The 72,089-nt window shown below is 40.6% G+C and overlaps 2 protein-coding genes across 2 annotated transcripts; one reads left to right on the top strand and one right to left on the bottom strand.

Annotated features, from left to right (window-relative positions):
• Positions 1 to 8,439: 8,439 nt before the first annotated feature.
• LOC122659440 (AP2-like ethylene-responsive transcription factor BBM) lies at positions 8,440 to 13,018 on the top strand. Its single transcript, XM_043854551.1, has 9 exons — positions 8,440 to 8,702; positions 8,798 to 9,458; positions 9,584 to 9,666; positions 9,795 to 9,803; positions 9,941 to 10,029; positions 10,123 to 10,196; positions 10,440 to 10,490; positions 11,768 to 11,844; positions 12,147 to 13,018. Exons 1-9 carry the CDS (start codon positions 8,477 to 8,479, stop codon positions 13,016 to 13,018), a joined length of 2,142 nt encoding a protein of 713 aa, XP_043710486.1. The 5' UTR covers positions 8,440 to 8,476.
• Positions 13,019 to 35,153: 22,135 nt separating this feature from the next.
• Positions 35,154 to 70,793, bottom strand: LOC122660225 (adenylylsulfatase HINT3). Its single transcript, XM_043855441.1, has 7 exons — positions 70,434 to 70,793; positions 68,297 to 68,352; positions 68,022 to 68,079; positions 48,542 to 48,608; positions 47,201 to 47,256; positions 46,847 to 46,900; positions 35,154 to 35,450 (listed from the first exon to the last, which is right to left on the bottom strand). Exons 1-7 carry the CDS (start codon positions 70,668 to 70,670, stop codon positions 35,337 to 35,339), a joined length of 642 nt encoding a protein of 213 aa, XP_043711376.1. The 5' UTR covers positions 70,671 to 70,793; the 3' UTR covers positions 35,154 to 35,336.
• Positions 70,794 to 72,089: the final 1,296 nt, after the last annotated feature.

Here is a 72,089-nt window from a genome sequence, read left to right as displayed (position 1 = left end):
GAGCGTACTGAGAAATATTTTCGTTGATAGGGCATGGTGCAATTGAAGATCACCAATAGTACGAACGCTTTTGGATAATTTGCCATTGATAGGGTGTGTTGCAGGGGTAAGTTTATAATTACCACAGGTGGCTGTACAGTTCTTACCGTGGTTTGGGGCAAACTGGGAATTTCACCGTTGCATGGGTGTGTGGGATTCACTGATTGGGATCCCAAGTTGGTAATCGCCGATTGTGTAGGCGTGATTGGAGATTGGGAATCTTACTTGATTGCGGTCATGGGCCACTTGTAAGGTGTGCATTGGCGTGCCAAGGCACCATAGGGGGTCGACCCACTGGTTCAAATTTTGAATTCTGCAGCAAAGTGTGCAATTTGATAGTGAAAATGTCTTCATCGACATTGAGAGCCCTTGAGAGACTCAAGAACAATATGTTGAGCGGGTCCTTGAGAGACTTAACATGAAAAGTGCTAAACCAGTTAGCACACCTCTTGCATGTCACTTCAAGCTAAGTAAGAAGACTCGTCCCTCCACTGAAGAAGAAAAAGAAGAGATGGTCACTATTCCTTACTCATCTGCAATTAGGAGCTTAATGTATGCTATGGTTTGCACGCGTTCGGATATTCCCTATGCAGTTGGTGTGGTGAGAAGATTTTTGGCTAATCCTGACAGAGAACATTGGGAAGCAGTGAAGTGGATCTTCAGATATTTGAGGGGTAGTTCCAAGTTGTGTTTAAATTTTGGGGATTCCAAACCAGTCTTGGAAGGCTTTACAGATGTAGATATGGCAGGTGACCTTGATGGTAGAATATCCACTTCAGGGATCTTGTTTACTTTTGCAGGGGAGTTGTGTCATGGCAGTCCAAATTGTAAAAATGTGTTGCTTTATTTACAACTGAAGCTAAGTATATTGCTGCTACAGAAACAGGAAAAGAGATGTTGTAGATGAAGTGTTTTCTTGGTGAATTGGGTTTGAAGCAAGAAGAGTACGCAATATTTTGTGATAGTCAGAGTGCTATGGACTTTGATTCCATAGCAAACAACCTTTCAAACTCTTGATTCCGGCAAATCCTTTATCTTCATTAGTTCTTCTCTTTTCAAGCTTCCATCTCTTCTAAAAATCCAGCAAGGTTGAAATAAACCTTGCAATGTTCTATTCTCTTCTAATAGTTAATGGCAAAAATGTAATATCTTTAATTTTCATGTGAAATTTCATAAATATCCATCCATGATTCCATCGCAACTAATAAAATGGACTAATAGGCATTCATGCATGATCACCAAACCTTTCCAATTTCCATATTTGCTCTTGGACTAATCCTCTTTTTACAATCTTGTATCCAACTCATAGGTTGAACCATGTACAAACCAAATGATTCAAACTATTGGTTCAACCCTCAACTAAAAAAAATAAACCCAAACATTACATCAATCATAAACATAGCACAAAAATCCACATTTACATGTAAATCTATAAAGTTATAACACAAAGCAAATAAATCAAACCATAGGCAAATAAATTAATAATCACGTAACAAGAATACGAGTGAGGTTTTTTTTTGGTAGAAAAGAAGGCTATTCATTCATGCACGCCCAACACCAAACAAAGGGAAACAAAATACATAAGACAGATAGAGAGCATGTTAACACAAGGTATGGATATACAATATCCAAAACCAAGGAGTGGAAATTGACCTAGGCTCACATGCCATTGACTGGGTCATCCAGGTTAGGGGCGTACAACCACTACCCTAGAGAAAAAGCTTTAGATACAGCTAAAAGTAAGCGCATGCACAAAAGTGCCAAAAGAAGGGGCCCCATATGTGCCGAGCAGACCAACGCCACACTGTCTATGCATGCTGGTACACTATCACAACCTACTTTCAAACAGACTTGCCGGAGAATACAAATGAGTTAAATCATAATATATACATATACAGACACAAGGAGGGTGATAGGAAGCAGACCCAATGCCCCGGGGCGGATAGGCTTTATAAGACCAAGCATTACACTCTCAAAAGGTGTAGGACCAGTCCATGGTCACAATATCAACACACTCAATGATATAGAGCATACATTTGGTATGTTAGGTATAAAATAAGGTCAGGCAGTCAAGAAGTCACTTTGCTCTCAAACTACCTTATTGTACTTGTGCGGATTGATCAGATCTGCTAGCCCTTGTTGTCGTCAATCGATATGAACCTATGTCGCCCGGAACCGAAGCTAGGATCTCATGCTATCATTGAATGGATACCGAACCGCCATACTCAAGTAACCGAACCCTATTCCAAGTACATCAACACACGGATCCAGATCCTCTACTGTCGAGCTGCCCAGCAGGACCGTGCTGCCTAGACACAATGTTGCACGTAATGACTGCCTTACCCCCACTTGGGCAAGGGATTTGGGCAGGGGTAAGGCAGACATTGCACGCAACACCGTGTCTGGGCAGCATGGTCCTGCCGAGCAGCTCGGAAGTAGAGGATCCAAATTGTCAACACACCATATATATAAATAATAATAATAATAAATAAATAAAATACAAAAAAAAAAAAAAACAGTAAAATAGTTGATTACTTGAAAATACACTCTTCCTACATCGGCTTCTCTCGACCATGAATATCAATCTATCGGTACATAAATAAAATAAAAATAAATAAATAATAGCATCAAGAATCGGGGTATTACATCCTCTCCCCATCCTTCCACAACCAACTCTTTGTACGGCTGTACCCCTCTGCGATTTGGCTCCTGTACTACAGTGGCGGGAGCTAGAGCGTCCAAACCATATAAACGACACCAAAAACAGGTTGGGGTGGTCATTTCACAGGTGGTTGGGGTGGTCATTTCACAGGTGGGTCCCACTTGGGCCCCACATGTGAAATGACCATCCCACCCCCTGTTATTAGGTGGTTTTACTGGGCTGGACGTTCCAGCTCTCACCACTGCAGGACTGGAGCCGGATCCTCTCTCAAGGTCCAAGCATTGAAGAACTTAAACGGCTTGGGGCCAAAGTCTTTCTCTCCCATAATAAAGAGGCAAATAGGGCTATGATCCGATGCGCCTAGACGAAGGAATTCAGCTTAAAAAAACCTGAGATGATCAACCCAAAGAGTATTTAATTACTAGAGCCCTATCCAACTTACAACTAATTCTTCTAGGGCCTAACTGCCCATTTCACGAATTTGGATCGTCTACAGCACAACTGCCCGTCCTGTGTGCTGCATAGACACAAGGCTGCGATCAAAGACCGCCTTACCCTTGTCCGAGCGCCTTATCCGAGTGGGGGTAAGGCAGTCTTTGCACGTGACCCTATATTTGAGCAGCACAGGCAGATCAGGCAGCTGCGCTGTAGACGATCCAAATTCCCATTTCACCAAGTACAAGCCTCTCTCTTCCACTTGAGATCAAGGAGGCCAAAATTAAATATAAAATAGTTAAACTCCTCCAAACCAAGATGATCGATTCCATCCCCTCCAATCTTCCCCAACTGGTTTCTGACAACATTGAAAAAACTAATAACAGTCCACGGGGCCTGAGAGATTAGAAGCAAGGGACTCAAGGGCCTGTCATAACCTACTCCTACCCTCACTTCTTTTCTATTTATTTTTTCCTCCCACTTTTTATCCACTTTAAAAACTTTGAAATAAAAGACTAAAGAAGAGTATGAAATGGAGAATAAGGCCCGTGCAGTAATGTAGGTTATCAAGGTTATATACGCTTATAAGGGATCAGATATAATTTATTTTTGCTAAAGGTCAACAAAGTATGTTTCAATAATGAATTAATAATTACAAGTTCACAAAACCCCAATAGGGGAGCAAACTAAAGAAAGAATACAACACTTCAGAAGAGAGCCAAAGAGGAGCAAACAAGATTAGAAAATTACTCTAACACCTCACCTTCGGCATAGCCATTAGTAGGAGATCTAAAGCAACAGACTAATCTAGAAGATAAAATAGAGAGCTCAACTCAATATAAAACGGAAACAATTTCTTTCCTGCAAGTCCCATTCGATTTCTTAATGAGCAAAAATAGGAGACTCAGTCAATTTGGGTGTTTTTTTTTTCTTTTTGTTTAGATTGCTTTTCTGCCGATGACCATGTCGAAGGTGGAATTATTACTCAAAGGTGTATTCTCTCATTCTTTTTTGTCTTTTATTTGTTGAGGATTAATTATAGTCTACAAACTAAAAAGGGGGCTATCACACGTGAGAGGGGAGGGGGAGGGAGGGATGCCTCCACTTGTTTAACATGCATGCATGCATGCATGGAAGGGTGGTTGGTAGGATTATGCATCTCTTACGTGAAGCAATTGCTCTTCACCTAATTACCATGAAGTCGAAGATTTTAAACCCTAGTTTTTTACCATTTGAGTGAGAGACTACAGTTGTGCATCAGTTCACAATTTCATTCTCTTGCCCACTAAGTAATTAGTAATAGTAAAATCGTGTAATGGAGTACAGCACCAAGGTTGTTGGCATTAAGGACCACAACTCCTTGTTGGATTGGAATCTGTGATTTTGGGATTCGGAACCTTTTATAGTTAAACCTCCCCAAATTTCAAGGACCTTAAAAAACAAAAAGCTCAAACTAAGGTGACTATGTTTTGGTGGGACTAGAGCCCTGGTCCAGGTCCACTTCTGCTGGGCCATTGGGCCATGGGCCCATCCATTCACCATTGGATCCTGAAACTCAAATAGTGTGAACATCAAGAACTCGAGATCCAATGGTGCACGCTTGGGGTTCACAAGAGGGACACAGAGTAGCTTACTAGGTCCTTAATTAGTATCTCTCTTATCATAAAAAAATCTTGCTTAATGGCTTACACGTCAGGTACCATGTATCAGGATCGAGGTTAAAAATCCAGGTATCGGACTCGGATCGGTCATTGCCGATACCGATCCGGATTGGTCAAACTCGGTTTGAATCGGTAAAAAATGATCAAAATCCAGGTTCTTCTGGATCGGGCTTGGATCGGTCAAAAATATTAATAAAATATTAAAAAACGGTATGGATCAATAAATAATTAAAAAAGTCAGAAAAACCAAAAAAATTTGGCAAGGATCAGACCGGATAGGATCGATAGATCCAACCGAGTTGATCAATTCAGGAACGATCCACGAATACATTGACGGATCGGTCATGGCCGATATCTATGATCCGATCCGAGAGTACGAACCATGACAGGACCTAGAGTTAAGGATAGGGTATGCGTTATGGTTTGTAATCTCGGTTCATATCTACCAATATCAACTGGATAGGATCGGTATCTGTCAAGGCCGATCCTGAGATTTTATTGATGTAGAAAGGTTTGATTGGATCATTCCTTGGATCGGCCGATCCGATCCGATCCTTTACTGATCCGACTGAATAGTTTTTTATTTTTTCAAAGTTTTTAATTTTTTATATTATTTAAGACCGATATTAACCGATACCAACCGCTATTGACCAATCTAATCCCAAAATCAAAACATCCACTAACTTTGGCCGATACATGATCCGATCCATAAACAAACGATTTTGGGGGTTTTTCAATCAATCCTGATCGATTTTTACCGATCTGAAATCCCAATCTAAAAAGGTTTTGGCAATGATCGATACGGAGTCCGATACCTGGATTTTAAACCTTGGTATGCGTACTTAAACCAAGGCTTATTATAAGGAGTAGCAGTAAATTTTCAAATTACCAGGGCATATTTGGAAGGCCAAGAGGTTTATTGATTGTAATCTACAAACCCTAATAAGACCTCTCAGGGTCACAAGTCTCTCTTCTCTCTCTCTCTCAAAGGGTGAAGGGTCTAATAAGGATAATCTTGGAGTATGATTATGATTAGATTACCGAGAGCACTTATTTTTACAGTGGGTGCAGGCTTTAAGTATATAAAATAGTTGAAAGCCATGTGTTTTACCATCATCTTTGATTCCTTTCTTGACGGTCAAACTAACAACAAAAGTTGCACTCTCCTAGATAAAACTCTCTCTCTCTCTCTCTCTCTCTTCCTTTCTCAAACACTTGTCCTTAAACAATCTATATTTTCTTCACTTCTACCGTACCAAAAATCAGAGAGAGAAGTAAAGATTTACATTTATATAAAAGGGTTAATTTGCTTCCTCTCTTTCAATTTTAATTTTTAGTAATTTTTATTTATTTTTTATTTTGATTTTTTTTTTTAAGTTTAGAGAAGAATTGAAGATTTTCTTCCAATTTGTCCCTAGAGCTTGAGAATGAAAGAAGCCCTAGACCCCGAAGACACGGGTTCGTGTCCTCCTATAGGGGTGCAGGGAGCAAACTCAACACTTTTTCCTTTTCTTCTCTCCTCTCACACTATATTTTTTATTTTTTATTTTTGCATTCTTCGTTACCCTTTTTCCTTCTTTAGAGGGTTTTTCTTGTTTTGGGGGAGATGAATCAGATTGATGAATCCCCTTTTGGGGCTAAAATTACAAAGCCATGCCTCTCATGCATGCAATATTGTTATGGGCACAGTATGCCCACACGCATACAACAAAAGAAAAGAGGAGAGAGAGAGAGAGAGCTCCCGTGTGAAGCGGGGGAGCAACTAGATGATTAGACTAGGAGATAATACTACAATAGTATAATAATGGAGGGAGGAAGGATGGATGGAATGGGAGAAAGTTATGGGTAGTTAGTGAGGATGATAAGAGAGGGTCAATCAGAAACTAAGAGAAGCCAACCAAAAGAGTTTGGTTAGTGAGAAAGAGAAAGAGAAAGGAAAAGAGAGGGAGAGAGAGAGTGAGAGTGGTAGGGGCAGATTACTGACATGAAAATGAAATGACTTATGCCCAACTGGGGCTTGAATAAATGGGTGTGGAGAGGGTGCTGTGGGCGGGTTTTTTGTCACACTTTGTCAGATACATCTTCTACAGGTGTGTACCTGGAGAGCAAGACTTGAACAAAAAAAATAAAATAAAAAAACAAAAATATATTTATATATCTTCACTTTCACTCTCATTATATTTTATATAGTTATTGTTGGTTTTAGCCTTAAAATTATTCTGTCTCTGGATGTGGTAATATTTTCAATCCAAAGAAAGAGAAAAATTGTTTCTACTTGACGAAACCAACAGGTTCCATGTTGAAAGGGGATATGCTTGTTATGGAACTAAGAAGTATCATATTGGAAAGATATTGTTCATATTATTGAGGTTATTAATTAATCAGGTGTGTGTTGGGGTTAATTACTAGTATTTTATTGGACCCCAACACTTATAAGAGAGGTATGATTACGTATTAACTGTCATTGTGTATTGCAAAGGAGAGAGGTTCACATAGAACTCATATGATCACTTGCCTCTTCTTTGCTTGGATATGTATGTGGAATTTTTATCATCTCTAAGTGTTGTGTATTATCCAGTGCATCTTTAAAGTGCATTATACGGTTGCTAAGAATATGTTTTTGAATTTTTATCTTCTCAAGTGTAGTAGTGACCATCGTCGGATGCACTTTAAATGTGCACTGGGCAAAACACGGATCTTTATCCACCCAAGTTCACTACCCGGCCCAGTTCTCCGGTGTCTCTAACAAGGGGGTGGAAATGACCATCCTACCCCTGCTCAAACACTCTATCAGGGTGGGTTCCACTGTATTTTTATCTGCTCTATTTCCTACCTGCTCCATTCCCTCAAGTTCCTCTAATAGAGGGACGTGGACCCCACCCAGACAGTGTATTCAGATAGGGGTAGGGTGGTCATTTCCACCCCCTTTATTAGAGGAACTTGGGAAAATGAATCTCCTCAGGAAATGGAGCAGATAAAGGTCCGGGGTCCACCCCCCTTTTAGAGGCACTGGGGAAGTGGGTCGGGCAGGGATCTGGACGAGATAATTTTTCATAAAACATCGCATTTGAGAGGATGAAAATCTGAAAATGTGAGAATGTTAGAGAGAGAGAGAGAGAGAGAGAGTCAAATACATAAAATGGTCAGATTAGAAAAAGACTCTAAAATGCTTTGTGAATTAAAATTCGTGTGAGTCAGATTAGGGCAGATTAGAAAGAGATACTCTAAAATGCTTTGTTAATTAAAATACCTGAGAGTTAGATTTTAGAGAGAGAGAAAAAGGGATCTTTATACAATGCAGATATTTGATTAGGAGAGAGAGAGAGAGAGAGATTTGTATATAAATTCTGGTGTTTTCTTTTGGCAGAAATGTTTTCTTCACTTATTTTTGGCCTTCCCTCTTCCCTTTCAAACCCCGATGGGCTCTCTGCAACTTCCATATCGGTGCACACGACCCACCTCATTCATCTTCATTACCACTACCACTACCACTAATGGATTCTCATTTTCTCCTTCTCCTTCATGCAGGAATTGATTTCTTCTCTTCTCTCTTCCTTCACTAGCACGCACTCCCATAAACAAACACCTCTCTCTCTCTCTCTCTCTCTCTCTCTCTCTCTCTCTCTTCTTGGAAGTCCTTCAAAGAAAACAAACCCAGCTAAGAAGAAAAAGAAAAGACATGGCTTCTATGAACAACTGGTTAGCTTTCTCTCTTTCCCCTCAAGAACTTCCCTCACAATCCCAAAACACCATCACTCGTCTCGGTTTCAACTCAGAGGAGGACAACGTCTCCGGCGACTGCTTCGATCTTGGTGGCTCAGACTCAACAACTCCTTCACTTAACGGCCCTTTTGGTATCTTAGAAGCTTTCAACAGAACCAACCCTAACCAACCAGACTCTCATGGTCAGTTATTTCTCCTTCATCCCCACCATCAAATTGATCAATCTCTTTATTATCTTAAAATACTTATCTTTCAACTCTCTCTCTCTTTCTTGCAGATTGGAACTTCAAGACAAGCTCAGAGCTTTCCATGTTCATGAGAGGCTCTACAAGTAACCACAAACTTGATCAAGAAGAACCCAAGTTGGAAGACTTCCTTGGTGGTCACTCCTTCACCGACCATGAACAGAAACTCTCTGGGTGCAATTCCATAACCACCAATGGAGACTACATGTTCTCCAACTGCTCTTTACAACTTCCATCGTCGGTAACACCGACACCAAACAGTGGTGGTTGTGGTGGTGGTGGTGGTGGTGGTGGTGGTGGCATTACTATAAATGAATCCAACAACCATAACTCTATTGGGTTATCGATGATAAAGACATGGCTGAGGAACAAACCGGCACCACCAGAGAACCAAAACGATGGAGGAAGTAGCTGTGGTGGGACAGCTACTACCGCCGCCAATAATGGAACCCTAACAAGTTCTCAGTCCCTTTCCTTATCTATGAGTACTGGGTCACAGTCAAGCTCAGCTTTGCCTCTACTAGCAGCGGCATCCGGCGGTGGCGGCGGTGGGAGCAGTGTTGACTGTTCTTCTGAGAATAAGGAGAAGACAACAGCAGGTCTTGATAGCCAAACTGGAGCAATAGAGCCAGTGGCAAGGAAGTCTATTGATACTTTTGGTCAAAGAACCTCTATCTACCGTGGAGTAACAAGGTTTGTCTACATTCTTCATGAAGAACTCTCACATTAGACCATTAGGGTTTCATCTTTACATGCAAGGGAGGATCAAATCTTGTATTCCATTAAATTTTCTTATTAATTTGTATTTCATTCTATAGACACAGATGGACAGGTAGATATGAAGCTCATCTATGGGACAATAGTTGCAGAAGAGAGGGACAAACCCGTAAGGGAAGACAAGGTAATTTAATATAGTTACTGTCTCTCTTTAAAATTTCTTCAAACTACTGGGCTTTTGTATTGATTCTTTTCCTTATTTTCTGGAATCTCTGCTCTCCTGGTGTTGGCCTTATTCAAACTCACTTCCAGTCTATTTGGGTAAGCAAAAGTTATATCCATTTTCATACAATTTTGTATCCTTTCACTTGGTTTTGAAAAACTCACTCAAGATTGTTGTTCTCTCTCTTTCTTTTTCTTTTTCTTTCACCCCCCCCCCTATTATTGTATTTGTATAGGTGGTTATGACAAAGAAGAAAAAGCAGCTAGAGCTTATGATTTAGCTGCATTGAAGTACTGGGGTACAACTACCACAACAAATTTTCCTGTAAGTTTCTATATATGTAGTTATTTTGTTAGTTATTAGTGGATTTATTTGATTTATACATAAATTTACTGAGGGAGAATATTCCTTTCTCAGATTAGCAATTATGAGAAGGAGATTGAAGAGATGAAGCACATGACCAGGCAGGAGTATGTTGCATCACTTAGAAGGTATTTTCTTGAATGTTAATTTGTATATGGTATCTAAAACCATTAAGTTTCTTGTTCACTAGTCGGCTTCCTTGTCGATGGCTTTGCTGTAGGTGGGGGTCGTTCTAGTTGATTTTGTTGTTTGTTTCTGGTTTTTTTCCAGTCTGTTTGTACTTATTATTTTTTTTCTTCTTTTTAATATACACGACCTTTTAGCGGAAAAAAAAAAAAAGTATAAAACCATGCTACTTTTGTATTGTGCAGGAAAAGTAGTGGGTTTTCTCGGGGTGCATCAATCTATCGGGGAGTGACAAGGTATGTTTGATTTGATATCAATTATAACTTTTATTTATCTTCTTCAATCTCTTGATAACCTTATATTTAAGTTCACATTTATCGCAGGAAACTAATTATATATAGGATAGAGGATGTTATTTGCAGAAATGTGGTATTTAAGCAGGTGTGAGTAGAAAAAAAGAAAAACATAGCACAACACAAGTGTTTATGAGGTTTAACAAGGTGCCTAGATTCATGGAAAAGTAATAAACAAAACTACCTTACTTCAGTGCAAGGACATATGAAGCTTTTATCAATGTATATCTAGATTCATGGAAAATTTAAGGAGATTTCCTGCTGCCCGCAATCGAAATCCGAAATGGAGTCCCGCTCGATTAAAAGGTTATTTTGGAAAATAATAAACCTATGTAGGTATTTGCGAACCCATAAAGAAGGGGATTATTCCATTTGGACGCCTGCGATTGTGGGCATGAACTAAGTTCCATTCCTAGTACCAAAAAAAAAAAAAAGGGAAAATAAAACCCCTTGTTCTTAATACCACCCCACCTTCCAAAAAAGATATGGTAGTAATATTGTATACAAAATAAATACGTATTTTGGATTCAAATTATTTTACTACAGAATGAAAACTTCATTATTTGATTCTACAAGATTTTTTTATGAAAGTGTTTCATTTGCTTGTCTTCCATGGAAGTTTCATTTTCCCATAATGTATCCTAACTATTGGTCTAATTCTTCTTCTGATGATCGATTCAACCTCTAATAAAAAAGATATACCTTGGGTATAATGGAGTTGAATGGGGGTTTGTCATCCAATCTCAATAGGCCGATTCTTCTAATCTAATTCCGACTCATACCCTAGATAATAGGGCCAAAATTCCAGATCATAAAACTGGTATCGATTACATTATTTCTCCTTATTCATGAAACAAGTTGTGGCAAAGAAGGGTGAATCCTCTTCTCAGGTTTCTGATTTTCCTACCAAATGTCTTAATGGATGATATTCTAGTTCGGCCCAGTTATCGATTTTCATAGTGATTTTATGTATTTTTTTGTAAGGTGAGCTGATCCTTCTAATGGCCTTGCCGAAGGTGGGGCTACTCTCCTTCTCTTTGTTTCTCTGTATTCGTCTGGGTATCTCTGGACGTTAAACACTTGGATTTTTCACTTTTCTTTTTAATATATCTTTGTTGATCCTTTAGGTAAAAAAAAAAAAAAAAAAGCTCTAGAAGCTATTCATGCCAAAAAAAAAATTGTGGAGCACAGTGTTTATATGATTGTACTCATATTTGCAGACACCATCAACATGGAAGATGGCAAGCTAGGATCGGAAGGGTAGCAGGGAACAAAGATCTATACTTGGGCACATTCAGTAAGTTACCCCATATTTCCACTATCTCAATAATTTGGGTTTTGGTTTGTTCTGAGAAGAAAGGAAATAGAAAGATAAAATTATTAACTTTGGACCGAGTTTCCCTCCACGCTGGATGGGATTGCGGGAATGGGTATTGGGAGAGTATTTTGTTACATATTAAAACCCTAGGAGAGGTTTGTGAATCCTTGGATGATGGGTAAACCGTCCTTTATGGGTGGAGCAAAACTTTATCCACTAACTTTTTATTACAAAGAGTTGTTATCATTTAATCTGTATTTTTATTTGAAAAAATTCTGTAGGCACCCAAGAAGAAGCAGCTGAGGCCTATGATATTGCAGCCATAAAATTCCGTGGTCTTAATGCAGTAACCAACTTTGATATGAGCAGATATGATGTAAATAGCATACTTGAGAGCAGTACTTTACCTATTGGAGGAGCTGCAAAGCGTTTAAAAGAAGCTGAACAAACTGAAACAAGTGTAGATGGTCGGATGAGTACTGATGATGATAACATAAGTTCTCAACTAACTGATGGGATTAACAATTATGGATCACACCATCATGGATGGCCTACAATTGCATTCCCACAAGCTCAACCTTTGAACATGTACACTTATGGACAGCAAAGAGGTTGGTGTAAACAAGAACAAGATCCAATCACTGCACACAGCTTTCATGATCTTCATCATCTTCAATTGGGCAATACCCATAACTTCTTTCAACCTTCTGTGATGCACAATCTCATGAGCTTGGATTCGGCGTCTCTGGAACATAGTTCAGGTTCTAATTCTGTTTTTTACAATGGAGGAAATGGAAGTGGTGGGAATAATGGAAGTTTTCAAGGAGTTGTGAATGGAAACAATACTGGTTATGTAATGCCTATAGGTACAGTGATAGCTGATCAAAACAACCATAATCAGGGGAGTAGTAGTAGTAGTTATGTGGATCATGATGGTAAGCAATTGGGATACGAAAATGTGTTAGTATCTGCAGATCCATTTCAAGGTCGAAATCTGTATTATCTTTCACAGCAACAATCAGCAGCAATGGTGAAACCTAATGGGTATGATCAAGGCTCAAGTTGCAATAACTGGGTGCCTACTACAGTACAAACTCTCACACCAAGGTCTAATAATCTTGCTGTTTGTCCTAGTTTTCTTAGTATGGAATGAAGCAGTAATGGAAGGAATAGAAGGCAGGAATGGATAAGGGAAAGAGAAGAATGTATAGAGTTTTAACTCTTGATTTTGATTTGTTTAACCTCTTCCTTTTTATCTTATTCTTTTTTCCTATCAGGGAACTAAGGAAGAGTTTGATAGGTTCTCTTTTATTTTGGAAGATATTAACTGAAGTATACTATTACTTAAGGATTTAACTGAAGTTAGTAGTAATAGCATGTGACAGACAGGTCTCATTCTCACTTGCTATGAGTTTTGATAACTTCAGATGAATGGATCATCGGAAAAATTTATCACTCCAGTCTTTGTAAATTCAATAACAGAATTTTGAAACAGAGAATGGGAATTTTGTCTCCACTTGATTCTGTCATTGTTAGGATAATTAAATTAAAATTTTCATCATCTTAAACTGCTTACTTGTCTGTGAATGTATGATTATTTCTTAGTGTTACTATTTTGACTTATGTGCTGATGGCTTTGCTAATTAGAGCTTTGGCTGTGGGTGCATCGAGAGTTGGTGAAGGAGAGAGTGAGAGAGAGAGTTGATGGTTTTACTATTTAAATTCAATCTTTTTTTCTTTTTTTATTTTTATTGAATTATCAATTTATTAAAATAAATAGGATCTACGAACATACAAAGAAAAGAAAGGCACATGACCTCAACAGTGACTAATACCCCTAGGGCTGTTAGATCAAGAGATTGTATTGGAATTGATTGTCATGCCTCCAATATGGATCCTTTATAGATATGGGAAGCAATACAATGGAAACCTGAATATCTAATTTCCATATAGAATGGGAATCCAAATATTTGGTTGATACACTCTATTGGATTGTGATCTTAATATTATTGCCTTCACATAGATTACAATATTGAGATTATAAATAAATGAGAGGAATCCACATGTTGGAAACTCAATCACCTATAGTGCACCTACTATAATGAGAAAGATCACAATATATTGTATCTACTATATTGAGATAGATTGAGAGGTTGTCAGGAATTGTATGCTTGATACTCAAGCAATAGCAAATATAGAAAATGGATATGGTATGATATGGAAAGGTACATATGGTCTGATACACCCCCTCAAGGTGAAGATTTAAGGGATCGAATCTTCAGCTTGTCCCGAAGGAAAGAAAATTGCACTGTACCGAGCCCTTTGGTCATGATGTCCGCAATTTGATCTTTTGTGGAAATAAATTGGACTTGAAGATCGCGTTTGGCAACTTTGTCTCGCACAAAGTGGAAATCAATTTCCACATGCTTGGTATGGACGTGAAAGACAGGATTGGCAGAGAGATACGTTGCACCGATATTGTCACACCATAACACGGGTGCCTGAGATGTAGAGAGACCAAGTTCACCAAACAGAGACTAAAGCCAGGTCAGTTAAGCACAGACATCGGCTAGGGGTTTATATTCTGATTCAGTGGATCCACCGGTCGATTTTCGATTAAATTCTGTCCCATGTAAATGGCATATCCACCGGTCGATTTTCGATCATCACCATCACCAGCCCAATCGGCGTCAGAAAAAACTTGTAAGTCCTGAGAGGGCTTCACCATTGACCAGTGGTCTTCAGTAGGGCAATGCATGTACTGGCAAGCACGATTCATAGAAAAGGCTACATCTGGATGGGTGAGAGTAATATATTGTAAAGCACCCACTATAGACCGGTATTTTGTGGGGTCAGAAAATGGCGTACCCCCTGTAGAAGATGCTTTGAACGTGCTGGCCATAGGGGCAAGAACCGGTTTGCAATCAGACATGCCAGCCCGTTGCAGGAGATCAGTAATATAGCGTGACTGGGATAGAGTGAGACCATCAGGCTTGTATGTTGCTTCGATTCCCAAAAAGAAACTCAATCGTCCAAGATCTTTTATGGAAAACTTAGAGGCGAGCTGTTAAAGGAGAGTAACAATATGGGTGGGCTGATTCCCTGTAATGAGGATGTTATCCACATAGACAAGGACATAGGAGGCCGTGGGGCCTTGTGTGTAGATGAATAATGGAGGATCGGTTTGGGGCGACCGAAAACCAGACTAAACCAAGAATTGTGACAAGGGGCTAAACCAGGCACAAGGGGCTTGTTTGAGACCATATGAGGACTTGTGCAACTGACAAACATGATTTGGCTGATTGGAATCTTCGAACCCCTGAGGTTGAGCCATACATACCTCCTCATTAAGTACGCCATGTAAGAAGGTGTTTTAGACATCGAGTTGCCAAACGTCACATCCATTAGAAACAGCCATGGTTAACACTGTATGGATGGTAGTAGGCTTGACAACAGGGCTGAAAGTCTCATCATAATCAAGGCTCTGTTGCTGATGAAACCCTTTTGCAACAAGCCTAGCTTTGTAACGCTCGATTGTTCCATCGGCCTTGCGCTTGATCCTGTACACCCACTTACAACCAACCAAATTTGCATTAGTAGGAGGAGGCACTAAAGACCAGATGCCATTGCGTAGTAAGGCTGCAAATTCATCAGACATGGCCAGCCGCCATTGGGGATCCTTCACGGCTTGGGAATAACATGTAGGTTCTGAGGGGGTAGATGGGTCAAGTGTGGGGTAGGCTATAGTGGTATGGAGAGCTATGGTAGGGTCATCATAGAGGTCACTGAGGAGGCGCGTGCGAAGTGGGGGTGGTTTGAGGGGTTAAAGAAGGAGGGGGGATGGACTAGGAGAGGGGGAAAGGGGATCTACACTAGAAATTGGGGATTGGGTGGGTAGTGTTTGGGGTGAGTGTGGGAATGGTGGAGGGGCGTTGGGTAGTGGGGGATCAGGGAAAATGGTCAAGGGTAGCAAAACCCAAGGAGGGGAGGTAAGGTCTGAGGGAGGTGTAGAGGAGGGGGAGTCTTGAAATGAAAAGCGAAGTTCATCAAACCAGATATGGCGAGCAACATAAATGTGACGTGACTCAAGATGCATGCAACGATAACCATGGTGATGGGGACTATACCCGAGGAAGACACAGGGAGCGGACCGCAGATCCATTTTATGACTATTATATGGTCGAAGAAAAGGAAAACAAAGGCACCCGAAAACTTTAAGAAAGTTATAATCAGGTGTTTGGGATGTGAGAAGTTGGTAGGGGGAGATGTTGTCAATAATGGGCGTGGGCATCCGATTGATTAGGTAAATTGCCATTTCAAAGGCATAATCCCAGTAAGCATGAGGCACAGAGCTTTGAGCCAATAGAGTGAGCCCGATCTCAGCAATATGACGATTACGCTTTTCAACGGTGCCTTGTTGCTCATGAGTATGAGGGCATGAAATATGGTGGTGAATGCCAAGAGATGCAAAATAAGAGTGGAGGGAGCGGTATTTCCCTCCCCAATCAGTTTGCACATTTTTTATTTTTGTAAAAAATTGAGGCTCAACAAGGGCTTGAAATTGTTTAAAGATAGAAAAAGCTAGAATCAGATTTAACCTTTAGAGGATAAAACCAAACATACTTAGTAAAATCATCTACAAAAATAATGAAATAACGATGTCCAAGAGAAGAAATAGTGGGAGAGGGTCCCCAAATGTCACTAAAAATTAAAAACAAAGGAGAACTACTACGACTACTTGATTCACGAAGGGTCAAACGACATGATATGCCTATTTGACAAGCAGAACATAAGTGAGGAGACGGAGGAAGCTTGACATCATGAAGCATGAGGCGAATTGAACAGTTATGAGGGTGACCAAGTCTTTGGTGCCATCGATCATAGGAGGAGACCTGCGTAAGATTGGTGGAGGGAGCGGCCAACGGCAATGAGGGTAGATAGTAGAGACCATCCTTGCTAGGTCCCGTAAGCAAAACTCGATTGGATGTCGGATCCTTCACATTGAAATGGGAAGCATGAAATCCAAAAAATACATTGTTGTTAGAAGCAAACTTATGAACGAAAAGTAAAGAACTAGTTAGGGAAGGGACATGTAAAACATCAGAAAGAGATAAACAACAAGTAGGAGAAGAAATAGAAGAGGTACCAATATGTGAAATCGAGATAGAGTTACCATCACCAACTATCAAACCATGCTTACCATTGTACGGCACATATGAAGAGAGTGACTATAGATCAGGTGTCGCATGATGGGTTGCCCCAGAGTCAGGAAGCCAATGGGAAAGGCCATGAGGATTGGTGGTTGGAGGGTAATGGGGTTGAGGGTAGTACAGTTGGGGTTGGGGAAGATGCGGGTGGAGTAGGGGATGATGCGGGTGGGGTTGGGGTGTGGGTCGGTTGTGGTAAGGTATACGGAAGGTGAGGGAGAATGGGTGGTGGGGAATGTAGGGGTGGTGGTTGCCGTTTGGGATTGTTGACCAATTGGTTTATTGAGATAGTAGCAAGAGGGTGCCTGATGATTAGTTTTGCCACAGATGGTACAAGGACTATGTGCGAATGCATTGGAGCTTCCAAAACCACTAGGACCAGTGAGAGGACCACCACCACCACCACCTCTTCCATGACTGCGGCCACCGGGGGAGCCATAGGACTGGGTGGGAGGACCACGATTATGTTGAGCAACATTAGTAGTGGCATTGACAGTAGGATCAATCACGGCTTGACGAGAGGTAAGCAAGTACTCATGGCTAACAAGAAGCCCATGGAGATTAGTGTAGCTGATCGGTTCAAGGCGATCCATCATGGTGGGAACAAGAGGTTGAAACTCATCTGGTAAAGCACAAAAAATGTGTATATTGAGATCCTCTAGTGGGAGGGGTTTGCCAGTAGCACTAAGTTCATCAGAGAGGGTTTTGGCCCGATGGAGAAATTGAGTGACTGATTCTTCGGGCTTGTGAACAAGATGTTGGAGAGCAACATTGAGGGATAGAATCCACATTGTAGAGGCGGAACTGAATGCCGCATGGAGGGCGTCCCAAAGTTCTTTGCTTGTGTAGCGATCAACAGCTAGGGGCATGGCCTCTTCAGAGAGAGAAGATATCAAGATGCTCATGATGAAGGTGTCTTTTTCTTGCCAAGTTTCAACCTGCTTGTCATCCTTGGGGTAGGGATTGTAGCCAACGACATAGCCATAAAGACATTGGCCTTTGATCGAGGTATGGAACAATCTGGGTTTTCCAATAAACATAGTTTTTAGAAGATAATTTTATGGAGAGGATTTGATTAAGACTTGGGGTAGTGGATGGAGTAGAGGGAGGAGAGGCCATGACTAGAATGTGAGAGGTAAGCAAAAACGTTGGAGATGGGAGATGGGAGATGGGAGGGAGGGAGGATCGTTTCTTGCTCTTTGGAGCTAGAAGCAAATGATACCATATTGGATTATGATCTTAATATTATTGCCTTAACATAGATTACAATATTGAGACTATAAATAGATGAGAGGATTGCACATGTTGGAAACTCAATCACCTATAGTGCACCTACTATAATGAGAAAGATTACAATATATTGTATCTACTATATTGAGAGAGATTGAGAGAGATTGAGAGGTTGTCAGGGATTGCATGCTTGATACTCAAGCAATAGCAAATATAGAAAGCGGATATAGTCTGATATGGAAAGGCAGATATATATGGTTTGATACACCCCCTTAAGCAGAAGAGTTGAGACTTCGAATCTTTAGCTTGTCTCGTAACCATTAAAACCATGCAATAGAATAGCCCTTGGTAAAGATATAGCTAGATGATCTTTAGTGGAGATGAGAAAAGCCTTTGGTAAAGATATAGCTAGCTGATCTTTAGTGGAGATGAATTGTACAAGAAGTTCACGCTTAGCGACCTTGGCACAAACGAAGTAGATGTCAATCCCCCCATGTTTGGTGCGTGCTTAAAAGACCGGGTTGGTGGACTGGTACATGGCACCAATGTTGTCACACCGAAGGGTCGGTGGTTGAAAGAGAAACACCTAGCTCCTGAACAGTGACTGGAGCCAAACTGCATAGACATCAACTAAGGCATTATACTCAGATTCGGTTGAAGAGCAGGCGACTTTCTTCTATTTCTTAGAGGCGTAGAAAATAAGATTAAGACCTAAAAAAATCGCATAGCTACCTGTGAACTTGCGATCATCATTATTGCTCACCCAATTGGCATTACTAAGATTATTACTCTTATGAAGGAGACAACCATGATTGCTAGTGTGCTTTAGGTAGCGCATAATGCACTTAACAAGAGACCAATGATCTTCAGTTGGATTTTTTATGAATTGACATGCTTTGTTAATAGAGTAGGCCACATTGGGACAGGTAAGAGTCACTTGCTAAAGAGCACCCCCTAGAGATCTGAACTATGTGGCATTGGTAGGAAGGTCACCCCCTTGCGAAGAGACTTTTGGTAGTGGTTGATAGGGGTGAGGACGAGCTTGCAATCAGTCATACCTAACTATTGGAGGAGATCCTTGATATAACGAGATTGGGAGAGAAGTAAGTCGTGGGGGTCAGAAATAGCCTCCACGCCCAGGAAAAAGTTGAGTGGGCCGAGATAATTTATAAAGAATTCTAAAGCCATTTGTTTGAGAAGAGATGCCACCTGACTGTCCTAATTAATGGTAATAAGAATATCATCAATGTAAAGAAGAACAAATGTTGTAGTGCTACCTTGCTTGAGAATAAATAAAGAAGGGTCAGTTTGGGATGCCCAAAAACCAAAGGCAATGAGGAATTGGGAGAGCTGATGGAACCAGGTATTGGATGTCTGTTTGAGGCTATACAGGGACTTGTGAAGGCGGCAAACATGGTTTGGCCTAGTGAGGTCCTCAAAATCGGAGAGAGCTAGGACATGTAAACTTCTTCGATGAAAATGCCATGAAGAATGGCATTGTGCACATCTAACTTCTGAATGGACCAGCCTTGATAAACAGTCAGAGAAAGGATGGTGTGGATTGTTGTCAGCTTGACGATGGGACTGAATGTGTCAGTGTTGTCCAACCCTTGTTGTTGGTGAATCCCCTAGGCCATAAGGTGGGCCTTATATTGTTTTAGGGAACCATCAGCTTTTCGCTTGATACGGTATATCCACTTGCAGCCCAATAGATTCATGTGTAGGGTGGAGGGAACGAGAGATCGTCTTATTACGTAGTAATGCATTGAATTCTTCGGTCATTGAGGCACACCACTCAAGGACCATGTCAACCTGTGAAAAAAAAAAGTAGGTTCAAGGGTGGGGGTGGGGTAGGGGGTTAGTGGGATGGGAGAGATGTGCTTGAGAAGGTGGGTTCCTCTGACACAAAACCATGGGATGAGTCCAGGGAGGATAGGAGGTGGAGGGTTCGGGTAAGATGGTGGGGGGGATGTGGTAGAGGTTCATGACTAGATGGGTTTTGGGAGGAGGCTAGGGAAGGGGTTGATAGAGAAGATGGTGGGATGGGGAAGGGTAAAGGGTATGGAGAAAGAGGGGTGGGGAAGCTATAGGAGCGTGCAAAGGGGGAGAGGTGATGGGAGGGGAAGTGAAAAACTGGGGGGAGGAAGGAGGAAGGCTGGATGGAGTTGGGAGCCATGGCCCAAAGGAGAGATGGAAGGGGCTTGTGAGGGTGAGGAATGAATTGAGGCGGAATGAAAGGCGAAGACCCCCATCAAAACGAATATGGCAAGCGATGTAGATACATTTGCTTGTCATGTCCATGCAATGATATCTAGTTTGGAAGGGACTATAGCCAAGGAAGACACAGTGTAGATCAAAATTCCATTTTGTGCTGGGTATATAAATGAAGGAATGGAAAATAGAGGCATCCAAAAATGCGAATAAAGGAATAGAAGGACGGTGATTAACGAGTTGGTAAGGGGAGACCATGTTGGTCACTGTAGCCGAGGGTATTCCGGTACTGTGATCGCTGGCCTCAAGTATATATGTATTTATGTGATATATTGTCATGACATGTAGACATGTGGATAGGACAATTGACCTTGTGCTACGACCCTTGCCAACAGGGGATTATGCATTGGATAACCCACCATGGTAGGTCCGATGGTGTTCTGGGACCATGGCGTCGGGTTAACTGTCGGGGTTTGTTGGATAACTGAGGCAGATTCTGAGACTAGGGATACCACCTATTGTGTTGTGGTAGTACTATTATCCCTCACTTAATTTTTTGTTGGGTGGATATAATAAAATTGAATTTATGCACCGCATCGTGGACTATATGTGTGTGCTTGCATGCCCCCATCCCCTCATTGAGCTTAGTAAAGTTTACTCCGTGTGAATACCCCCTTTTAGATTGTGATGCAGGTTTAGTAGTGTCGTGTGCCACAGACAATTCCTCCTTTATGACAGAGTATGATGGAGACTGGTGGACACCAGAACCCGAGGGACATGATGCCAGTTGCAGATGTGATAACTGTGCTTATGATGTATTGTGATTGAGGATGCAGTGCCCTCTATTATTGATTTCTGATGAGTTTATACTGTTTGATGTAATTATTATTATTTATGTTATGGTTAACTATTGGATCAAGAATAAACTTGAGATATGTAATATTCTATCACATTTAGTTTCCTAGTTATGAGAATTAGTATTACTATATTTTAGTCTTCCACTGTCTCTGATTATTATGATTCTCTTGATTGTGACTATGATGTTAAGGTATTGTGTCTGAGATCCTGGCAGGCTGAGTAGGATGATGGTAAACATCCTAGTCACATCTCCTAGGTTACAAGGAGTGGGGTGTGACAAATAATATCCAAGTAGTCTTGTATAATTGACTATTAAAGCCATCTAGACTGGGAGATTTGTTGTCTTTAGATGCAAAGACCACTAGCTCCTTGATCTCATCATCTTTGACCTTTGCCACCAGCGCCCTCTTCTGAATATCTAATAAAGAATGGTTCACTGATATGTTAAACTGTTATCTTCCTTTCTCCTCCAAACTAGGCCTAAAAAAGGCTTGAGAAGGACTTCATTGCCTTTGTTTTAATCTAGTGTAGCTCATCAGTAGAAGTCCATCATCTCTTACCACCATAACAATTTAACTAAGGTTTTGCCTACAATTCACTGACTTGTTGAAGAACCTATAATTCAATCTTAGTTATCATGCAAAAGTAATATTTCATTTTTCTTTCTCGTAATATTTTTGTTCGAAGTAGAAAGTAAATAGCCTTCTTTTGCACGATTTCCTCCAATTTATTTAGCATGTGATGGTGTGACTTGGTCTCCTACAAGGTGTTGGGGAGCACGACCATGAGGAAGAAACCAAGCAAGCAACCACACAACACGAGGAATTTAACATGATTCGGCATGAATGCCTCCATCCATCCGAGAGAACTAGAGATATTTCAATAAATCAAAAAAAAAAAAAAACTCTCTACACCACTCTCCACCTCACAAAGTAATCTCCTTTGCTTGTGTCTAAGGTTTTCCACACATAAACAATATATAAGAAACCCCTCATCCCCACATAATTACAATTACCCCTTACATTTAATGGACCCAAAACCCAACCGAATTACAAATACAGACCAATACTAATTATGTGAACCCATAGAATACAAGACACACCCAACTCAATAATCTCCACCTTGGCTTGGATTCCACAAGCCATCCTAAAAAATATCAGTATTGTCATTGATTCTGTAAACTTCGCCATTGTCTCTACCTGTCTGTCATGCCCAACTGACATGGCCTAGACCCCCTCCCGAGTGTCGCATGCAGTTCACCATTGTTGTACAATGTGACATGGCTCTACCTCTCCTAATTTTATAACTTTCTCTGAGAGATCACTACTACTCACCAAATTTGAAGCAAAAGACACTCGCTTCTTTCTAAACTCACCATCAGCACATTTGTAGTCTCTTATCGTCCACTTGTAGCTCTTGCCAAAGTTCCAATAGTAGCTCCACCTATTTTAACATTCCCTCCAAGTCTGTATAGATTCTCAGTCATCCGTCCCTGCATCACAACGATGGCCCCTCTAGAAATCCACCTTCTAATGATCATCTAAAACCTCTCAAATCTAGTATTCCCATTGAAATCAGTTCTTTCTTAGATACGACACATGCTTCACCCTAGTCAAAGTTCGCACAATCCCATCAAACATTCGAATCGGTACAACCTCAATCTCAACAAACTTGCTTTCCACATTATTTACCATTTTGACAGTACCATTATCGCATGCATGATATGTAGTAGATTGATCTCTAACTGAATACATATGAAATGAACAACCCGAATGTAAAATCCAATATGAAGTTTTTGTACTTGACAAAATATGAGATAGACATATGCATCATCACTCCAAGACCCCTCCATGATACCAACAGTGGATGATTTACTTTCTTTCTCCTTATCTTCTTTCTCATTTTTTCCTCCTTACACTTTGGACTTCTTATTTATATGACCTTCCTCCTCACAATAATAACAATTTATTTTGTGACCTTTAGACATTGAGTGACCTTTATTCTTGCTAAAATCCTTCAATCTATCATTTGATCTACCTCTACCTTGACCACCATCTTTAACCAAAGCACTATCCTCCTCTGATTTCTGTTGTATCTCATTCATCAGCAAAGCGGTAATAACATCATCAAGTTTGAGAGTATTCTTACTAACCAATAATGTAATCATAATATGATTAAGTGAAGTAGGTAGTGAAGCCAATAGGAGAAGTACCTTGCCCTCTTCTTTGATCTTAACATCTAGAGTCCACAATTCCTTAAATATCCTGTAGAACTCATCCAAGTGTACCTCAAATTTCACCCTCTGACAATCGCAGGCCATATAAATATTTCTTCAAAAACCACAGATTCATCAAAGACCTAGACTTGTACCTACTCTCTAGCTTTGACCAGCTTCTCTGGTTCCGACAACTCGATGACCTCACGAAGAGTGTTATCCACAAGATACAATCGGATTGTGTTGTTTTTTAAAGCTTTCAACTCTTTCCACACATCTTCTCCGAATTTTATGATTTATTCTTAAGACCCTTGATTGTCCCCTCTGGTGCAAGGATATTTCTCACCTGTTATTGCCACAGAGTGGTCATTATGATCATTGAAAGGTTCTATGGAGAATCTTGAACCCTTCACTGCCATCCAATTTACTCGATATGTACCCTCTGTGCCTGCCATCAACCTCAATGTATTTGATGACTATTGATCTTGCATGAATCTACATGAGTTACACCAACGGAGCGGAATATGCCTGATTTGTCCCTTCCACTGATTCTGGAACGTAACCTTAGGAACACCTAACCTATGGACTGCACCTTCGGTACGAAATCAGGTTTTTTGTACAGATCCCAAACCTATATGAAACTGGCATAGAAACCCCCCCCCCTTTTTTTTTTTTTCTTTCTTTCTGTGGGTTTTACCAAGTAATGTACTCCACTCACCTTTTTATTTATGAAAGAAACCATAAAACATAAAACCTCACCTTGTGCTCTGTCACTTTCTCCCCCTCCCTTGAGTACACAGATCTTTATCCCCTCAATTTACATGCCCGTCAATTTCCTCAATTCCATCTAATAGGGGGCAGAAATGACCATCCTACCCCGTGCCTGAACATACTACCTGGGTGAGGTCCACCTCCCTCTATTAAAGGGAATTGAGGAAATTGACTGGCAGACAAATTGAGGTGATAATTTTCCTTACTACGCACACATGCACTTCACTTTTTTCTCTCACCATACAGTACATTTTTTTTTTTCCCCGAGAATGACACATGCACAAACACTCATTTTCTAGTCCTCTTTATCACAATCCAAAATAAAACTTTGGAATAGTACTCAGAATTGTACAACACTCTCTAGATAATTTGTCCTTGTACGTAAACAGAAACTATCAATGTGTATTCACAAAAAAAAAAATTGACCTACAATTGTTCCTCTTTGAGCTCTCCTTGTGAGCGTCTGTTCTCTAAATCTCCATGCACCACCAGCAATAATCTGTTAGCCCTGTTTAAATACACTTGTTGGGGATGAATGTGCAACCATGAGGAAGAAACCACACACACACACAATGAATGCCTATGTCCACACGAGAGAACCAAAGATTTTTCACTAAGCCAGAAAAACTCTCTACGCCACTCTCCACCTCATAAAGGATCTCTTTTGCTTGTGTTTAAGGTTTTCCACATAGAAACAATATATAAAAGAAACCCTAAAAACCACTAATCCCTACACAGTTATAAATATCTCCATACATGTAATGTACTCAAAATCCAATCCGATTATAAATACAAATCCAGTAATAATTATGTGAACTTCCAGAATACAATACACACCACCTCAACACAAGGGTGACCTTCAACCCTTGCAAAAAAGATGGTTTGGCCGATGTTTTCTTCCTCCTTCCAACCCCCCTTAAGAAAGGGACAAAAGAGAGAGTTAATGAGCACTAATATCTCAAGTCAAACATGTGGATGCTGTAATGGTTGAGGGAGGGTTTGTGAAAAATAAATTGAGCATGCATTGAGATTGCGGTTGTCTTAGACCTCAATCCAAGCCCAACTCAGCTTAGAGAACTCATGTGCAATTGTTGTTCTCTTAACCCATATGAGTAGTCAAACGCACTTTTTCCCATAAGAAAATTAATGGCTATCTTAGACAGGTACTGCCTCCTCTAATAGAGCCTGCTCCTTATTGTATGAAGTTAATGTTTTCCAAACCACACTAAAGCAGATCCAATCTACAATGAATGTTCTAGTAAGCATATAATTATAATTATCCTCTAATCTATAGTCAATAATGTGACTTTAATTACTTCAAAATGACCTAAGATGTGCATAACACATAAGGTCGTGAGTTTCTACCCATTGGTCCGTAATAGAGGGAATTAGGGATGTAAATGGATAATCGAAAATCCGAATTCGATCCGCATCTATATCCGTTTAGGGACATCCATATTCGTTTAGAGATATCCGGAAGAAAAAAAATCCAAATACTCCAATAAAAAACCGTCTAGAAAAAAATCCGAATACTTAATAATAAAAATTAAATAAATAACTATCTTGAGGATTTTTGAAGATTCTAACAGGTTCTAGAATATGAGGAAAAGAGAATCATGATCTAAGAGATATGGATTGAGGGTGAATTGTATCCGCTAAGGGGAGGAAGGTCCAAGATACACAAGGCAAAGATGTAAATAGATGATCGAAAATCCGAATTCGATCCACATCCGAATCCATCTAAAATATAAATGGGTGTTTTATGATTCCATCCTGATTCTGATATGATGCGCGATAACTAGTGGTGATCCATGTGAGGGTCTCATCATGGTTTAATTGGAATCCTTGGCAATATCAAGACATGAAGGAATCAACTAAATAAAGACCCCTGGTATGAAAGATTTTTAAAGACTGAAAATTGATTTATTTATGATTGAGATTCTTCAAGTACCCCTCGTGTGCCCACATTTCAACCTTTCACATGACCTTACAAGAAATGAAGTCCTTCATACTATTTCCTAGTATTTATATGTTTACTTTTAAATAAATTAAGAATATTTTACCAAATAAATAAATAAATTAAGAATATAACTTCTATGATAATTTACCATTCCTAGTAATTCTCATTGCAGATGGGTTACACTAGTGTCCCTTTATAATATATAGGTGTTGTTATGTTGACTTTGACCTTTCTCTTATATTCTTCTGAACCTACTCACCCAACTGTATGTTTAAATTTTTTTTTTTTTTTTTGCTGTCAGGAGGCTCAGGACACAAGGCTGCCTTGGCACTTGGCAGGGTTATGTTTTGTTTTCCAAACATGGCAAAGAAAATATGCCAAAAGCTTACAAGAATTTGAAAAATAAATTATCAAAAAAAAAAAAAAAGAAAAAGATATGTTATTTCAAAACTTAAATAGCTACATAGGCTCTCAATTAGCTTCACCTCGACTACTTAAGATTAGAAGATATTTCCAGCCCGTACTTTCTAGCCATCAACGCCCATAATTCCTCAATCTAGCCTTCTTCGTTTTGTCTTGATTCATTATTTCATTTGACTTGAAAGAAATTCTAGAAGGTTTGATGGATCATTAAGATCCACGAGGCAGGCCTTCGCCTTAGTTTTGAGGGATCTTCGATCTTTTGCCCTTAGCTTCAAAGGCCGTGTCTCTTCTGTGGCAGATTTATTGTGCTCCAAAAAAATTGAATATCCATGTCTGTCATGTTCGGCCTCTTCAGTTAGTTGAGATTTTTTGGTACCCTCCCAACATGGCTGGTTTAAGATTAATATTAATGGCTGCTTTATAGGAAACCTTGGGAAGGTGAGAGCTTGGGGGGTATCAGAGATTGAAACGCCAATGTCATTTCCTCTTTCAGATCTTACCTTGGGGTTTCTACCAATTTTGTTGCTGAATTACAGACGTTGATTCTTGGTTTGGAACATGCTAAGGATCTCCGCCGCCTTCACAAGATTTGAATTGAGTGTGATTCATCGGCTGTGGTTATCATGATCTTGAAGCATGTCATCCCCTGGTTTGTTCGGCAACAATGGTCTACTCTTGAAGACTACCAAGGTGGCATTGGATGGAAAATTTCTCATTGCTTTCGCGAAGCCAACTCAGTAGCGGATTTCCTTGCTAAGTCAACAGCAAAATATGAAGTCTCAACACCCATTGGTGCTTGGCCTGGCCCTATGATAGAGGAGCTCATAATTGATGCACAAAAAATACCAAGATTCCGCCATATCTAATTCTTCTCTTGTGGATCTTTGTGTTACGAAAACAACGCCCAGAATGGCGATTTGCAGAAGAAAAACGAAAAATAGAAAAAGAACACACAACGCACAACACAGAGATTTTACGTGGTTCACCTCCAATCTGGAAGCTACATCCACGGCTGAGCAGTAGAACAGATTTCATTGTCTCTGACGTGTTACAAAAACCCTCTTCTTCCTCTCTCAAAGAGATAAGAACAATAAATAAGGAAACCTTAACCCAGAAAGTACATAAATGCCCCCTGCCCAAAAATGCCAAAAAAACTGGGCCGGACCAAAACATAACACATGGGTCAAAAGGTACTTGTTTCAAAGTTCTCGACAAGCCCAACACCACTCTGGAGCCCCGCCAGTTTTCGGCATTCCGAGATCGTTTCGAGGCCGAAACGACCCTCCGAAGGTCTCAATCGCACTTTCTGGACCAAATCAGGTTTCACCAACAACACTTTGTTTGTCAGGGCTAGGCCTTTTGTGGTCTCTTGTTTAGTGAGTCTCTGTCTTATGTTTGCTGGTTGTCCCTCCTATTGATGGTAATGCCGAAGGTGGGAGGGGCAATCTGAACATTTATGTATGAGTTTTTGGTTTTTGGACAGTTTATTTTTGCAGTTTCTTCATTCTTTTAATGCAAATGATCTTCTAACGAAAAAAAAAAAAAAAAGATATTTCCAGTTGTTAACATACTCTTTCACAAGCACTTATAGATAGTACTCCAGATATGTAAATGATAAAACTCCTGAAAAACATCAATAGCCACATAGGATCTCCAATCCAACTAACTTCACATCAACTTAGCCTTTCATAAGCATTTTATTGATGATACTCAAAACACATATTCCTTTTAATACAACTACTGAAAAACATTAGAAAGCTCTCTTCTTTTTTTTTTTTAAACTTAAGATCAGCAAAAGAATATATTAATATGTATAAGAATGTACAGGATTACTGTCCAGGCATACCTAAACGAAGAAAAAATAAATTGACTTGACACTCCACTTTCGGCAATGCCATCAACAAAGAGCGAGACAAAGCAGAAAAGCAATGGGGCGCTCTGTACATAGTTTGTTTCAATTTATTTCCATAATGTTCTTCGTGGCCTTAATATTGAGGCTCATATCCTAGCTACTAGAGCTTTGTTTTTGTGTTTTTCCTTTGTCTGGTTCCACCCCAGGGGATGGATTTGCTAGTGTCCAAGAATGAAAAAGGTACAAAGACACATTATTTTTTTCCGTTAAAAGATGATTTGTATTAAAAGAATGAAAAAATTACAAAAGAAAACAGGCCACCCCGCCTTGAACTTAAACAACAAAAGAAAAAACAGACCCTCCCACCTTTGGCAATGCCATCAATAGGAGGAATTGAAATGCGTACAATAGAAACAAAGATCAACAAATATAGAACCGAGCCCTATGTTGAGCATCCATCTGCAGCTCATGCGTAATTGAACTTGGAAAATCAATCATCATAGAGGACATCTCATGTTTGGCATCCTACTTAGCCAGGAAATCCATTATAGGGTTGGCTTCCCTATAACAGGCACAAAGATAGCATTCACTAAAGGGAGAACCATTGTTGATAACATTTTGGTTTGCCATGATGTGGTAAGGAGGTGTTAGAAAACTTTCTTACCCTTGGAAAATTTGAAGATGGACCTCCATAAGGCCTATGAGACTTTGAAGAGAAGTTATTTATTTCTTGTCATATCTACCATGGTATTCTCTGCTCAATTCATTAAATGGGTTTAGTGCTGCGTGGATTCTATGATGTCTTAGGTTATCATTAATGGTAGTCGTACAGCTTACTATGTTGGGGGAGGGGTATCCGGCAAGGGAATCCAATGTCCCCCTATCTCTTCACTTTGGCCATGGAAGGACTATCTATTATGTTGAAGAATATGGAGAATAATAGAATCCAGCTCATCTCTCATGAGCATGTGAAATTATCTCCTCACCCCTGTAATAAAAATGTCATCTATGTTGGTGCCACTACGTGCACTCCCATTCCCCCCCCCCAATTGGTGCAAGGGCCACTCGGCCAGACAGGGATCTCTTGCTCATATATTATACATTATACATTATGTATAATAATCTCTTATTATTTTATATTTTTTTATTAGTAAAATCAAATTTATTAGGAAAAAGGAGAAAGCTATATACAAACACAAGGGAAAACTTTAGTGCAATCTCATGGACAAGGCAAACATTACATATCCCAAAACCCAACGCTAAGGACAACATTTCCTCTGCGAGACCAAAAATGTTGAAAGCAAGGGCCACATTATCCGAAAAAATACCAGACAAAAAAAGGGCGAACACCCACCTAAGCCTAATTCCTCAAGGTCCAAGACGGAAGCATCCCCAAGAGCAGGACTAAAAATGGTTTAAGGGAGTAATAATAATTGCCCTAGTTTAATGGAGCCCAAATTTTCTTTCCTTTTATTTTTCGTGGCAACCAAAGATAAAACATAGCCTATGTGTAAGGCACTGATACTAATTCCTAGATTTTTCTTACGAAAAAAATTGGTAAAGAGAAGCCACCTGATCACGCAGCGCATGCTGCCCTAACACAAGGGCATGTGAAATGATCATTGCACCTCTTGGAACCCTAGAAATGATCAAAGGTGTAGCGATCATTTAACATTCGCCTGTGTTAGTGTGTCAAGGCGCAGAGGAGACGTGTCTGGCACGATCGGGTGGTGTTCTTTCTCCCAAAAGGATTATAATTAATAGCTAACCATTAGGACCGTGAATAAGACCTTGAAGTCAATCAGGCACACAACCCAAAGATTTCAATCTTATTTGAAAAGAAACGAGTATGGCTCAGATCCTCGTACGGGGACGATCCTTAGGACTTGAACACCGCCCATATGGAATCCATTGTCCTCTCTAGATTCCATGTGGCCGGGTGTTGCTTGGGTCTCAAGGACCGTTCTGAGCCACGGATCATTATCCGTTGCTGTACTCATCGTGCGATGCTGCAGGTGCCATGTATGCACAGCAAGCCTCACATGACACACATGGCATCTGTAATACCGCACGATGAGTACAACAACGCTGCAGTTACAACAGCGGATAAAAATCCCTGAGCCACACTCAAGCTCTATTGGAATACAAGAAATGAAAAAATTCAAAAAATTTAAATTTGAGAAGAGAAATTGAACATAAATAATCATGAATTTTATCTTATTATATTTAGTTTTTTTTTTTCTTTTCTTATGTTGGCTTCTAAACATAGCCTCGAGGAAACTGGGGTAAAAGGTAGACCGACTGGAAGACGGATGGTGGTAAGGGGGGTCCAACCCACGAAGCTGATTCCCTGTGACTGTGTGTTGCCCAGCACGAAACTGAACAGAAAATTACAGCCAATTATACTAAGGGAAGCGTTTTCCCGTCTTTTTCCAGTATTCTCCGGCCAGGCTCGCCACTTATAAATTTTCCTCGGGAATCCGAGCAAATGAATTTCCCTTGGGAATCGCAAGGGTTTTAACAGAAACTGATAGTTTGTATCAGCTTTTTTTTGCGCTTTTTCTTTTTCTTAAAAATTTTCTACATTCCCCCGAGGAAGACGACGAGAATTCTTCAGCCGTGAAAATGTCCACTGAGGACCTGACATAGAAAAGACAACTGGGTCCCACACGAGTCGTTCAATATCAAAGCAGATGAACTGCTTGGCTTTACTAATGCCGTCAGCTACATTGCATAACCGCCGTTTCACATCTTTTCATCTTCTGCTTTTTTTCTTTTTATTGTTTTCTGTTGGTTTTTTAGGGAATCAGGGAAGAGGGCCGTGAGACTCTTTGATGCCGGTGTGTAGTGACACGATTACGCTATCTTATCTGTTCACCACTACTCTCTACCGTTTGATTGTGATCTGAGGGTGAATAAAGGTTGAAGGGTCATATGCCGTCTTGAGATTTCATTATTCGGATCCTTTACATGTCTTGAACAAGTGGCATTATGCAGTTCTCCATTAATCCAAGTGGAGCCCACCAGGTGGTAGTGAGATGTCAGGGTATGGGGTATCTGTCATGTCAAGACGTAGGCATAAGTAAAATGCATCTTCCCAAAAGTTTGAATAGAAACATGGCATGCTGCTCACTGTCATTTCATCTTAATTGTAAATTTTAAGGCTACAATAGGTCGGGTTCGGCTGGGTTTTTTTAAATCCTCAGCCTAACCCGGAGTCACTTCAGTGGGGTTCAGGCTCGGCCAGGTCTTGATTCAGGGTTTGAAAAATCCAACTCTGATCCTAACTCAAGGTCATGGAAAGCTGATCCTGATTGACCTAATCATGGGGTGGGGGAAGGAAGATGCATAGGTATAGTTAAGTCAAGGAAAAAATTATCAATTTTACATAATATAACATTAAACAAGAGATCTCAACTTGGTCGCATGGTCTCTACACAAGTGTCTAGGCCAATGAGTGAATATGCCTAGGTATCTACCCATGGGATAGAGACATAGTCTCACAGTACCGTATGAGAGGGCGTAGGAAACACCTTTAAGTAGAGATCTTTTTCCCTATGGGGGGGGAGGGGATCAAACTGGGGAGGGGGGAAGGTACTAGCCAGGAGATTCAAACTCAAGACCTCCTGGAGAACATAGGCATGAAGCAAACCACGGCTCTTCAACTGCGCTAGGCAGATGTTGTTCACTTATTATTTTCATATATATAATAATATATTATACAACAAAATGTGCGTGTCATTTAAACTTTAAAGTTTATAATATATATGGGGTGCTGTTCTCTGTGCCGCAGTGTAGGCTGCGCTCAAGCACATGGCCCTGCCACTCAGGGGGGCAGGGTAGTCATTGCACCCACCTCCATGTGCCTGGGTGTAGCCTACGTTGGAGCACAGAGAACATTCTCCCAATATATAAATTTTACAATATAACTTAAAAATAGAATTGAACTGGGCTGGGCCAGGTTGGACTCAACCCTAGCCCGACCCTATTTGAAATCAGGGCAGACCAGGAGGGGTTCGGGCCAACAAAGACAAACTTGCAACCCTAGTAAATTTTGTTTCTGCTAGTCATTTCAATTTGTTGTTATTAAAAAAAACCCATTCATGCTCCTGGGCACTTTCTTCTCCTATTTACGTAGTAAAATTTTAGCCCAATTCGAACCTTACACATGTGATTTTAAAAAAAAGAAAGAATAAATGACACCTAAGGTCCCTAATATTTTAAGAAATTATAATTAAAATTCTCAATATTTCAGATATTATGTTTGAAATACCTAAACCAAGATAACCCTGACCAAATTAATTAATTTTTTTTTATATTTCCATTTTCCATCTCAGCTTCCTAGATGCCACAAATAAAGAAGGCAGCTCGCATTCATGGGAAGCTGTTAAAGAATGGGTTTGTCTACGTGTAAGCTGTGGTGAACTTAATTATATATTCATGTTTGAGATCCATGGATTCCTTAAATTGAGGGATTCAAAGTTCCTAACAATGTAATTAGGAGAGCAATTATTGACACGTTGGCAGATCTCATCACCCTCGACAATCAAATGGATCAATCTTCCATTTCACCTTTCCATGTTTCCCAATGGTGTTAATCAAAGTAATACTATTAAGGCTGCCATCAATTGGTCCGGTATTGGGTTATTTGTTCCAATTCTTTAAAGATTTCGTTCCTAAAGGGACAAGATCAGAACCAGACCAATAAGTTAATTGATTCCAAACCTAAGATCCAGGAACATTACCTAATGGGTGGACCATTTCTATTTCCTAATCTGTTCCAAGTAATCCAATATTAAAAAAAGGGTTCATGTTCTCTGTGCCGCAGCGTAGACTGCGCCCAGACATATGGGCCTGGTACTCAGGGGGTAGGGTGGTCATTGGGCCTATCCCCATGTGTCTAGGCGTAGCCTGCGCCCCCAGCACAGAGAACATTCTTCCTATCCATAACACATGTTACATGTATTCAATAATATTATAATAAAACACTAATTTCAATCACATTAGATATGAAACCCATCAATTTTTTTTTTCCTCAAATCACACTATTAGTCCATTTTACCTCTTGTTTTATATTCAATTAATAAATAGGAACACCACCACTTTCATTAATTAGGATTATTTTAAGACGTATTCTTAAGTTAGCATCCCGAAATGGATGTTTAAATTAACAGTCAAATCCTTGGTAAAATAGTATATGACATAAGAAGTACCAGTCAAAATTGAAACAAAAAAACCAGAGGGCTTGGCCTTAGCTTTCATGACCTTAAATCTTTAGAAATATATAATATATAAGCTTAAGGTGTAGATTTGTTCAAGTTCCAGTTCCAACTGTTCTTAGTTGGTCCATTGGTTTTTGGAATCATTGGGAGGTCAATAACATAATCGGTAGATTTAAAACCTAACGTAATCGATAAATCTAGAACCGGACCAATAAACTATTGGATAGATCGATTCTAGTTCCTAGCGGATTGGTTCTGTCCGATTCCCGATTCTGGTCCACAATTCTCTCTTAAATAGTACATGTCAATATTTCAGCACATTTAGGTCCGGATTGCTGGATATCCACCTTCACTCACACAAGGGAACTTACCACCAAACAGGCTTTTAATAAGCTTGTTTTTTAAACCATGAACCAACCCCCGGTCCTTTTTCCATGGAAAACCTTCTGAAAATTACCTCTTATGCCAAAACATCATCTGTTTCTATATAAGTGTATCAATAACAACATGATCATGACCAAAATTTCTAGAATAAAACATTCTTGACATCCTTTGTCCCATATGTAAATCTTTGTTACGATTGGAAGAACTCACCCTCACAAATCAGTCTTAAATGGGGGAGTGAACCCAATATTATATATGCCCACATCCAAAGTCCTTACGGGATCGATGTGAGACTATTGTACATAACATTACCCCACCCTTCAATGGCCGACACCCTCGTTGGTCCACTCCGGATCAGGTAGCCTTGTGTAGGGGACTACACCCTGCTCCAGGATTCTGCCCAACGGTAGTTAGCCCTTTCCTAGCGGCTCACACTTTGGCACCAGGTCGCCCCTCCCGAGTAGTCAACCGCAAAAGATTGGGTCAATGAAAGAACCAATGTTACGATTGGAAGAACTCACCCTCATAAACCGGTCTACAAGGGGAGGGAACCTAATATTACATATGCCCACATCCAAGCCCTTACGGGATCGATGTGGGACTATTGTACATAACAGTCTTCACCAGAGTGTTTTTGGCATGCATTCTTCTCTCATCCTTCTACACAAAAAAAAAAAAAAAAAATTGGTATTCTTGGATCATTTTGTTAAGGCAGCGTTTGGTATGTATTCTAGGTTGATTTAATATTCTTGGATGATAAAAATAGTTGTTTTTATCGCTCGAGAATGCAAAATCAACCTAGAATGCATGCCAAACGTAGCCTAATACTGATATATAATGGTAGAGAATTGATCAGAATACCCTGAGTACCACATTCTGATATTTCTTCGCACCAAAAAATTACCAAAAAAAAACCCTAAGTTTCATTATTAATCAACAAGTCGTTTTGCGAACAGAAACAATTATAATTTCGTAAGCATGGAAATCAAGTACTGTACAGTGATTAAAAGAAATCCTCAAATTTGTGACATACCGACTCATTCTATATATGGTGAAAAAAATTGGAATGCATGCTTTATCATCGTATACATAAAATACAAATAGCACCCGTACCCATCTAGTTTTCGGCAGAACTGGACTATTCAGCCTTGCCATCTTTGCTTTTGTCATCTACAATCCTCAGCTGTTTCTGAATGCGATCTGCAAGTTGCGTCACTTCCTCGTCCAACTTCAGGGGCTTCCTTCTAAAACTCTGCAGAATTTCAATCAGAAGTTAGTCTTTAGATACAATACGAGAGACAGACAAAGTCAAGCCTTAATCATCCTCTAACAAATTTGGTAACCTGAAGAGACTGACATCCAAAATGGAATGAATGAAGGCGATAAACACGGCTACGAACAACTTGAAGGGTCCACAGAAATAAAGGGATTGATTATGAAGAGACTCTCCCTGCGCTTTCTGTCTGACCCAGCCACTGCACTTACATTGGGCTGGACCCAGTGATACATTTTCTGTGGCCCAAATCAAACGCCAGGAAGCAGACAGTAGGTAATTTAAACAGGATTTTGTTGATAGACATGCTGAGAAATTAGTCATGGGATCAGTAGCACCAGGCTTGGTTCTTTCCATGTACTAATGTGCTTACTGTTAATTATATGTACCATAGGGTAAATTATGCTGTAACTCGATAGGGGAGTCTTCCTATATCGAGATTTGGGTCTTGGAGTCGTAGTTCGTTTAGGTGTCTTAGAGTTAGTCTCTAATTTAGTTTCAAATTTAGACTTTTGAGTTGTAACTAGGTTTTATCTCTGACTCCTATTTGTTATGTACTCTGTTGAATATAAATAAAGCTTTGGGGGGAGAGGGGTGGGGGGAGAATGGCCTAGCATCGACTTCTGCTCTCTAGTCAGTCCCCCTTGTCTCGTTCCTCTTCTTTCTCTCCCATCTCTTTCGCTTCTCTGGTTCTACTACTCTGATATCGTTACATGGTATCAGAGCAGTCATATCAACAAATACGTCAGATTATCAACAAATAAGTCACTTCTTCCATCTCTGTTTTGAGAGTCTAGGGTTTCAAGCTTTTTCTGATCGCAGCCTTCATGCTGCCATTACTTTGTTGATTCTGCCCTAGTTAATGACATCATAGCAATAAAGTAGAGGCATATTACTTACTTTACAGAATCCCGCACAGAAATCAAGATTGACTCTACTATGTCTGCGGCTTCAAATTTCTGGGAAACTTCTCCAATCTGAGTTCTGCAATTACTTTCTACTCAGCCACTCGATGTGGCTGATTGTTTGAAGACAGACTGCTCCATATAAGAGGTACACTCGATCCAAAGCTTGGATCTATCTACTGGTTTGATTCTACTTGATTTCTATACCCATAACTGCTGGCGGAAACTCTGCTTTTGAGCTTTTCTTTGGCTATTTGCTGCTGATCACCTACCTGATCGAGTCGAGGCTTTTGGGGTTTTATCCCTCTCTACCAGTCCCTTGTTTGATCCCAGTTTTAGGTCCATCAGACCTGTTGCATTCTGGAAATTGAAATTTTGAAGCCGAGCCTTTCCAGCAATTGCTGATCATAAACCACCCACGGACAATGTCCAAGTCCAGATTACTACTATTAAACTCCCCGGAGTTTCCAACTATCTCTAATGGGCCCAAGCAGTACAGGCATACATTCGTGCCAAAGGAAAATTGAAGTATATTACTGATGATCCTCCTACTCCTGATCCAAAAGATCCTATCACTCTCACAGCCGATGATGAATGGATGCGTGAGAACTCTACTATCAAAATATGGTTATGGAACAGTGTTGAACCTGGTATTGCTTCCAATGTGACACTCTTGCTAAAGATGCCTGGGATGATTTGCGTGAAAGCTTCTCTCAAGAGAAGAATATCTCCTGTATGTATGATCTCTCTGAGAAACTTTTCAACTTCAAACAGGGAGATAAAACTTTGAGTGAATACTTTGCAAGTTACAAAGGTATGGTTGAAGAACTTCAGATACATCAGCCCTTAACTACCAATCTGGATCAGTTGCAGCAACAAAGAGATGAATTTCATGTCGCAAAATTTCTACCTGGATTACATCCTGACTACCAATCTGTGAAGAGTCAACTTCTTACAAGGGGGAAGGTTCTTTCTCTCAATGAAGTCTTCTCTCGTATCAATCGTTTGGCTAATCCAGCTAAAACTGATTCTACTCCCAAGGACAATTCAGCCTTTGTTGCCAATCATGGACGAGGACATGGAACTAGTGGCCGTGGTATAGGTAGTCAACCTATTGATAAATCTTCTCATCAATGCTCTTACTGTGGGAGAACAAATCATACTGTTGATACTTGTTGAGCTAAACATGGTAAGCCTGAGGGGGCAAATGAGTTGGCTAATACAGCCATTACTGATACATCTACTGAGAAAACTATTGGTGAAAGTTCTTCACCTGGTGCCTCTTCTACTGTGTCTCGAGATTTATAACCAGTTACTCAAACGTCTCCAACAACTTGAAGTTGCATCTACCTCCACCTCTATAGCCACCCTAGCTGACACAGGTAACTCTGCATTCCATACCTCCTCTACCTCATGGATTATTGATTCTGGTGCATGATGTCATATGACTGGTCAGTCCACTTTGTTTTCCTCTATGAATTAAGTTAAAACCTCCTCTCCAGTTATCCTTGTTGATGGATCCTCTACTCAAGTGACTGATCATGGTACTGTTTCTCCAACTTCTTCCATGACTTTTTGACTTGTTCTTCATGTTCCCAAATTACCTTTTTAAGTTTTTTTATCAGTGTTAACAAAACAGGAATTTCGTGAATGGCTTGAATGATCAATGAGATCAGTCAAGCTCTCTATTTATAATAATAATAATAAAAGAGATTACAAAGGAAATACTGTTCACGATACTGTTCACGTGAACAGTGTCACAACCCAAATTACAATTCTACCCTTGTGCAAAAGTACATAAATAAAGCCTAAATAAAATACCAAAAATACCCTTATAATATCGGGTAACACATCTCAATACTCCCCCTCAAGTTGGGGCATAGATATCACACATGCCCAACTTGACTAGACTAGGATAAAACTTCTCACTCAACCCTTTGGTGAAGCCATCAGCCAATTGATCTCCAGACTTCACAAAAGGGATACAAATCTGCCCACTCTCTAACTTCTCCTTGATGAAGTGTCTGTCAATCTCCACATGTTTGGTACGGTCATGCTGCACTGGATTGTGGGCAATGCTAATTGTTGCTTTGTTGTCACAGTACAACATCATTGGAAGATGAACAGAACCACGGATATCAAGGAGTAAACTCTGAAGCCACAGTAACTCACATATGCCCTGGGCCATAGCACGGAATTCAGCTTCAGCACTAGATCTTGCCACAACATTTTGCTTTTTACTCCGCCATATGACCAGATTTCCTCCAACAAAAGTACAATAGCCAGAGGTAGATTTCTTGTCAGGGTTACCACCCCAGTCAGCATCTGTGTAAGCCTCAATGCGAAGATGGTCATGAGGAGACAAAAGGATCCCCTTTCCTGGAGCTGACTTCAAGTAATGGAGAATACGAAGAACAGCAGCCATGTGAGTGGAATAAGGATCATGCATGAACTGGCTCACAAGACTCACAGCAATGGCAATATCTGGTCTGATGTAGGAAAGATAAATCAGCTTGCCCACCAATCGTTGATATCTGCCCTTATCAACAGGTTCACCATCCTTCTCTTGCAGACGGGTAGTAGCTTCCAAGGGAGTGTCACAAGGATGACAACCAACCAAACCAATCTCTGATAGTAAATCTAGAACATATTTTCTCTGGGAGAGAAAGATGCCTTCTGGAGAACGGGCAACTTCAATCCCAAGAAAATATCTTAGCTGTCCTAGATCTTTTATGTCAAATTCCCGTCCCAAGAAAGCCTTCAGGTGAGAAACTTCATCTGTATCATTACCAGTCACAACTATGTCATCAACATAAACTATGAGAAGAGTGATCTTTTCTCCCTTTCGCTTGATGAACATAGTGTGATCAGCATTACTTTGTTTGTATCCACAGGAGACCATAGCTTTATGAAACCTATCAAACCATGCCCGTGGAGATTGCTTCAACCCATAGAGTGCCCGTTTGAGCCCACAAACTTTCCCATGGGTCTTGTCAGAGGAAAAACCCGGAGGAACATCCATATAAACCTCCTCTTCCAACTCTCCATGAAGAAATGCATTTTTTACATCCAACTGTTGTAGGTCCCAGCCAAAGTTGACAGCACAAGACAGTAAGACCCGTACAGTGTTCAACTTCGCAACATGGGCAAATGTCTCCTGGTAGTCGATCCCATAAGTCTGAGTGAAGCCTCTGGCCATAAGCCTAGCTTTATATCTATCCACTGTTCCATCTGGCTTCTGCTTGACAACAAATACCCATTTGCACCCGACTGGTTTCTTACCCGAAGGAAGAACAACTAGCTCCCATGTCTCATTTTTAAGTAAGGCTGTCATTTCTTCCATCATGGCTGCTTTCCACTTTGGATCTGCAATCGCCTCCTGCCATTTCTGAGGAATAGAAACAGAGGAAAGAGAAGAAACAAATGCACGATAGGAAGGAGATAAAGCATCATAGGAAACAACATTGGAGATGGGGAGTTGGGTGCATGACCTAACGCCTTTACGAACAGCGATAGGTAGGTCAAGGGAAGGATCCTTACCAGATGATGTAGCAGGGTCTGGATCTGGATCAAGTGCAGACGATTGTGTAGGTGGTATGGTGGTAGTGGTAGTCTCAACTTGTCCTGTGCGCTCCCGGGTATATACCTTATCAACAGGGATTTGACTGACTGGTCTACGCTCCCCCTGAATAGGAACCACTGTAGGAGCTGAAGTTACAGAGGGCTCCCCCTGAATAGAAGCCTGAAGAATAGCAGACACATCTTCAAAACCCTGATCCTGCTCCCCCTGAAGAGGTGTCTGGGAATGATATGACAAGGACTCATGGAAGACAATATCCATGGAGACAAAAGTACGATGTGAAGGTGGATGGTAACACTTGTATCCTTTCTGGGTCGCAGAATAGCCCAGAAAAATACACCGAATGCTCCGTGGATCAAATTTCCCATGAGGATGATGATTGCGGACATAGCAAACACAACCAAAAACTTTGGGGGGAACCACAAAGGAGGAGGAACCCTGGAGGAGATCAACGAGGGAACGACCATCAAGGACACGGGTAGGCACACGATTGATGAGATAAGCAGCGGTAAGAATGGCATCACCCTAGTAGTAAGAAGGAACCTGCCGTGCAAACATAATGGCCCGTGCTACCTCAAGGAGATGTCTATTTCTCCTTTCAGCAACCCCATTCTGGGCAGGTATGTCAACACAGCTGGTCTGATGGACAATACCATGTGCAGCCAAATAAAGTTGGAACTGTCCCTCCATGTACTCTCTGCCATTATCACTGCGTAAAATGCACAAGGTGGCATTGAATTGGGTCTGAATCATACGATGAAATAACTGAAAGCAGCTGAAGACCTCACTTTTATGGCTCATCATGTACACCCAAGTGGCACGAGTATAACAATCAATAAACGAGACATACCATCGATGACCAGAAAGGGAAGTACAACGGGCAAGGCCCCACACATCAGAATGAACCAAAGCAAAAGGAGTCTCACTTCTTCTATTTAATGAAGAATAACTGGAACGAGTCTGTTGGCCAAAACACAAGCCTCACATAAAAACTCATTCCTATTACAATGCTTAATCAAACGTGGAAACAAAAGAGACAAAGTACAAAGGGATGATTGACCAAGCTGGCAGTGCCAGAGATGAAGGTCAAGGGACGAGGTGGACTGTAAATGATGAGCTGTAGAGGAAGCCGAATGCAAAGTAGAAGGCTGACCCGGGTCAAGTAAGTAGAGACCACTCTGCATCTTACCACCCCCAATCGTGTGCCCCGTCTCTAGATCCTGTATGACACAATGAGAAGGGAAAAATGTCAGTTTGCAGTTCAGATCTCTAGTTAGACTACTAATAGAAAGAAGGTTGGTAGAAAAGGACGGAACATGCAAAACTGATTTTAATGAAAGGGTAGGTGAGCAGCGTATGGAACCCTTCCCATTAATGGGAGAAAGGGAACCATTAGCTACTCGAACACTGTCTTTGCCAGAAGATGGAGGATAAAGATGAAATACATGTGAGGAGCCAGTCATGTGGTCAGTGGCACCGGAATCTATAATCCAAGGACTGGATACAGCCGATGCACACAGACTACTGACTGGAGTACCTGAGGCAAAATTAGAACCAGGAGGGGCAACAGGTGCAGATGCCGTAGTGGAGGCAGCGGAAGAGGCCTGTAGCATGCGACGGAAAGCTAGGAGCTCATCCTGAGTAAGCCCAATGTCAGATGAAGGGGCAGCAACAGTAGTAGTAAGAGAATCAGCCATATGAGCCTTGGGCTTAAACTTCCCACGGGCTTTCTTTTCCTCAAAATCAGCAGGCTTCCCATGGAGCTTCCAGTATTAAGCCTTAGTATGATAGAGCCTGTTGTAGTGTTCACACTTGACAGGACCTTTAGGGACAGCAGTACCACCATCAGTAGTGGTAAGAGAAGGAGTACTGGAAGCAACTTGCAAGGTGGATCGATCAACAGTAGAGGAATGCAGCATAGCAGCCCGAAGAGATTCTTCATTATGAACCAAGGCAATGGCCTGCTCTAAGGATGGAAAAGGGGACTGCCCAAGTACTTGCACCCGAATAGGATCAAACTCCATATGTAGTCCAGCCAAAAAATCATAGACACGTATTTTGTCAACGTGTTTGCGATAGGCAGCCAGATCAGTAGCAGTAGAGGGCTGATAGTCGGAGTAATGATCCAATTGTTGCCACATGTTCTTGAGGGTAGCATAGTATTTGGAGATAGAGAGCTCCTGTTGGGTGGTGGCATTAGCCTTCTTTCTAATCTCATAGACCTGTGCATCATTCCCCGTGCGACCATAAATCTCTTTGGCACCATTCTAGATAGTATGGGCTGTGTCCAGTAGAAGAAAATTGTCTGAGTTATCCCCTTGCATAGAATGGATCAAGGAGGACATCACCATCGCATCATTAGATAACCACTTGTTGAGCTGAGAACCCTCTTCCACTGGTTTAGTTGTTGTCCCAAGAAGATGGTCAGTGAGGCCACGACTAGCTACTGTCAAATAAGTAGACCGAGACCACTTCAGGTAGTTAGAGCCATCAAGTTTGATTGGGGCAGCAAGGGGAAGAAAATCAGTCCGGGGCTGGCCATCAATGCCAGAAGAGGCCGAAGAAGAATCTGAACCAATCATTGCAGCAGGTAACCAATCTTCAATGAAGCAGCAAACAACCAAAAAATATCCAAAAAAAATTTCTGGAATCGACCCCCAATAGAAGAGGGCTGTATTGGAGCGAAAAATCTCAGATATGTAGGCTGGGAATGATGTCGAATGAAGGCAGCAAGGGTGCCAATCAGATGCAGCAGGAACCAGCAGCCCAACCCCAAGATCAATTAATGTCAGGGTTTTGAAAAAAACCCTGAGAAGAGAGATCAATAAGGGGCTGGGGTCTTCAACCAATCTGATGAAGTGAATAGGGGCTGAGAACAATATCAAATAAAGATCCCACAATAGAAGATGCAGCCGAAACAGATGTAGAGGCCTGATCTCCAAAAAAAATTAGGAATCTTCAAATCGCAAACAGTTCTTCAGCTCCACTCGATCCAAAAAAAAAAAGGCAGAAAAAAGGAGGTATGTTGGGGCAGCAGGCAGTGAGCAGCTAGATCATTACGATCACCTCAGTAGTGCTGCCCTAATGGAAGAAGAAGAACCAAAAGAAAGGAAGAAAGAAGAAGGGAAGAAGCTTGATGGAGTAAAGGAGAAAAAAAAATCGAAGGGAAGGAGGTGGGTTTTGAAAACCTAGATCAGAGTGTATTTGGCTCTAATGCCATGTTAACAAAACAGGAATTTCGTGAATGGCTTGAATGATCAATGAGATCAGTCAAGCTCTCTATTTATAATAATAATAATAAAAGAGATCACAAAGGAAACACTGTTCACGACACTGTTCACGTGAATAGTATCACAGCCCAAATTACAATTCTACCCTTGTTCAAAAGTACATAAATAAAGCATAAATAAAATACCAAAAATACCCTTATAATATCGGGTAACACATCTCAACAGTTAGTAAACTTACTAAATCTCTCAATTGTTCTGTTACCTTCTATCCTTTTTACTATGTTTCAGGACCTTCAGGCAAGGAAGAAGATTGATGGAGGGCTTGAACGAGATGGGCTGTATTACTTGGATGGCACCGGACCTTCTACTGCTGCTACCACTACTACCATTCGTTCTCCTTTGCAATGGCATCTTCTCCTTGGTCATCTATCTCTACCCGAACTTCAAATGGTTCCTAGTTGCAGATTAGTTCCTTGTCTTGAGTGTGAAGCCTGCGAGCTTGGAAAACATCAACGTGCCTCTTTCCCTGCTCGTAGTGCACCTTGAAGTTCATGTTTCTTTTCTTTTAGTTCATTCTAACATTTAGGGTCCTTGTCGAGTTCGTAATAGATTAGGGTTTCTTATTTGGTCAACTTTTTTGATACAAAAAACAATATAAACAAACAATATATGTCATATATCATGCATATACACTAAGAATTGTGAATAATGTATAACCAGACAAGTGCGGCACTTTGAAATTGTTATAAAAGATGAGATTTCTTACATGCAGAGTCACTTTATTGGCATGACGAATGTTGGGGTGGATCAAACTCATGTCTGTAAGGGTCTTCAAGAATAAGAGAAACTAGGATGATGTTGTGTACTGACCAAACATAAGCATAATACTGACCCTTGAGGAAGCCATTTTCGGTTTTGGGTGAAAAATGGTAGATTTGAGTTCAAATCTTTGCAAATGTATACAAAGCATGCATGTCTTGTATTCCAAGGATTCGAGTGAGATGTGGATCCGACCCGTCATATTTTCTAGCTTGATCCGAAGGGAGAAAAAGTTGCGATTTTGGGGATTCTAGTTCGTGTTTGCTGTAAAATATGAAAAAGGCATGTGTATCGGTACGTATCGATATGTATCAGTACGTATCGATATGTATCAGTACGTATCGATACATTTAAAAACCCAAACAAATGGTAATATTAGTACGTATCGAGTATATCGATACGTATCGACCGTATCGTATCATATCGACACGTATCGATCGATACATATCGATACATTCAATACAATACATTTTTTTTTTAAAAAAGAGACGTATCGGTCAGTAACGTATTGACACCGACACATACCGATACATATCGGCCGATACAATACGGATCGATACTTTAAACCATGCAAACACCAGTATAGAAGATTGGTTGGAAAACTTATTTACCTTACTGTTACTCGGCTAGATATATCTTTTTTTGTTGGGGTCATCGGTAAGTTTATGCAATCACCCAAGCAGATTCAATGGGATGTGGCCTGCCGAATATTACGATATTCAAAAGGAGCTCTTAGTAAGGGACTTATTTATCGACCTCTGGTAAGGTTTTCTGATGCTGATTGAGCTGGTTCTGATGGTTATAGAAGATCTACTATTGATTATTGTACTTTTGTGGGTGGTAACTTAGTCACTTGGAAAAACAAGAAGCAGACTACTGTTGCTAGATCTAGTGCTGAGGCTGAGTATCGGGCTCGGGCTATGGCTCATACCCCAACTGAGTTAAATGTGGCTAAAATCATTGCTTCAGGAGTTGGAATTTCTAGTTACTCAACCTATGAAAATGTTTTATGATAATCAAGCTGCTATTTATATTGCAAGCAATCCTGTGTTTCATGAGAGGACCAAACATATTGAAGTTGATGTCATTTTGTGAGACTTGCTATTATGAAAAAGTTGATTTCTACTCCGTTTGTTTCGTCCACTAATAAGCTCGGTGATATGCTTACCAAACCACTGTTTGGTCCTACTTTTTGAAAAGGTTGTTACAAGCTGGGCCTGGGTGATTTGTATGCTCCAGCTTAAGGGAGAGTGTTAATTATATGCACCGTGGGGTACATTGGAGTGTAAATCGATAGGGGAGTCTTCCACTATCGATATTTGGATCTTGGAGTCCTAGTTTGTTTAGGTGTCTTAGGTTAGTCTCTAATTTAGTATCTTATTTACTTTGAGTTGTTACTAGAATTCATCTCTGATTCCTATTACAAATAGGAATCTATTGTCACGTACTATTGAATATAAATAACGCTTTGTTATTATTTTTTTTTATTTTTTTTTGGGGGGGTAGGGGGGGTTGGACTGCCTAGCATCGAATTCTGCTCTCTGGTCGGTCCCCCTTTCTCTCCCATCTCTTTCGGTACTCTGGTTTTACTACTCTGATATTGTTACACTTACATTTTCACTTTACAGGATAAAGATCCCTCCCCTGCCTCCACTAATCAGTTTCTTTTGTCATAGGACATTTCTGTAGATCTTAAGTACCATGTGCCATCTAACATTGCTTGCACCTTTACATTTACTAGATCAACCATGCAATGTATTCAATATCGATCAGTGTATAATACACTATCCTTCCCATCCTTTAAAAATGAAACCACCTAAAATCGGTAAGTTTTACTCCCTCCATTCCACAAGATAGTCTTGTTTGAAGTGTTTCATTGTCCCAATATGTTTGTCCCTTGGTAACAACCTATATTTGAAATTATTAAAATTTTCATATAATACCAGCAGCCATGCATCACAAGGGCTAGCTCCAGATACAAAACTTAGAAGGAAGAGTATCCCCAAATGACATTGTGGCATCTTCAAGAGTGCAAGATGTGATCCAAACATTTACACATGCAATGAAAACATTTTTTGCTATAATTTCGATAGGTTGGGATAAACCCACTGCAAGTGCACTTGGCACCTGTCATATTTCCAAACCACAGTTACCTATTGTGTAGACTAGGAAACAACAGACATAGCCCACCTAATTCACAGCAGCACTCAATTTAGGAAAGCACTGGAGAGATAATCAACCAGTGATGCCCTAAACAAGTAGTTTTTCAGAAGTGCAATTTGCACTTCCTCTATTTAGGTAGGGAATATAATGTTGCGCTCAGTCTGATAATAAAATTACATTCTAGTACACTTGGGGGGCCTAAGAACCTGCCAGTCCCAACTCTCATGGTACACCAAAGTATGGAACAGAATGGTCACAGGCTGATGAACCCATTTTATAACATATATTCTCATCAAGGACATCCCATGTTATCATAGTAGCTCCTGGTTCTTTCCCTTCCACAAGCTGTTTCATCCATTGATTATGTATGTTTTGGATGCCCTTTGATTAATTAGTTCTTATTGCTGATGAGAGTAGAAAAAAAATCAAAGGGGCAATTTCCTAGATTTACGAGACAAAAAAAAATTAATTACAAAAAAAGTACGTTTTTTTTTTTTTTGGGTAAACACAAAACAAGTAGGTGTAAAACAAAGTCAACCCTACTTGTTTTGTAATTAATTTTCCTCTCTCTTAGATCTAGGAAATTTCCCAAAAAAGTTACAATCATAGGAAGAGGTCATGGTTTAAACCCTAAGTTACCACAAAATAAGTGAATATGATGTGGGGTCAGATATTTACCTCAGATTTCCATAATCGATCACGTGCATTACGAGGAACTATATGCAGGTGTGTCTGCAGTTACCATAATAAATTAAATTAGATGAAGAATCAATTGTACTAAGTTTCATCTTAAAAAAAAACCCTTACTCATTCCTTTTAGACAAAATTCAATACAAACACATTGCTAATCAGTTCAAAATTCTTAGCTACAAAATCATACAACTCTTCCCCTAAAAAAAAAACACACATTTTCTTCACCTTCTTCCTTTTCTTGGGGCGAAGGGGGTGGAACAGGTGGGGAATGATATACTAAAGAAAATAACAAAGATAATAATAGTTATCCAGTAAGATTAACCATCTAAAGAAACTTACATGAAATATCACTTGTCCGGCAGCTGCTCCATTGTTAACTACCAAATTGAATGAATCTGCATGGACCAAAATTTCATGGATGAGGCTGTTGATTAGGCAGGAAATTATTCAATAGGATTTCAAGTTGTCTAATACTATAAGATATCCTTATATCTGCTGTTTATGGAATACAAATCGGAAACACAAGCCCAGTAAGAGAACATTAAATGCAACATGTTCAGGTTGCGGGTATCTTTATCTGCAGCATTTGTGTTGACCCTCGACTCATTTTATGTTACAAATCTCTAGACACGACCCATTGCCACCCGCAGATAATATGTTCCAGTGGGTCTTGGGCTGTCCTCGGTGACTTTAGTTGTATTAGTGATACTTCAGAAAGGAAGGCCAGTGTGTGTGTGGGTTCCACTAGAGTTCAATGACTGCTGATCTACAACCAAAGAAGCAAGGGTGCTCGTAGATCAGCTCACAAACCTATTACTGAAACGTGTTAATATGCTTTGACACAGGAGCACGCTTATAGGTTCCGCACTAATGCCTGTTTATATAGCGGTGTGCCTTTTCTTGTCAGGCTAACGTGTGCTTCCTCCATTTGAAATGAGATTTGAACCAAAGGCCGGTTATTTCTTGGGCTATCAAATCTCATTTCAAATGGATTATAATTATATTGTGATACAGTCAAAACAAGGCGCCTTTCCCTAGCCGCCTACAGGGCTAAGTACTCGATCAGGGACAGCACGTGAAGATAGTGGGTGGTGGCCTCTTCTGCCTTGACTTGAAAGAAGGCAATGATAGACCAGAAATGGTCTTCGAAAAGCATACTGCTTTCTGTTTTAGAGTTCAAAATTGAGTGCAAAGGAGAAAAGTAGTTTCTCTTGTCTCCTTTTTTATGAACACGGAATGATCAGCATTGCTTCTCTGGAGTAGTATGTCATAAGACATACAGCGGACTTAAATAAAGTCAAACATTTAATGTTAATCAACTAACCAAGAAATAATCAAATAATATTTCTTTCTTTATTCATAAATATATAGTTTTTAAGTCCATCTTATAATAACGTTCATAGCTTTTGTATAACATTAAGGCTATCTTCCCTCTGAACTCTAAAAAACATGTAATCTGACTTCCATTTTATATGAATAAACTGGTAAGGGTCTCGAAACTTGGAAAAAGCCTCTCCTGTGAAGCAGGGGGCCAGGCTGCGTACATTTGCCCCTCCCAGAGCGTGCAGTAGCAGGAGCTTCGATCATACATTTTAAAAAGAAGAAAAAGTATACAGCAAATAAAACATGAAGGCAGAACTTCAGAAGGAAGTAAAACAATAGTTACATCATGAAGCCTACCACATTGAGTAGCTCTCATAATTGCGTTGCTAATAAAGGGCACTTTAGAACACATGGCTCCAACCACCTGAAGGATCAGTTATAAGATGCATTAAATTGCAGATATCTTGTAAGAACTCGTATATATTTTCATATATTTGACTTTGAAGTAGCAAGGATGCCCACTGCTTGTATATAATTTTGAAAAGATGGAATCCAATCATTTTGTTGAGCTAAGAAATTACGGAAGCTTAATAAAGAACAAACAATGATGAGGGGTGAGAGAGAAAAATATTTAAAAAGAAAAAAAAACGCTACAAATGAGATAGTTTATCTTTTCAAAGGGATTATAATTGGGATACCACCACGAGGATATTAGATTCTGAAAACCCTAACTGTTGAAGGGTGTTGGGAAGCCCTGCCGACCATATAATGTCATAATGAAGGAGATATATGGTTGGCATACTTCTATCATGTCTACATGAGATACACAAATGCTCCATCCATAATCCCCTTGTGAATGATTTATCATCACTCATAAGAACACCGTAAATATTTACTACATAAAAATTTTCAAATCAAAGAAAACACATTACCCCATCTCTGGATCAAGCCAGTTAACAACTACAGATGGCTGACACAATGATCTCCAGATAAATTTCTCCCTGTATCAGTACCTGAGAAAGGCAGGAGGACATATGAAATGACATAGATGTTTGTATGGAACAAAGAAATAGGAGAGAAGCCTGGTGCAAGGCTGCAGGAAGAAGATATGAAATCAAGGAGCAACTAGAGGTCTCCACAAAACCAAACCAGATTTGGGAGCACTGATTTCGATAATGGAGAATTATTAAGGTAGGTTATTCAAATGGGAAATGAGAAGCAGATGCAGGAAAATATAAGACTGCAGTGGGCTGTGAATGATAGGGTAGAAATGTCACAATAGAAGAGTGAACAAGTGCTCAGTGCACTTGGTAGCTTGTGGTGCGTAAAAGCCTATTGCTACCGAGAGGTCTTGGGTTCAAGCCTCTTGGTAGCTTGTGCTGCGTATGTATCTTGGACTATAGAAACTCTCGCATCTGGGTATGAAGTGGAGCATGCTTCTAATCTTTCTGACAAACAAGAAGTAGGAGAACAAAGTAAAGAGGAGATTGATCCAGCTACTAATGACTAAAGGACAACTCAAGGGGGAAATTGATGCGATCTTGGGTTTCAAAACCCTAGTTTCAGGAAGCAATGGGCCCACCCAAGTGATTAATGGCTCAAAAATTAAAGATAATGGTAATTCTGTAAATATTTGAAGTTCAGGATCCCTTTTGGTAAGTTAACAGGAATTGGGATTAACTGGTAACAAATCTTGGAAGAGATGGGATTTTCTGGAATTTATAATAAGGGGAAGGAAATTTAAATAGGAATCAGAACTGATGGATTATTTTGTGAATAAAAAAATTAATCTTCTCCCTCACGATAGGACTGGTCCTGCGATAGACCAGCACCTGGAGACCACCCGCAGTTGCAAATAACTGCTATTGCTGGTTTCACTTCATTCCCTTCCCGACCCGGCTGGGGAAGGGAGAACCGGTGAGTAACTTCCCTCAATAGAAGATGTAGTAACTGTGGCCAGTCCAGCTGGGCTCGTTGTGCTAGTTTCTTTCTTATCTGTCAGATGGGAAGAACTAGTGCGTTTGGGTTCAAAACGGGCCTAACAAAAAAAGACAAAGAGGCGTGTGATCTCTTATCTGACTACTACAAGACCCAACCACGCCCTTCACTTTAAGCTTAATACTTTGCAGCGAGGCATATCATTCCTAATCAATTGATTTAGCAAGTTAGAAGTGGCCATATACCCTTTTCACCGAATTGAAATGTCATTTCTTCAATCTGTAACTGTAATTTAATTAAATCTTCTTTAGAGAAGCAGTAGTCGACCGATAAGAGTAGCCAAAGTAGCAAGCATATAGGTCATAAGACGGGTTAGAGCAGGAAGTGGTAAGGGGAGATTCAGTGTATACCGGATAATCAGTTGAGAGGGTTGGGGAAGGGAGGTTCCCCTAAAAAAGGGGACCAGATCAAGTTAGAGTACTCTCTCATGTAAACTCCGATTGACCTGAGATTTCAGGCTATAAATCCCAACACACTACCCACTTGAATCCAGCGCAAAACCATCTGAAAGAACAACCGAAGATGTAGCATTAAATACTGAAGTTATACCTGGCGGTAAATCTCAGGAATAGCTTGGTTGCAGGTTCGGTTCTTTCAACTTAAACGGTCTGAGAAGCTGAAACTATAGGGTTTGGGTCGCCTATGCATAGGTAATCTGCGTCCAAAGTATGAGGAAGAACAGACAAGAGGTAAAGGAGATCGAACCAACTACACTGGACTGTTGGTATCGCTAGGCAGGACAGAAGAAGGAAAAGAAGAAAAGTAGGAAAGAAAAGGAAGGAAGAACAGAGGAGACTCACCTGAAGGAAGAAGACTCTGAATGAGAGGACTGAGGAAGTAGGACGCACACACCACCGTGAAGACGAATCTCAATTCCACTTTAATATTCAACTGTGTTTCTCATTCAATATATATATATATATATATATATATATATATATATATATATATATAGAAACCGAAGCAAACTAGGAAACTACTACCAAAACAAGAACTACATATCTAAACCCAATCAAAGAAAGAGATCCCCTACCAACTCCTATTAGACCAGAATCCCGATATAGGCCGGGTGTGTCTTGGTTTGGGTTTCCAAAACCAATCATGCAATCCAGCCACGATAATTCTACGGCATCAATTCTTCCCCTCGGAAAAGAACTAGACTCCATCTAGTGTTGAGACATTGGATGTCTATGATTGTCTTTGGTAATTCCTAACTTGTGTTCGAAGGTGAAAAGGCTTATTGTTATTGTTATATCCAATCTCTCTCTCTCTCTCTTAAGTTTCAAAGTGTGCAGGATGGTTTGTGTTACATTGGTTCCTTGGTTGGACAAGTCTCTAATGAGCTTGGCCTTCTTATGTGCGGCAGCAAGTGACATCTTCAATGGAGATCAAGAGCCTTGTGTAAGTCCATCCGAGTTAGAGTTCGTCAAAATCACATTGGGTCAAGAACATCAATTGAACATCATCAAGTGGTGACGACTCCTTATGGCTTGGGATTTTATACTTTGTATATATTTCATATAATCCTAAGCATACATATAATGTGACTCTCATAGACCCTAAACACTTGGGACATAGCCTCTAAATTACCCAAACATGACTTAACGGTTTAACCTTAGTTAGGTAACTTTGCCTTTGCCGTAGGAGTGCTTCCGAGCTTATTGGTATACCTTAACTTAGACTGTTTTGGGTATCGGTCTCGGGCATGGGATTGCTTTAAAATGGAGTTTTGACGTAGGAAAATACATGAAAAAGTGTTGAGATCAAAACTATAAAATCTGGTCAAAATCACCCTGTACATGCCAAACTGGGTCAACCGGCCTGAGTACCGGTCTGACCTCTTTAACCAACATGAGTAGCTCGATTGGAACCTGGTCTACCTGCCTAAGCAACCGGCCTGAGCAACCCAGAGAAAAATCTGCTCACCCTGTTGTAAGTTGGGCAGTCTGGGTACTAGTTTAGGTATGTTCTATCCTGAGGGTATACTTGTAATTTGTACTTTTTCACCTTTATTATAAATAAATCTAGGCTGTGATCCCAAGGGGACACGAGCAATTATTCCCCAATCATTTCCATCATGGTATCAGAGCAGGAATCAGTCTTGGGATCCCCACCCTAGTGCCTGCCCTTGTGTCTATGCCGCCGCCACCATTGTGAAGCAACACAGCAGCACCGCCTCTCTTCTTCCCTCTCTAAACCCTATCGCAATCACTGCCATCACTCTTCCGCCTCTCTCTTTCTCTCTTTCTTCTTGTGACTCACTCTCTCACCACCCTTAACACCACAGCCCCTCTCTTGACTCCATCACACCTCTCACTATACACGGCACCTTATTGCCTCTCTCTCGCCCTCATCTCTTCTCCGAGGGCCTTCTACATGATCTAACCATTGGTGGTTCTGTTTTTTTTTTCCACCGAGGGTCCTTTTTTGTGTTTGGTTTGCTTCGTATGGCCTAAACCAGCGACTTGTTTTTTTCCGCTGGGGCTTTTTCCCTATGATGCTCCTCTGCTTCAACCGCTTTTTCAATTTTACCGTGCTGTAGCGAGCAGTTGGGATTATCTTTTGATCGGTAATCATGTCTGGCGAAGTAAACAAATCCACTAATACTGAAGGTGTGAGTAGCAACACTAATAGTGAGTTTCCTTCATTCCCAGTTAGCTCCATCAAGTTAGATGGAAGCAACTTTTTGGTGCGGTTTGCTTCCTCTCTATTGATGCCAGTGGCTTTACCAGATAGCTTACGGTTGTGAAGTTGTGAAGCCTACGACTGCTGGTCTCTCGTTGCAAAAATGAATCTTTGATGATACACTTGTGATGTCCTTTTTGATTAACTCTATGCAACCTTCGATTGCTCGCGGCTATCTTCTCTTGGACTCTGCTGAGAAGATTTGGAAAGCAGCCAAAGAAACCTACTCTCCGGTTGGAAACACTACTCAAATTTATGATTTGCGGAAGAGAATTCATAGACCACCTACAAGGATATGTCCATGTCCTAGTACTATTCTGAGTTGCACAGCATGTGGCAGGAACTTGATTTCTATGAAACCTTTTAGGCTACATGTTCTACTGATGCTGCCAACTACAAGAAACGTGAAGATATGATCCGTGTTTATGATTTTCTGGCCGGATTGAATGTGGAGTATGATCAAATACGGTCCTAGGTTCTCAGTCGGAACCCGTTCCCTACCTTGAAGCAGTCCTATGCTCTTGTTCAGCTTGAGGAGAGCCGTCGGACAGCCATGTTACAGCCTGTTTCTCAGGAGAGATCAGCTCTCTACACTGGCTCTGCTTCTTAGTCCAGGGATGTTTCCACTCGTTCTACTAGTCGTCCTTCATCTGATCGGGATGGTTCCACACGTGATCCAGTGAAATGTGAGTATTGTGGAAAGAAACGCCACACGAAGGAGTATTGTTGGAAGTTACATGGCCGTCCCACCACTACACGTGAACATGGTGCTTTGGACCCAGCTCATGTACACCATACTGAGATAACTCCACCCACATCCACAGATGGCCAACTTTCCCAGGATGGGTTGTTGGTTCTCCGCTGATTGATGTCGAGGATGGACTCCCCTTCCTCTTCATCACCATCTCTTGCTGCATCTGCCACATCTGGTTCGACTTCTGCTTCCAACTTTGTGCATTCAGGTATATCTTTTATCGGTCATTGTGCTTCTGTTATTTCCTCTCCTTGGATAATCAACCTGGCGCCACAGATCATGTGACTGGTTCCTCTAGTAAATTCTCTATGTTTTATCCAAGTTCAAGTAAAGAACGTGTTCCGGTCGCTGATGGCTCCTTTTCCCCTGTCTCTAGGAAAGGATTCATTCGTCTGTTCTTCATGTTCCCAATTTTTCTACTAATCTTTTTTCTATTAGTAGCATCACTCGAGACTTGAATTGTAAGGTCACCTTCTTCCCATCTCACTGTGTGTTTTAGGACATGGTGACGGGGAGAACGATTGGCAGTGGTAGTTTGAGTGGTAGTTTATATCTGCTAGAGGATAATCTCACCCTACAGCTTCAGCCCTTACACCTCAGGTTCATCAGTTGGATTCATCTATTTCTGCTTCTGCTTCTGCTTCCGCCTTATCAGAGTTACATCGGTGGCATCAACGTTTAGGCCACCCACCTCTTAGGACTTTATCTCTTGTTTTTCCTAATCTATTTCAAAAGTGTAATCCTAATGACTTTTTGTGATGCTTGTGTTTTTTCCCAAGCAAACTCGTGTTGTTTACCCTCTTTCAGATAGTATAAGGACAGAACCTTTTGTTTTAATTCACTCTGATATTTGAGGTCCTTCTCGTTGTGTGTCTATTCTTTGTTATTGTCATTTGTGACTTTTATTGCCATTCTTGTGCAACTTGGGTATATTTGTTGCATCATAAGAGTGAGGTGTTTCATTGCTTTAAGCTTTTTCAACGTATGATTTAAACCCAGTTTAATTCTAATGTTAAGATTCACCGCAGTCATAATGGTTGGAAATATTTTGAGGGTTCTTTTCAGTCTTATCTTACTTCTGAGGGCATCATTCATGAGACTAGATGTGTGGATACTCCTACGCAAAAAAGGTGTTGCGGAGCATAAAACCGCCACCTATTGGAGGTTGCACGTGCTCTAATGTTTGAAATGCATGTCCCTAAACACTATTGGAGTGAGGCCGTCCTTACTGGTCCTTATTTAATCAACCGCATGCCTTCTCAAGTATTGGGTTCCCGGTCTCCTTTGAATGTTCTTCAGCACCGTTCGCCTTTTACTCTTCCTCCGCGGGTCTTTGGTTGTGTGTGTCTCACACACAATCATCGCCTTGCTAGCAAACTTGACCCTCGAGGGCTCCGGTGCATTTTTGTCGGCTACTTTGCCACTTAGAAGGGCTATAAGTGATACCATCCGCCCTCTCGTCATATGTTCGTCACTATGGATGTCGTGTTCCACAAATCTGCTGCTTATTATTCCTCGGCACCTCTTGGGGGAGCATTCTAGTGACGATGTGCCGTTAATTGTTCCTATTGACAGCCCCTCCTTGTCCCTTCCTGAGCTCGATGCACACCCCTCTGTGCAGGGGGAACAGCCTTCTACTAACAGTGTTCCAAATGCTAAACCAACACAGGTGTTTACATGTTCTCGGTCTTGCAAAGATTCAGCCGGTATTACCACTACTGCTGCTCCACCTAGCCAACCGCTCTCCTCAGATCCAGCACCGCTCATCACCTCATTTGAACCTAGTAATCTTCCTCCTCATAGTGATGATTCCTTAAATTGCCTATTGCTGTCCCTAAAGGATAGACGAGTTGAACGCAACACCCTATTTGTCATGTCATGTCTTATGGTTCCCTCTCTCCTTCCTATCGTGTATTTGTGTCTTTCTTGTCTTTTATTTCTCTTCCCCAGTCTTGGTAGGATGCAATGGCAGATTCGAGATGGAAAGAGGGTATGATGGAAGAGATGAGAGTCCTTAGAAAAAATGATACATAGGACCTTGTCTCTTCCTCCAAGCAAGAGACCCATGGGCTGCAAATGGGTATATATGGTAAAACAAAAAGCTGATGGAACAGTGGATTGGTATAAAGCCAGGCTGGTTGCAAAAGCCAAAAGGGTAAAACTAAACACTGTTCAACTTATCCTTTCATGTGCTGTTAACTTGGGCTGGGAACTACAGCAACTTGATGTTAAAAATGCTTTCCTCCATGGCAAACTTGAAGTGGAGGTATATATGGAAGTTCCTCAAGGGTTCTCAATTAAGAGATAATTGAGCATGCCATGACGTTGTTAGGATCTCATAGAGGCATTTATGACCTTGGCCTGTAAATGGGCCTTTATGAGCCTCTAAATATCTTTCAGGCCATGACCAATGCCCCGGGAACGAATTCACTGCCATATGGCTGACTGGCGATTACTAGCGATTCCGGCTTCATGCAGGCGAGTTGCGGCCTGCAATCCGAACTGAGGACGGGTTTTTGGAGTTAGCTCACCCTCGCGGGATCGCAACCCTTTGTCCCGTCCTAGCTCACTTTTTTTTGGGTGTGAAGTAGTGTCAAACCAAAATACCCAACAAGCATTGGCTCTCCCTGAAAAGGAGGTGATCCAACCGCACCTTCCAATACGGCTACCTTGTTACTGCCCTCTTCCGCAAGCTACGGCGAAAAGCCCTTTACTAGTAGGGGCAGAGCAACAAAAGCCAAGCGAGCCGCGCGTGACGCGCGCATCCACCTATTGTCTATTGATATTGGAAGACCCAAAAGATTCTTCCAATGTATCATTTCTGGGTCCAATGGAATTCATAGGTATAAGAAGAAGCCCCATCAAATAGAGATTTTTTCTTTCGACCATATAGGTGGTACAGCTCGACGCTATGTAAAGTCTAAGAAAAGGGCGGGTTACTAAAGTGACAACGCAAGGCTGCTACTTCAGAGAATCTTTCAATAGACAGTGCTTAGTAGAGTGTTGAAGGGTTTGATAAAACTTTGGCATTTTCCTTTAATTTGTAAGGAGCAGGACAGGATCAACCACCACATCGACCGGTGTAGTGAACCGCTGATACCACGTTTCTGGATTCTACCGACCCCGGGGCCCTTCTGGGGAATAGACAGAAGGAAAGGCTAAGTGAAGGTGCAATGGAAGCTAGCGAGCAGAGCAGAAGGAAATGCCAGTCTCGAAGTTTCAAGCGTGCGATTACGATCATTTTTAAGCTCGCCCCTCTTTGATTACGGGGGCCTTCTGAGCCTGTTACTCATAGCATTCGCCTCTACCATCAGATCTTGCCCCAAGATGGCCAGAATGGGGAAGGCACAGCCTCCTCCCCAAAACTGAAAAAATAAAAAAGAGGGAAAGGGATTAGTCAAAGATAATATATTGTATCATTTCTGTACATTCAATGTACTCTACGGATAGAGGAACACATAGAGTTGAACATAGTAACATAAGAAATTGAAAGATTTTGTTGAAATTGTTCGTTTGGAAATTTCCCGAAAAGCTGGGGAGAAGGTTTGATCCCATATATCTATATCTATATCACTGTCAGATCGAAAATATATACTTTCATCCAAATGCGGAGGAACTGACAACCAATTAAGGGTAACCGGCTCGTCTCTGTCACAGGCTAGATCCTCTATATAAGCTAGCTGCCATATGAGACGGAGACTATTATACTTGGACTTTTCCTTTGTGGGATACGGCAACAATTCCAGATGTCTTTTTTGTTTTGGCGATAATCACTTTTGGGAGGGTGAGTGCCAGGTTCCACCACAAGAGATAAGGACTTTTGGAAGTGGACTGGGGGATCGTCATATGTTTTAGGTGGGGTTTTTTGAAAGAGTGCCCTTTCCCCAGCCTCCAATCGGGTCAGAACAGAGGACTAACCTCACTAGAATTGCAGTCCGCCCCAGGGGCTTTTTGTTTCCAGAGGTGATTTCGAGAATCAACCAACCGACAAATCCGTAGCCCAGGTGGCTCGAAACTCCAATTCAAAAGCTTTATTTATATATGAACAAGATAACTATGGAAGAGTTGGTGAACATTGTTCTGACTCATAGCTCTAAAATGACTAGCATGAATGAGCCAGCTTCAACACCACCTAGACTCAACATCATAGACAGACTTACACTGACCTCAACATAAAAGGATGAGCCTGGTCTATCTATTTGTACGCATTGGCTTAACAGTCTTTCTGTCCCCTTCTTTCAACCATTTCATTCTAGATTTCTCTCTCATGAGAGCTTCTTCTCTTCTAAGAAGAGTGGTAAGGTTTTGATTGGCAATCTTGAGATCAGAGAGAGTAGAATCAGACTAGTTCTATTGAAGGGAGGATTAAAGTCTCACAATATTGTCCTCTTCAATCCTCACTTGAGAATGAATATTGCCAGATCTACGTAACCAGAGAAGTGGGCGCTTCCTCGCACGTAACAAAGTCCGTCCTTCGCGCAACTACTCGCACTGTTGCTTACCTCTCTTCTGCTCTCTCCACGCACTCTTCCTTCGTTCGCTATTTTATAGTGCACTACAGAGTGCTATTGATCTCTCCTGCATCAACACCCCTCCAATTGCAAAGTCCGATGGATCTGTGTGCACCTCGAAGGGCTTGCCATAGTCTGGCAAGGCAAGCACCGGTTCCTCCATTACCGCCTTCTTAAGGTCCTCAAAGGCTTGTTGGCACACCTCGGACCATTCCCATGCCTTATTCTTCTACAGGAGGTCTGTGAGTGGAGCTACCCTTAAACTCAAGGGAAGGTGTGCAAACTGAAGCGTGCATTATATGGGCTAAAGCAATCACCTAGAACCTAGTTTAGGTGTTGTTGGATTATATGGTCCAGAATACCACCTTTTTACTGTTTTATTCTTGTTTCTATTATGTAGGTTTTAGACCCACATTGCTTACTTGTAATTTTGTTCTCTATTTTCAATAATATAAATAAAGAGCTTGGGGTGATCATTAATCATCCGAGCATTCACTCCTAATTCTGATCTCCCAACAGGTGTCATAAGGCTATGGTCACAGCTGGGTGCACTCAAAGTAATGTTGATCACACCTTGTTCATTAAGCAGTCTCGTGATTACATTACTGTTCTCATCGTCTATGTTGATGACATCGTCCTCACTGCAAGTGACTTAGCTGAAATAGCTATACTGAAAAAATATTTGGGGCAAGAGTTTGAGATCAAAGATTTGGGACAATTGTGATACTTCCTTAGAATTGAAGTTGCTTGCTCTTCCAAGGCAATCTTTCTCTCTCAAGGGAAGTATACCTTGAACCTTTTATCAAGGACTGTGATGCTTGGTTGTCGCCCTGTTGATACTCCTTTTGAGGCAAACACACATTTGAAGGGCAAAGATGGTGAGCTAGTTGACAAAGGAGGCTATCAACGATTGGTCGGAAGGCTGATATAACTCTCCCATACTCGACTAGACATTATTCATGCTGTGAGTCTGGTGAGTTAGTATATGCATGACCTATACTCGACCCACTTGGATGTTGCGTCTCATATTCTAAGGTACTTAAAGTCAGCTCTAGGAAAGGGATTCGCTTTTCTCCTCATAGTCACATGCGTGTAGAAGCCTTCACAAATGCCGATTGGGCAATTCTCCAGATGATCGAAGGTCCACGTCTAGCTATTGTACCTTTGCAGGAGGTAACCTTATGACTTGGCGTAGCAAAAAACAAGTTGTTGTCGCTTGGTCTAGTGCAGAGACTGAATTCCGTGCTATGGCACATGGCATATGTGAGTTGTTGTGGCTTAAGGGTCTCCTTAAGGATCTTGGTGTTAGACTCACTCTCCAATGTTGTTGTACTACGATAGCAAATCTGCTATTAGTATTCCCCATAATCCAGTTTAGCATGATAGGACGAAGCATGTGGAGATAGACCGTCATTTTATCAAGAAGAAGCTGGATCAAGTAGTTATATGTATTCCCTTTGTCCAATCTGGCGATTAGCTGGCTGATATCTTCACTAAAGGGCTTAATAGCAAGGTGTTCCATTCTATTTTGTGCAAGTTGGGCATGTGTGATATATATGCACCAACTTGAGGGGGTGTTGTAATTTGGGCAGTCTGGGTACTAGTTTAGGTATATTCTATCCTGAGGGTATACATGTAATTTTTACTCTTTCACCTTTATTATAAATAAAGCTTGGCTGTGAACCCAAGGGGACACAAGCAATTATTCCCTAATCATTTCCATCACATTCCATTTCTGCACATCCCACAACTTCAAGGAGATTTTAAGTGGTCGTGCAGTTCGAATTGAACTTTGGCCAAAACATGAAAGTTGTAGCTCTGAGTCCAGTTTCAAATGAAAAAAAAAAAAATCAGATCAATCCAAGCTATACAGAATGAGATATATCTAAAATACCGAGAAAAGGTCAGGCATCGGATTAATACCAGTCTTTGCAACGGGCTTGAGTTCAGACCATTAATCCTCAAAAAACAGCCATAAAAAACAGCTATATTTCTGACCATTCAAACAACTTTTGGGCACAGTTTTTTGCCCTTTTTTCTCCTATAAATAGGGGAGCTTTGAAGAGTTTAAAACAAGTATTTTGGGCATTCATTGGAACACCCTTTGGGTGATATTTTGAAAGACAAATGAGAGTCAAGCTTGGAGGATCTCAAGTACACCCATAAGCCTAACTTGGAGAAGTCATTCAAGGGTGCTTGAGGAGAAGAACCAAGCCATGTGAGCTTCAATAGAAGATGCACCTTTGAGAGGCCACATGATTTGTGCTTATATTTGTATATTCACCTTAGAGAGGAATATATTTGAGCTTAGCTTGTTTTTCTCCCTAACAAATCAAATTCTATATTGTTTGTAATTTCATTGATTCAACCTCACTGATTACACAAGTGATATGAATATTTATATACATGTCTTGAGCCATCCGAAGAGAGATTCTCAACACCACTCCTTACCATACAAAGCTTTGTGAGAATATAGAAACATTGGATTGTGAGACTGTCAATGGAAGGAGACACAAATAGAAGGTGGAGAAATGGAAACTAAAGAAGTGAATATCTTCAGTATACATGGAAACCTGAGAAGAGTGAAACCGAATATTTCTTGCTTTGTGTGATGGCATGAAATATTCGGTTGATACACCCCCTCAAGTTGAGGATTCAACGGGTCAGATCTTTAGCCTGTCCCGCAAGAACTGAAACGGTTGAGAAGGCAACCCTTTGGTGAGGACGTCAGCAAGTTGATCAGCGGTCGAAATGAACTGAACAACCAATTGAGGGTGGTGGAGATCGTGGATCGGCAAGTTCTTAATTCAGTATGGATTCCGTGCCTCTCAAATGGACCCTTCTCTATTTATCTTCAAGCAGGGTTCTATAATATCTTCAGTATATATGGAAACCTGAGAAGAGTGAAACCAAATATTTCTTGCCTTGTGTGATGGTATGAAATATTTGGCTGATACTCCCTACATAAAGGGGTTTGTAATGAGCATGTATTTGTATATCCATCTTCTAGCGGCTTTGTATTAATTGAGTTGAAAAACTCAACACCTCCTTCAATGGAGTTTGTAAAGGTTTAGTATGAACTTCAAAACACTCACGTTTGGTGTGAATCAGCGAGAAACACCGGGTTTGATGGTGAACCTGAAAAACCATTGGATTTGTTGTGAGCACGGAAAACAATCGATTTAATGATCAGCCATGGAAAACCATTGGATTTGTTGTGAGCATGGAAAACAACCAATATGATGGCGAGCCATGGAAAACCATTGGGTTTGTTAGGAGTCCATAAAATAATTGGTTGTGTAGTGAGCCATAGGAATACTACCTTGTAAGTGTTTCATTGCTACCCAATAAAGCAATCGAGCTAGTAGAAATGTAAGTGTTGCAATATGGGTTCAGGGGTAGAATAGTCATAAGGGTATTTCTGTCCTTGTACTCATTCCAGAATGTTCTTCTCTTCATTATAAATATAGATGGCTGTAGCCACTTTGACACAAGCCAGTATTCACAGAATTCCACATGGCATCAGAGCTAAAAATATTCCGGGAATATGGGAATTAAAATTTTTTTCCTTTTTTCCTTTTTTTTTTCTCTTTCGCGATTCTGACCTAAGGCCAGCCACCACCGCCAGCCTCCTCCACCCACCGCCAGCCCTCCACCACTACCCACAGCCCTCCTCTCCCTTCCGCCAACCCCCGCAGGGTCTCTAGACCTCTTCCGCCAGCACCCGCAGGGTCTCCCACCCTCTTCCGCCACCACTGCCTGCCCCGCAAGGCCTCCCACCCCCTTCCGCCACCACCGCCAGCCACCGCAGGGCTTCCCAACCTTTTCCGCCACCGCCGCCAGCCCCCGCAGCCTCTCGCCCTTCCTTTTTTTTCTCGCGGGAGGCTCTCTCTTCCCTTGCCGTTACTTTTTTCCCACCCTTGGTAGTGAGTTGACTCCCACCGAGGGTCCTTTTTTTCCCTCCTTATGATCTAATTTTTTTTTGGAGGCCATGTCTTTGGATTCTACAATTTTTTTTCCAGCCAACATGCCTGACGTTTCAGAGATCACTTCTGCCTCTTCTGGTTCTGATGGTTCGTCGCACCGTGACTTTATTCCGTTTCCAGTGAACACCATCAAGTTAAATGGCAGCAATTATCTTATGTGGTCTCGATCATGTTTGTTTGCTATTGGTTCCTGTAGCCTACCTGGCTATATCACGGGTACCACGGTCAGGCCTACCAAGACTGGTTATACACAGGAGCGCTGGATGAATTTTAATTTATTAGTCATGGCGTATCTGGTTAATTCCATGGACCAAGAAATTGTTGGGCGATACCTTCTTGATTCGGCTGCAAAAATATGGAAGACAGCCAAATACTTATTCCCAGGTTGGGAACGCTGCCCAGTGCTATGAACTACGTCAAAAAATCCACTCTACAAAACAACTGGAGTTGACACTCTCTTAGTATTACAATACCATGTGTACAATGTGGTAGCAGTTGGATTTTCTGGGCACCTTCACTGCAACCACTGATGTTGACGCCATGGCCTACCGGAAGTGGGAGGATGGTTTACGCGTCTTTGATTTCTTGACCGGCCTGAATATTGAGTTTGATCATATCCGGTCGAATATTTTAAATCGCGAACCTCTCCCAACTCTTGAACAGGCCTATGCAATTCTTTCAGCTGAGGACAGTCGACGTATAGCCATGATTCACCCTGCTACTCGGGAGCGCTCGGCTCTTATTTCTGGTTTACAGTCTTCCCGTGGGGGCTCTTCTCGATCCGCCAATACTAATCGGACATCTGGTGATCTCCCTCCCATCAAATGCGATCACTGTGGGAAGGAATGGCATACGAAGGACCGCTGTTGGAAGCTTCATGGTCGCCCAGCAGACACTCGCGGGCGTGGGAGGGGTGGTTCCAATCGGTTCAATAGCACCTGTGCTCATCAAGCCACTACTGAGGACCAACCTGATCCTTCTCTGTCACAGGTTATGGCGGATATGCAAAATTTACGGGATATGGTGACTCGTTTGGACACATCTTCTTCGGCATCTATATCTCCTTCCATGGCTGCCTCGGCTCTGTCTCTACCTACTACTCACAATCCACCTTCATCCACAGGTATTTCATTTGGTGGGAATTGCAACTCAGTCATGCCCGATTATTGGGTAATTGACTCAGGGGCAACCGACCATATGACCGGCTGCTCCTTTTATTCCACATATTTTCCTTTATCTGGTTAGAGTAAGGTTTGTGTTGCTGATGGATCTCTTTCTCCTATCTCAGGAAAGGGATATGTGCAGTGTTTTTCCTCTCTTACCCTTTTATTTGTGTTACATGTTCCGAAGTTCACTACTAATTTGCTTTCCATTAGTAGCATAACTAGGGATTTAAACTGCAAGGTAACATTTTTTCCAACCCATTGTTTATTACAGGACTTGGCAACAGACAGTACGATTGCATGTGGTAAGGTGGTTGGTGGTCTGTACGTGTTTGACGGTTCACGTGCAGCTTTGACATCTCAGCCTGCATCTTCTGATTTTGATTCTGTACTTTTTGAATTGAATAATTGGCATCGTCGTTTAGGCCATCCTCCGATTGGTGTTTTGTCGACTTTATTTCCTAGTTTAGTGAAAAGATGTAATAAACATAATTTTTCTTATGATGCTTGCACTTTGGCAAAGCAAACTAGAAGCATTTTTCCAATTTCTGATAATAGAAGTTTGCATCCTTTTGGTTTGATACATTTGATGTGTGGGGCCCTGCCCGTTGTGTCTCTAGCTCTTGGTTTTGATGGTTTGTCACTTTTATTGACTGTTTCAGCCGGACAACTTGGGTGTATTTGATGCACAATAAAAGTGACGTTTTCACATGTTTTACTTTATTTCATAAGATGGTCGAGACATAGTTCAATGCCAAGGTGAAGATTCTCCGGTCAGATAATGGGAAGGAGTATATGGATGGTGCTTTTCGGATATATTTGGACAGCCATGGGATCATTCATCAAACCTCTTATGTTGACACTCCTGCTCAAAACGAGGTGGCTGAACGCAATAACCGACATCTTTTGGAGGTTGCTCGTTCTCTTATGTTCACTATGGCTGTTCCTCCTCGTTTTTGGGTGACGCTGTCCTTACAACCACATATCTTATCAATCGCCTTCCATCCCGTATTTTGGATGGCCGCTGCCCAATCGATGTGCTATGTGGGAAATCGACTTTTGTTGTGTCCCCCAAAGTATTTGGCTGTGTTATGTTTGCAAAGAATCACCATATACATGGCAAGTTTGATCCAAAGGGGCTGCGATGCATATTTCTTAGTTATTCTACTACCCAAAAGGGGTATAAATGCTATCATCCTCCTACCCGAAAAGTGTTTGTCACTATGGATGTAGTGTTCCGGGAGTCTGAGGCTTACTTTAAACAGCAGGAACCTCTGCAGGGGGAGATTATAAGTGGTGAAGAGGTTCCGTTGATTGCTCCTCTAGACAATGATATACCTACTATAGAGGATGTTTCTATTGAATTTGAAGATGGAGTTACAAGTCAAGAACAAGAAGTGGGACAGCAACAACAGACAAAGGAAAATATGTACATACGGTGAACTGATTTTCCTCTGGACGGCCTTATGTACAAAGAGACCACCACTACTGATCCTACTCAATCGGCATCTGTTCCTACTCCAAGTCTTGCTCCTAGTCAGATCTCTGGTAAATCTTCTCTTGATCCCAGTCTTGATTACCCATTGCTGTTCGAAAATCAAAGAGGAGTTGTACGTTGCACCCTATTTCTAACTTTGTGTCATACAACTCTCTAACTCCTGCTTTCCATGCCTTTGTATCTTCTTTATCCTCTGTTTCCATCCCTAACAATTGGTAGGAGGCAATAGCCGAACAGAAATAGAAGGATGCGATGAATGAAGAAATGCATGCCCTTGAAAAAAACCAAACCTGCGATTTGGTGAATCCTCCACTAGGAAAAAGACCCGTTGGTTGTAAATGGGTCTTTGTTGTGAAGCACAAGGCTGATGGCTCAGTAGAAAGGTACAAAGCAAGACTTGTTGTCAAAAGGTTTATTCAAACCCAAGGAATTGACTATCAAGAGACCTTTGCTCCTGTAGCAAAGATGAATACTATACGGGTCATTATCTCTTGTGTTGTGAATCAAGGATGGGAACTCGAGCAACTTGATGTGAACAATGCCTTCTTGCATGGAGATTTGGAAGAAGAGTCTACATGGAGATACCTCTTGGTTTTTCTTCTTCAGAAACTCAGGGAAAGGTATGTAAGCTGAAAAAGGCCCTATATGGTCTGAAACAGTTACCAAGGGCATGGTTTGGCCGATTCCATAAGGCTATGATTGCTTATGGGTATAAGCAGAGCAATGCTGATCACACATTGTTTGTTAAGAAGATAGGACAGCAAGTGACAGTGTTGATTGTCTATGTTGATGACATAGTGATCACAAGCAGTGATGCACAGCAAATCAAGAAGTTGAAGACTTATTTGGGCACCAAATTTAAAGTCAAAGATTTGGGTAGATTAAGGTACTTCCTAGGGATTGAGGTTGCCTATTCAGCTAAGGGCATATCTCTCTCTCAAAGGAAATATACCTTGGATTTATTGAAAAAAACAGGGATACTTAGGTGTAAACCAGCAGATACCCCTCTAAAGCCCAACACACATTTGAAGAGTAAGGAAGGTGACACGATGGACAAAAGTAGTTATCAGAAGTTAGTTGGTCGATTGATCTACCTCTCACATACCCGGCCAGATATCACATTTGTTGTAAGACTTGTCAGCCAATACATACATGATCCTCACTCTTCTCACTTAGAAGCAGCATACAAAATTCTCCGTTACCTCAAGTCATCTTCGGGGACAGGAGTCTTGTTTTCTCCACATAGCCATCTCCAGATAGAAGCATACACTGATGCAGATTGGGCTGGCAGTTCTAATGATAGGAAGTCCACATCTGGGTATTGCACATTTGTTGGAGGAAACCTAACTACTTGGAGAAGCAAAAAGCAAGTTGTTGTGGCTCGATCTAGTGCTGAAGCTGAGTTCCGAGCTATGGCGCAAGGTATTTGTGAGCTTCTTTGGCTCAAGGGGCTTCTTCAAGATTTGGGGATGAATGCTGATCTTCCTATGCGGCTCTACTGTGACATCAAGTCTGCAATCAGCATTGCTCACAACCCCGTTCAACATGATCGTACCAAACATGTTGAGATTAACCTGCACTTCATCAAAGAGAAACTAGAACAAAGGATAATTTGTTTCCCATTTATTCAGTCTAGTGAATAACTAGCTGATGTCTTTACCAAAGGAATCAGTACTAAGTTATTTTTTCCTATAATTAGTAAGTTGGGCATGTTTGATATGTATGCACCAACTAGAGGGAGAGTGTTGTAATATGGGTTCGGGAGTAGAATAGTCATAAGGGTATTTCTGTCCTTGTACTCATTCCAGAATGTTCTTCTCTTTATTATAAATAAAGATGGTTGTCACTCTAACACAAGCCAGTACTCACGGAATTCCACAGTAAGGATTGAGGAACTTCTTAGAATGGATGTAGGCAAGGTTGCTAAACCACTATAATGCTTGTGTCTATTTTTCTCTCTAGCTCTTATTTATTCCTTTACATTGTATTGAATGGGTATTGAGTTCTAACTAGCTTTATAGCTTCCATTAGGAAGTTTATCTTTCTTTGAACTCAATGTTTTATTGGGTTAACAATTCTTAAATGGTCAATACTTTCCAAAATATCCAATTCACCCTCCCCCCCCCCCCTTGGGTTGCCACCCCATCCTACAGATGGTATTAAAGGGGGTGCTCTCAACATAGTAAGTAAAACTCCTTAGAGCATGGCAAGCTAAGAGGATATGAATCACTACCAATTCTGAAAATTTCTCCTCTAATTCATGTGCTTAAAGTTATCTTTGCTATATATGTTGTTTATTGATGAGCTAACCAGCATGACTCCATAACCATATGGAGATCAATAGGCCAAATGGAATGTCTTATAGATTTTGTTGGCAAGTCATGTACAAGGCAAAAGAAAAATTAAGGACAGCATGACCCAAAGTGTTGAGTGGTTTTGCAATGCACTACTCAACAAGAGTTGGAGTTGGGATTTCACCCAAACTCACTTATGGTAAATTGTTTTAGTTATGCTTGCATGCTTAGGTTAGAATTTTCTGTTTTGCATACATGCCTAGGTTATAATTTTCTGTTTTGGACTTGGATGTATTTTACCTTGAAATTATCTTTGAGTAAGTCCTCTTTATCCCTCCAACTATGCATGTTAAGTAGTTTTATCTCCTTGGTTGGATTAAGCTCCTTTGAGCTTAAAGACCTGCTCTAGATACATCAAGACTAGTTTAGGAATTTCATAAGGTATATTGTTGAGATATTAATACTAAGTAATCATTTCTTAATTTAAGATTTCATCTTTTATTACTAATGTATTTTTCTGTTGAGTGCTAACGAAGCTTATGTAGGATAGCTTTCATATAATGGTTTGAACCCCCCCCCCCCCAATGAGAGACAGAAAGAGTGTTAGTAATTGCATCTTGGAAGCATGGACACTGACCATGAGAGGTTTAGATGCACAATCCACATGTTTCCAAGGTATTCATGACCGAAATGGTGTATTAACACAAGAAAGTAGTTAAAATTTCCAGTAAAATATTAGCTGTAGCTTCCTGGGATCTTAGGATATGGCCAATATTCCTCAACATATCTAACGAAATAACCTATCCAGATCAAAGAATTCTCAGAATCACTACAACCACGGGCAACAGTAAAGAGCATGAAAATTTTTGTAATTGATTGAGCTAGATGGCTCATGGAATAGAGTATATAATTCACATAAATGGAAAATTCCGAATGAGAATGACTTACAGAAGGAGGGGTTGTTTCCAAGGATGAAAAGTGTGCTTTCGGAATAATAAGAGCGTGTCTATCCAAATAAATAAAATCAAACACACAGAGTAGAATTAGTTAGAGAAGATCCATTATTACAAAGAACTTCACGAGTGCCAAAAGGAAATAATATAAAATAAAATGACAAATTCAGATATTGTAGGGACTTGTGTACAATTAAAAGAGAGAGAAAGAGAAGACTCCATCTTGCAGAATAGAAAATTGTAGTTGTGTCTCAAGTAAAAATACCTTACCCATGACTCAGAGGATTTAAATCCAAAATGCACAGGCATGTGTCATCTTCATAGAGCTGTAGACAAACCAATTTCAACGAAAAAAATAAAATAACTGCCAAGATAGATACGCAAAAGAGTAAGAATGAAATGGATACGATTGATTCAGCACAAATTTTAAATTTTATTGCAAAGATTTTCTAGTTTAGAAAGACTAGAGAACATCTCAAGACTGACATCAGATTTTGCCACATGGAAGGATGATATAGCAATCTTGACCGTACAGGTATCTAAAAAATGGTCCAGAGTGGCCCCATGTCAAATTTCAAACTTGGATTCAACCATATCCCATGTGCTGACATATTATTTCTAGCCATCCATTTCTTTTTAGAGAAGTTCTATATCTGTTTTGACTGAAACTTGACATGTGAGCAAGGAACTCTCAGGTCCACTTGCCACAAAATTTTCACTGAATTCAATATGCTAAGTGACAAATATTTGTGTCAGTCTAGAGAAATCTCAAGACCTGCTGCACTGGACTAGAAAACTTCATCCTATATTTATTTTAGGAAGGCTATTAACCAAGCGGGTCTCAATCAGAAAGGCCAGGAGAATAAATTTTAAAAGGGTGTGAGGAGTCTAGGAGCCACCTAAAGGCCAGATAACAGAGAAAAATCAGAGGTGGATGGATGAAATCCTTAAAAATGGGAAATCTCTCTCAAGGAAATGGCAGAATAGTGACGCAGAAACCCTTAAAAAGATACCCAAGAAACTTCTCCATCTATTTAAAGCCCTACTTATTTCCTAGGTAACCTGTAACCCAGGTAATGAATTACCAGCCTACTTGACTGTTGGCTCAAATTATTTCCTTTTATAAGTAACAACTAAAGGAAAAAAACTGACCTCAACAAAGACAAAAACAAAACATAAAACCCCATTGCAACCAAGTATGCTAAAAACACCCTCAAGGACAAAAACTCATATGACTATTCGGATGACTTTACTAGATAAGACTTCTCCAGAAAGTTCTAGACCAGCTGGGTTGCTCAAATATGCTTATTCTTATCCAAATAGCATTAGCCCGAGATTAATCCAAAGGTTATTCTTACCAGTTCTCATCCCCTCCTTATCAGCTTAAATAGACTTGTGATTGAAAGAGAAACTTCTAACACCACAGTTATTCATATTTTTCCATGTCCAAAGAATTAATTAACCTCAAAGAAATTCTTAGAAACTTTCCTAAAGGATTAAACTAAATATAAGTCTTCCTAATCTTAGATTTTCTTCAGAAAGAAGACTTCACCAAATATTGTGGTCAAGAAGAATCTAAACATTGTTCAGTGAGTTCACTTTGTTATCTACGGACGAAAAGAAATGGTATTTTGACAGAACATTGACATTGGAATTGCTTGAGTATTAATCCAAGCAATATTGTTTATCTGACTTGGATCTTTGAAGCAGTAAATGATCAACCAAAGCTGCAGGTTTTCGGAGCTCCAATAAATGATCCAGGGAGGGGGATTGGGATTAGCCATTATGGAAACATGTAGTAGTTGTCTCGCATATTCTCACAGAGTCACCTCTACTACTATGGTGAAAGCTACAGCTTTGTTGGTTGAATGTGACTCTGAAACCATTGCTAAAATTTAAAACTTTGGTGCTGGTGAAAGGGAATTTGTAGCCAGGTACATGCTATGATAGCACCAAATAATCTCCGGGAAACCAACCAACTAGCAGATAAGTCAACAAGCAACCAGAAAAAGTCTGGAAAGGCAAACTTAAGCTTCATTTAACATCCATCAAATTTGAACTTTTAAAATTCTGAATTATAAAATTCCAATAGTTATAATTTAAAATTCAACATGGGCATCTCAGAGTCAAACTAAGATTGCAAATCACTAATAGAGCAGAATAGAGCAGATAAGACTGTACAACAATCACATTGAAATTCCCAGAAACAGAAGCAAGAAAACATTTTTTTATACACAAAGCAGCATTTGGGTGTCCACTATCAACCAAAGATAACAAAACCAACAAGAAATTCAGTTCGGACCTATCAACACCCATAAACTCTTAAGATTTAATCCAAATTTGAATAAAAAGAGTAAGTAGAAGAGAACAGAAAAAAAAATTAATCCATGAATTTCATCAGAAATACCTTGAATGCAGGGGATTCACCTCCTATAATCCTGCAGAAAACGCAATCCTTCTCTTCATTAACCTTCTTAGAATCTTGCATGTGTTGATCACCCGAGGTGGAAACACAATTCGACGTGGAAACCCACGAAGTACAGATTGATCTAAGCCATTTCGTCGAGGTAGAAGTAGAAATAGAAGGGCCCGAATCAACCTGACGAAGGTGAGAGCAGAGAACGGCGAGGCGACGGATTTCCATCTACAGGAGACTGATATCCTCCACAGAAAATCTATCGTGATTCGTTGACATGTTCGTTCGCTCTCCCTCTCTTTCTCGCCGAATGAAAGAAGTGAATCGGAGCAGGGCTCGAAAGCTTAATTGAATTTAGAAACGGGTGGCCTCAAGATTCTGAGGCCCAGACAAAGGTTTCCAGAATCTAGATTGAAATTGTTCCCGGATTTAAAGGAAAATGCTTCGTACATGCTCGTTGTAGTAACCTTTCCTACATGCGCACTATTCATTGGTCACACCAACTTCTTATGTGACTATTTCAACTATTTGTTAGATAATCCACTGTTGTGCATTCTCCCATTGCCCTAAATTTCAAAACTCTTGTGTTTATAAAAAAATTTTCAAAACTGTGTTTTAGTTTTTGTTTTGATTTTTTTGCATTTTGCATTTTGGTAAATTCCGATAGATTCTATGAACATGAAATTTAACATGTGAGCAACTGTTCACACAAATTTAGGCCCATTTGAACCGTCATGAATATTGCATGTTTGCATGTATTATTTTGGTGATCCTAACATGTTTGTCAAATGATGAAAAAACTAGGATTTCATGTTGATTCTTCCACATAGGGATATAAACGGATCGGATGTGATCGAAGCCGGATATTCCCTAACCAAATACGGATATCTCTAAACGGATTTGGATGCGGATCGGATTCGAATTGTCGACTATCTATTTACATCTCTGCCTTGTGTAACCTGGACCTTCCTCCCTCTAGCGGATACAATTCACTCTCAATCCATATCTCTTAGATCGTAATTCTCTTTTCATCTCATCTAGAACCTGTTGAATCTTTAAAAACCCTCAAAATCATTATTTATTTAATTTTTTATTATTAAGTATTCGGATTTTTTTTCGATGAATTTTTATTAAAGTATTCGGATTTTTTTTTCCGGATATCTCTAAACGAATACGGATGTCCCTAAATGGATACAGATACGAATTGGATTTGCATTTCGGTTATCCATTATGTTAGATTTACAAGATTAGATTTAAAATATTTAATATATATTTTATTTTCTAAGTTTCAAAAATGGTTTTGATTGATTTGTTATGGTGTGGGACTCATGTGATCAAGGAAGTAATTCCAAAGAGTTGTAACATCCTATGGGTACTCTAAAGTCCATTCATGGTCACTACTATAAGTGGGAAGGTGGGTCAAGGATATTGAATGAGATTAATTTCATTTATGAAATTAATTCTCAATTCATGGGAATAGGCAAGTCTCTCTTTTTATGGGGTTTTAAGACATTTTATGGTCTTTAGTGGGGAATGAATAGATTTTAAGGCTTTTTATGATCCTTAGTGGGGAATGGCTATGAATTAGGTTTAATTTTCAATTCATGTCCATAAATCTCATTCTCTAATTAAATTGGTCATAAGTGG

This window comes from Telopea speciosissima, chromosome 4, assembly GCF_018873765.1.
Source record: "Telopea speciosissima isolate NSW1024214 ecotype Mountain lineage chromosome 4, Tspe_v1, whole genome shotgun sequence".
In the NCBI taxonomy this organism is placed as follows: Eukaryota; Viridiplantae; Streptophyta; class Magnoliopsida; order Proteales; family Proteaceae; genus Telopea; species Telopea speciosissima.
The sequence above is the reverse complement of the archived record's forward strand: the minus strand, read 5'-3'. Positions and strand labels throughout refer to the sequence as shown.

What these genes read in the sequence shown, in the direction of transcription:
- LOC122659440 (XM_043854551.1), top strand. Translation starts at nt 8,477, where the DNA reads ATGGCTTCTATGAACAACTGGTTAGCTTTCTCTCTTTCCCCTCAAGAA. An exon ending in TAACCAACCAGACTCTCATG is followed by an intron (nt 8,703 to 8,797) that starts GTCAGTTATTTC and finishes TCTTTCTTGCAG; the next exon opens with ATTGGAACTTCAAGACAAGC. An exon ending in ATCTACCGTGGAGTAACAAG is followed by an intron (nt 9,459 to 9,583) that starts GTTTGTCTACAT and finishes TTCATTCTATAG; the next exon opens with ACACAGATGGACAGGTAGAT.
- LOC122660225 (XM_043855441.1), bottom strand. Translation starts at nt 70,670, where the DNA reads ATGGAAATCCGTCGCCTCGCCGTTCTCTGCTCTCACCTTCGTCAGGTT. An exon ending in TATGAGAGCTACTCAATGTG is followed by an intron (nt 47,257 to 48,541) that starts GTAGGCTTCATG and finishes TGGTCCATGCAG; the next exon opens with ATTCATTCAATTTGGTAGTT. An exon ending in ATCGATTATGGAAATCTGAG is followed by an intron (nt 35,451 to 46,846) that starts GTAAATATCTGA and finishes GAAATTCTGCAG; the next exon opens with AGTTTTAGAAGGAAGCCCCT.